The following is a 72089-nucleotide window of genomic DNA, read 5'->3' as shown; positions in this document are numbered from 1 at the left end:
ACAACTTTTTGTACCAGAAACTAAGGAGATGCTCAATGAGTACTTGGGGAAATGACCCAGGATTAGCTCAAAGGATCTTCTACAGGACAAATCTGCAACAACTTGAGCATCAGTAATAAAAGTGTGTTATACTCCACTGTATAAAATAAGAATCCATGAAAGCACACTGTTATGAATAGATACATACATATACACGTAGGGGAACAGAAAAGCTCTTCCTTATAGAAAAATGCTAATTCAGAAATATAGAAGGAATGGTAGAATTAAAAAATCATCAAAGGACACTAAAACTAGTTTGATAAGGGTGAAAACTTAATGAGGAACAGATATTTATCTAGTCTCAAAGTACTTCCTTACAAATTATTTACTTCTTACAAAGGGAAAAATGGTAACTTTATGGTGGAGAAATTTGGCAGACGCCACCTGTTCCAGTTACTAGGGCTACATAATAAATTATCCCCAAACTCACCACCATTAATCAGCCATTTATTATGCTCGTGGATTCTGGGGTTTAGGAATTTGGACAAAGTACATCAGGAATGGCTTGTCTCTGCTCCATGATGTTGGCGTTCTCAGCTGGAAAATGTGAAATCTAAAGGCTGGGATCATTCAAAGCCTCCTTTACTCACATACATCACGTACTTGACGTCTGTCACTGGGAGCTTCAGATCTTCTACGTGTGGCAAGTTGGGCTTCCTCACAGGATGGTGGCTGCCTGGATTCACTACTGTACAGTTACTACTTCTCACTTTGTTATTAATAAGTAGCTTATAGGGAGAGAGTTTGAAACTGTATAAATACTGTGTATCTCAGTCATGACTTTTCCACTCTTTAGCATCTACTGATGATTTTTGCCTGCAACAATTATAGTTCTAGTATTGTTGCAAACTCTGTTTTTTTAATAAATTTATTTATTTTTGGCTGTGTTGGATCTTTGCTCCTGCGTGCGGGCTTTCTCTAGTTGCGGCGAATGGGGGCTACTCTTCATTGCAATACGCCGGCTTCTCATTGTGGTGTCTTCTCTTGTTGTGGAGCACAGGCTGTAGGCACATGGGATTCAGTAGTTGCAGCACGCGGGCTCAGCAGTTGTGGCTCTCGGGCTCTAGAGTGCAGGCTCAGTAGTTGTGGCGCATGGGCTTAGCTGCTCCATGGCATGTGGGATCTTCCCAGACCAGGGCTCGAACCAGTGTCTCCTGCATTGGCAGGCGGATTATTAACCACTCCCAACACCAGGAAAGCCTGCAAACTCTATTTTTAAATGCCAGTTTACTTCACATACATCTACATTTCTTCAAGAAGTCCAAAATCCAAACAGAGTATAGGTTGAATCTTGGAAGCATAGAACTCATTTGTTTGGCTCACTAGACTTCATCTTTGATAAAGCCCCTAGTTTTTCTAGTTGGACAATCTTTGTTAATCCAAAAGGCAACCAAAAAAGACATCTCATACATTTAATTGCATTTCTATTATTAAACACTGAAGTTGAGCATCTTTTCATATTTAAATCATTTATATTTCCTTTTTTAATAACTATTTGTTCTTATCATTTATCCATTTCACTTTTACTTGCAGGAGTTTTTTTATATATGAAGAAGTAATTATGGAACAAAGAAATATATTATGGAAGATAGCTCTTTATCAGTTAAACAGGTTGCAAGCATTTTTCTCAGTTGTGTTTGTCCTTTCTCCTTTCTCCTGAGTATTCTTTCTTTTTGGGGAGGGGGGACCATAGCAGAGTTTTAATAGGTACCACTTTGGACATTTTTTTTCTTGAATTTTATTTTTTTATACAGCAGGTCCTTATTAGTCATCAATTTTATACACATCAGTGTATACATGTCAATCCCAATCTCGCAATTCATCACACCACCCCCACCCCACCCCTCCGCCGCTTTCCCCACTTGGTGTCCATACGTTTGTTCTCTACATCTGTGTCTCAATTTCTGCCCTGCAAACCAGCTGATGTGTACCATTTTTCTAGGTTCCACATATATGCGTTAATATGAGATATTTGTTTTTCTCCTTCTGACTTACTTCACTCTGTATGACAGTATCTAGATCCATCCACGTCTCTACAAATAACCCAATTTTTTTCCTTTTTATGGCTGAGTAATATTCCATTGTATATATGTGCCACATCTTCTTTCTCTATTCGTCTGTCGATGGGCAATTAGGTTGCTTCCATGACCTGGCTATTGTAAACAGTCCTGCAATTAACACTGGTGTGCATGTGCCTTTTTGAATTATGGTTTTCTCTGGGTATATGCCTAGTAGTGGGATTGCTGGGTCATATGGTAATTCTATTTTTAGCTTTTTAAGGAACCTCCATACTGTTCTCCATAGTGGCTGTATCAATTTACATTCCCACCAACAAAGCAAGAGGGTTCCCTTTTCTCCACACCTTCTCCAGCATTTGTTGTTTGTAGATTTTCTGATAATGGCCATTCTAACTGGTGTGAGGCGATACCTCATTGTAGTTTTGATTTGCATTTCTCTAATAATTAGTGATCTTGAGCAGCTTTTCATGTGCTTCTTGGCCAGCAGTATGTCCTCTTTGGGAAATGTTTATTTAAGTCTTCTGCCCATTTTTGGATTGGATTGTTTGTTTTTTTGATATTGAGCTGCATGAGCTGTTCATATATTTTGGAGATTAATCCTTTGTCCGTTGATTCATTTGCAAATATTTTTTTCCATGTTGAGGGTTGTCTTTTCGTATTGTTTGTGCTTTCCTTTGCTTTGCAAAAGCTTTTAAGTTTCATTAGGTCCCATTTGTTTATTTCTGTTTTTATTTCCATTACTCTAGGAGGTGGATAAAAAAATATCTTGCTGTGATTTATGTCAAAGAGTGTTTTTCCTATGCTTTCCTCTAAGAGTTTTATAGTGTCCGGTCTTACATTGAGGTCTGTAATTCATTTTGAGTTTATTTTTGTGTATGGCGTTCGGGAGTGTTCTAATTTCATTCTTTTACATGTAGCTGTCCAGTTGTCCCAGCACCACTTATTGAAGAGACTGTCTTTTCTCCATTGTATATCCTTGCCTCCTTTGTTATAGATTAGTTGACCACAGGTGCATGGGTTTATCTCTGGGCTTTCTATCTTGTTCCACTGATCATTTTTCTGTTCTTGTGCCAGTACCATATTGTCTTGATTACTGTAGCTTTGCAGTATAGTCTGAAGTCAAGGAGTCTGATTCCTCCAGCTCTGTTTTTTTCTCTCAAGACTGTTTTGGCTATTCAGGGTCTTTTGTGTCTCCATACAAATTTTAAGATTTTTTGTTCTAGTTCTGTAAAAGATGCCATTGGTAATTTAATAGGGATTGCACTGAATCTGTAGATTGCTTTGGGTAGTAGAGTCATTTTCACAATACTGATTCTTCCAATCCAAGAATATGGTATAGCTCTCCATCTGTTGGTATCATCTTTAATTTCTTTCAACATTGTCTTATAGTTTTCTGCATACAGGTCTTTTGTCTCCCAAGGTAGGTTGATTCCTAGGTATTTTATTCTTTTTGTTGCAATGGTAAATGGGCGTGTTTCCTTAATTTCTCTTTCAGATTTTCCATCATTAGTGTACAGAAATGCAAGAGATTTCTGTGCATTAATTTTGCATCCTGCAACTTTACGAAATTCATTGGTTAGCTCTAGCAGTTTTCTGGTGGCATCTTTAGGATTCTCTATGTATAGTATCATGTCATCTGCAAACAGTGACAGTTTTACTTCTTCTTTTCCAATTTGTATTCCTTTTATTTCTTTTTCTTCTCTGATTACCATGGCTAGGACTTCCAAAACTATGCTGAATGATAGTGGCAAGAGTGGACATCCTTGTCTTTTTCCTGATCTGAGAGGAAATGTTTTCAGTTTTTCACCATTGAGAATGATGTTTGCTGTGGGTTTGTCATATATGGCCTTTATTATGTTGAGGTGGGTTCCCTCTATGCCCACTTTCTGGAGAGTTTTTATCATAAATGGGTGTTGAATTTTGTCCAATGATTTTTCTGCATCTATTGAGATGATCACATGGTTTTTTCAATTTATTAATATGGTGTATCACCTTGATTCATTTGCGTATACTGAAGAATCCTTGCATCCCTGGGATAAATCCCACTTGATCATGGTGTATGATCCTTTTAATGTGTTGTTGGATTCTGTTTGCTAGTATTTTGTTGAGGATTTTTGCATCTATATTCATCACTGACATTGGTCTGTAAGTTTCTGTTTTTGTAGTATCTTTGTCTGGTTTTGGTATCAGGGTGATGGTGGCCTCATAGAATGAGTTTGGGAGTGTTCCTTCCTCTGCAATTTTTTGGAAGAGTTTGAGAAGGATGGGTGTTAGCTCTTCTCTAAATGTTCGATAGAATTCACCTGTGAAGCCATCTGGTCTTGGACTTTTGTTTGTTGGAATATTTTTAATTACAGTTTCAATTTCATTACGTGTGATTGGTCTGTTCATATTTTCTATTTCTTCCTGGTCCAATCTTGGAAGGCTATACCTTTCTAAAAATTTGTCCATTTCTTCCAGGTTGTCCATTTTATTGGCATAGAGTTGCTTGTAGCAGTCTCTTAGGATGCTTTGTATTTCTGCAGTGTCTGTTGTAACTTCTCCTTTTTCATTTCTAATTTCATTGATTTGAGTCCTCTCCTTCTTTTTCTTGATGAGTCTGGCTAATGGTTTATCAATTTTGCTTATCTTCTCAAAGAACCACCTTTTAGTTTTATTGGTCTTTGCTATTGTTTTCTTTGTTTCTATTTCATTTATTTCTGCTCTGATCTTTATTTCTTTCTTTCTTTCTGCTAACTTTGAGTTTTGTTTGTTCTTCTTTCTCTAGTTCCTTTAGGTGTAAGATTATATTGTTTGAGATTTTTCTTGTTTCTTGAGGTAGACTTGTATAGCTATAAACTTCCCTCTTAGATCTGCTTTTGTTGCATCTCGTAGGTTTTGGATCATCATGTTTTCATTGTCATTTGTCTCTAGGTATTTTTTGATTTCCTCTTTGACTTCTTCAGTGATATCTTGATTATTTAGTAACGTATTGTTTAGCCTCCATGTGTTTGTGTTTTTTACGTTTTTTTCCCCTGTAATTGATTTCTAATCTCATAGCGTTGTGGTCAGAAAAGATGCTTGATATGATTTCAATTTTCTTAAATTTACTGAGGCTTGATTTGTGACCCAAGATGTGATCTACCCTGGAGAATGTTCCATGTGCACTTGAGAAGGAAGTGTAATCTGCTGTTTTTGGATGGAATGTCCTATAAATATCAATTAAATCTATCTGGCTTATTGTGTCATTTAAAGCTTGTGTTTCCTTAATAATTTTCTGTTTGGATGATCTTTCAACTGGTGTAAGTGAGGTGTTAAAGTCCCCCACTCTTATTGTGTTACTGTCGATTTCCTCTTTTAGAACTGTAAGCAGTTGCCTTATGTATTGAGATGCTCCTATGTTGGGTGCATAAATATTTACAATTGTTATATCTTCTTCTTGGGTTGATCCCTTGATCATTATGTAGTATCCTTCCTTGTGTCTTGTAACATTCTTTATTTTAAAGTCTATTTTATCTGATATGAGTATTGCTACTCCAGCTTTCTTTTGATTTCCATTTGCATGGAATATCTTTTTCCATCCCCTCACTTTCAGTCTGACTGTGTCTAGGTCTGAAATGGGACTTTTTAGACAGCACATATATGCGGCTTGCTTTTCTATCCATTCAGCAATATGGATAGAAAAGCATCCATATTGCTTTTCTGTTTGTTTCGGGTGGAGCATTTAATCCATTCACGTTAAGGTAATTATTGATATGTATGTTCCTATGACTATTTTCTTAATTGTTTTGGGTTTGTTTTTGTAGGTCCTTTTCTTCTCTTGTGTTTCCCACTTAGAGAAGTTCCTTTAGCATTTGTTCTAGAGCTGGTTTGGTGGTGCTGAATTCTCTTAGCTTTTGCTTGTCTGGAAAGCTTTTGATTTCTCCATTGAATCTGAATGAGATCCTTTGTGGGTCGAGTAATCTTGGTTGTAGGTTCTTCCCTCTCATCACTTTAAGTATATCATGCCACTCCCTTCTGGCTTGTACAGTTTCTGCTGAGAAATCAGCTGTTAACCTTATGGGAGTTCCCTTGTAGGTTATTTGTCAATTTTCCCTTGCTGCTTTCAATAATTTTTCTTTGTCTTTAATTTTTGCCAGTTTGATTACTATATGACTCGGTGTATTATGACTCGGCATGTTTCTCCTTGGATGTATCCTGTATGGGACTCTCTGCACTTACTGGACTTGGGTGGCTATTTCCTTTCCCATGTTAGGGAAGTTTTCAACTCTAGTCTCTTCAAATATTTTCTCGGGTCCTTTCTCTCTCTCTTCTCCTTCTGGGACCCCTATAATGCGAATGTTGTTGTGTTTAATGTTGTCCTAGAGGTCTCTTAGGCTGTCTTCATTTCTTTTCATTCTTTTTTCTTTATTCTGTTCCACAGCAGTGAATTCCACCATTCTGTTTTCCAAGTCACTTATTCATTCTTCTGCCTCAGTTATTCTGCTATTGCTTCCTTCTAGTGTAGTTTTCATTTGTTATTGTGTTGTTCATCTCTGTTTATTTGTTCTTTAATTCTCTAGATCTTTGTTAAACATTTCTTGCATCTTCTTGATCTTTGCCTCCATTCTTTTTCCAAGGTCCTGGATCATCTTCAGTATCATTATTCTGAATTCTTCTTCTGGAAGGTTGCCTATCTCCACTTCATTTAGTTGTTTTTCTGGGGTTTTATTTTGTTCCTTCATCTGGTACATAGTCCTCTGCCTTTCATCTTTTCTATCTTTCTGTGAATGTGGTTTTGGTTCCACAGGCTGCAGGACTGTAGTTCTTCTTCCCTCTGCTCTCTTCCCTCTGAGTATTCTTTCTTATGCACACTTTTTTGTTATATCTATGTAGTAGAATTTACCAATTTGTGTGTGTGTGTGTGTGTGTGTGTGTGCGCGTGCATGTGTGTGTGGTTTATTGAAAGATCCTTTCACATTCAGCTATTATGAGTCAAATCACTCATACTTTCACATACTACATTTATTATTTTATTCTTCTTGGGATTTCTTGGTCTATCTGGAATTTAATTTGGTGTTACAAGTGATTTAGAGATCCAACTTTTTTTTCATATAATGATCTAGTTGTCTGAACACCGTTAAATGAATAAGTTATATTTTCCTTAACTGATGCAACTTTAATAATGTAATAAATTCCCAATATGTATATGCCTTACTTTCTATTCTATATTAATGATCTAGTCATGTAATTTTACCATGTTGTTTTAATTATTATAGATTTATAACATAATATTTGGTATGACCAGTACCTTTTCATTTACAGTTTTCTACAATTTTTCTCTCCAAGAATATGTTTCTTTTTCATGTGACCTTAGATTCAATTTATATGCATAAAAATGTGAATTTTGTCATGAAAGTAATAAAGTTTTGATTAATTTAGGGAGACTTTACATCTTTTGATATGGATATATCAGTATGAAAGTCTTCTCAAATATACAGAATCTCAAACATAGCAGACCTTTTTGATGCTCAAGGCTTCTTCTGTAACCTCCTTTTTTGGTGTGCCTAATTTAGCGTTTTAAATGTGTTTTTGGTGTATATCCATTTATATGATTACATTTATTCAGGGAGGTATTTTACCTGTTTTGTCACTATTGCAAGTGAATTCTTTCCTTCCATCCTGTCTTCTAACTGATTGCTGCATCTTTATGGTTAAATGTTTATAAATAGTTAAAAGAGTTCATAAATTCCCTAATGATATAAATTCATAAATTTATATCATTTAACAGAAGGAAGAGAATTTAATTTCTTTCTATACAAATCACCAACACACTTAGTAGAAAATGAATCTAGGTCTACATACAAAAACAAAAGACCATTTTGTGTCCTCTTCTTTTTTTTTTTTTTTTTTTTTTTTGCTGTACACGGGCCTCTCCCGTTGCAGAGCACAGGCTCTGGACGCGCAGGCTCAGCGGCCATGGCTCACGGACCCAACCGCTCCACGGCATGTGGGATCTTCCCGGACCGGGGCACAAACCCGTGTCCCCTGCATCAGCAGGCGGACTCTCAACCACTGCGCCACCAGGGAAGCCCTGTGTCCTCTTCTTATCCAATCTTAAAACATCTTCATGAGGGAGATGTTATGATAATCCTCATTTTACAAGAAATATGAGACCAGTGCAGTTTGATGGCTCACCACAGCTCCACAAAATCAATGATTCTGTTCAGGCAGCTTACACAAACTTCTAGGTCTTCAACTGGTTCAAGAAGTCACCCCTACCACAAGGTTTTCATCCTTGTGTTTTGTGTGAAAATCTATGTAGGAAGAAAGAGGAAAACAGTGCAGTTTCTTTCAAACCTCAGAAAAGGTAGAAATAAACTCCACAAAATCCTGGAACAGAAGCTGAGGCAGATGGACAGAACTCAGAAAGAGAGCCAGCTAGAACCCCTGGAGGGATGAGCTTCTCAGGAAGTCAGGCAGGACAGTGCCTGGTTAGAGAAAAAAACAGTCGCTACATTTGTTTGTATGTTTATTCTGAATGCTTTTTCCACTCCATATATATATATATATATATATATATATATATATATATCTATCTTTGGTAAATTTTCAACTGTTTTATATAATGAAGTTTTGTGTGGTGTTTTACAAAGAGAAATCTATTTTTATGGAGCTAGAATATGGTGAGGCTGATTTTGTAGCTTATCAAAAAGCAGGTGCTCTGCAGGGAGGCAAGTGAGCCTCTGTGGACACTTAGTGAACATTTCTAAATGGGAAACAGCAAAGGAAGGTTCCAAGTGACAGCCACTGAGAGGCCAGGGTAGTCTGAGCAGGAAACCCATAGTCATCATTTCTGAATAGAAGCATATGGTATTTGAAAGATCTTGAAAAACTGCTTGCAGTATTTAAGGTGAAGCAACACAAATAGAACAGGAGCTCTCACCTGATCTATGTGCCATGCTTCTCTTCTGCTCTGCAATATGATTTCCACATTTTCTCCTAACTAGAGTGCTGCTTTGTTGCCCTAAATATCCGTACTCAGTGTACGGACCCTATGAGCTGACCGTACTCTGTTCAAACCTGATTTACTTGATTCTTCCACCTTCAAACCTGCCTTCGCCTGTGACACGTGCCCTCCTTGTTTTCCAGCTACTACAGCCTGTCATCCAAGCCTATCATTTTTGCTTTCAAAATAAATTAAACCTTTCTCCTCCAGCTAGATCCCAATCCTGGCTTTTATCCCTGAATTCTGAATTCTCTCACTTATTAAACACATTTTGACTGGGCACTACTGCTGATATATTCAGCCATAGCACTGGGCACAGGGTAGAGAAATGAGGGCGGTAGCACCTGTGGACACGGGAAAGGGCGTACTGACAGAATGTTTCAGGTGAAACTGTGCAGCTCAGGTCAAGAACAATGAGGAGCTTCCCTGCTGGGCTTCCTGACATGAACTCTTTCTAGTTCAATCCACCATGCCTTCTCTTCAGCCTGACTGCTCTCCTTCATTCCTGACTCAAAGCTTTCAAGTTCCTTCCTTCATCCATTCAGCTCATGCACCGAGTCCGTATGGCTCTGTGCTCAGAGATACATATGGGGTGAGATCCAGTCCCTGGCCTTAAGGAGCTCAGCAGAAGAAAGACCAGCAGACCCACAATTATGGAGAGAGAAGCCTGAAGCAGGACTAACTGGTGCTCTGGGGTCTCAGAGAGGGCATGAGAAACTCTGCTAGGCAATGGAAAGAGCTGGCCTGAAAGATGACCCTGAAGAAGTTTATCAGCTAGAGGTGGGCTAAGTTTAGGCAGAGAGCATCCCAGGCACAGGGAGCTGCAGGTGGAAAAACACAGAAGAATGAACGGAGGGCTCAGGGATAGTAGTCCCTCAGCATGGTGGGAGAGGAGGTGTATGGTTAGTGTGGTAATGACCCAGATTCCAACCACACCACTGGATGTGATGGCCATATGTTCCCTCCGCCATGTGGATTTATCATCCCTGAGGATGCCTGAGGCCGTAACAACTAATAATAAGGTTTCAAATGAATGAAATCCCATGCAGCCACTTCTGACTCTCATCTCACATGCCGCTGCATGGACATGGCTGGGCTTGTACGGGGCTCAACAGTCACTGTGAATCAGGCTCTGGGATCAGGGCTCATATTCACAAGTCACAGTGTGGAATGAAGGAGTATAAGTTGTAGAAATGAGGCACCTATTGCCCTAGCTGCAGAAGTGTTGGCATCTTATGGCTCAGATTAATTTTCCTCTAGGACTTGCTCTCATTTGAAGAGAGTGAACTCACCCAAAGCCATGACCCCTTCCCATAACTCACATCTAGTGATAACCCACATCCAGTGATGGATGCAAGGAACAAAGCCTGGGTCCCTTACCTTGATACAGAACAACTCTAAGGGACCACTCCAGCTCCAGGGCCTCCCATGGGACTGGCTGACCTTGTCACTCTGCATGGCAGCTCAGCTCCCTCTTCCTAATCCTGCTTCCTTCACTCCACCATAAGTGTTCATCCCAAGAGCACTCCCAATGCACACAAATCTCTGTCTCAGAGTCTACTCTCCAGAGAACCTGATCCACAACAGATACCCTAGGCAGCCTTGTTCCCATTCAAACAAGAGCAGATAGTATTAACATAGTTTCAGAAAGACTGTATCAATCTGAAGGAAGTTGGTCAGCCATGGAAACCAGGTAAGGTAGTTGCTGGCAGTGCTCACTCATGCACGTGCTCGAAGAAGGGGCCTTGTCAGGGCCTTATAAGTTGTGTTCTACCTGGAAAAACATTTCTCTCCTGGGGAGCTGGATGTGTAGGGCTACTGCATCTGGTGCCATTAGATGAACCCACATCCTATAACTAAATCCTCTTTCCCATTTCTCATGCTTATCAAGAAGCATTGTGATTCTCATCTGCCCTTCTGTGTACCTGCAGACAGAAAGTGCCTGGATGCGTGGTCCATCTGGCAGTTACACTTTCTTATTTTCAATTATCATATTCAGGCTTGGAGTCCACCACTTGAAAATTCCATCAGCCTGAGTGGACTGACGGGTGCTGAGAGAGTGGGGAAGATATATGTGGAAGCCCACAAGGCAGAGCCTAAAACTTGGATGACAGTCAATCCACCATGGTAATGCCCTTCTGGGGATCTCTTGGTACACAGTCAACTTCTTCTTACGATATTTTAGCCTAGACTTTCAAATGTCCATAGACTTAACTCAGAGGAAACACAGAAACAGTTCTGCTTTCCCAGTGCAGCCCCTTCTCAGACCAAACTCACTAGGAAACAAACCTCTTTTCCTTCAGATGTCAGGGGAGATGGCTGTTGGGAGGTTAAAGAGCTTTTTCACAAGCAAAGGAAAGGAAAGGAATTGAGAGCTTCCCCTGGAGTGAGCAAGGACCAAGGCCCTCCTGTGAGGAGATATGGTTGGTATATTAAAGCAAGATTTCTGTAAGTAGAGATGATTTTGCTGGTAACTGCTTTCTGAGTTCACTTTAAACCTCAACAGTAAATTGATTGATGTTGGTGAATAAAAATTCACATTTTAAGGCAAGACTAGATAAATTTCAACATAAAGCTTTTTCTCTGCCCTTTGGCCCCTTTTCTCCTCTGCAGTGTTCACTGTACATCTGCACTATGCATTAACCAGACCTCCCCAATGGCAAAAATACCTGCTTAACCATAAAGATCACTTTTTCTTCTTCTGACGTCAACCAGGTAACTCCTTAGAAGATAACATTCTTTCCTCAACGCTGTAAGGTGTCACAATGACCCACTACTCACTTTTTACCTGTGGATATCTTGGTAATTTTTATGTACACTAACATTATATCATTTCCCTTAAAGATAGCAGTTGATGATCACACTGGTCAGATGACCTGGGGAGACACTGGGCCATACCTAACAGAAGTTCTTAGCTTAAATACTTACTTGTGACCCTATTAATATTATTAGCTATATTACTTGTACTCTGCCTCTTTTAGAAGATGATTATTTCTTGCATTACCAAATGTGTGACTGAGCCTCAGATACAATTATTGATGATTAGATGACTTGAATCTATTGACCAAATATACAGTCCTATAAGATCAGTGATTTTTAATAGTGTAACTCCAGATATGAGAAGAAGCAACAAGACAGAACCATTTCCTGGACCATAATGGACTAGTAAGACAGGCAGTCCAGAGGCTTTTGGCTACTGTTAACAGGGCCTAGTCCAGTAATAAGTGGCCTATCAATGAAATCCCCACCTGACATGGGCATAAACATTCCTAGTCCCTTGGGACAAATTGGTCATGAAATGCCTCCAAACCTTGGTTGAAATTAAAACCTAAATAAACGGAAGGGACTGTAAAATAAAGAATGTTACCCACCATCCAGTTCTACAAGAATTAAATTATTAGCCACTGCCATCACTGACATGCAATGTACCCTGAAAGGAATTCAGGGTGAGGATCAGGGTGAGGCACCCTATGCTAAGGGAAAACTGGCAGAACAAGACTTTAGATAGTTGGATATTTTCAACAGAAAATTTTTATGAACCCAGTTTCTTATATCTTCCCATAGTTAGAAAAGCACTGAAGCCATTAACTGTTTCTTCCTCATGAATAGTAGCAATCTTCTACTGAGATGACTGCTTCATTTCATGTACACTTTTGCCAAAATCCCAAGTACACTGACCTCTCCCTGTACCTCTTTGAAACAGTTCTCAGAGTTCTTGGAGCGACTGTCTACTGGGTTATTATCCTCAGGATTATTGGCTCGAATAAAATTTTCCATCTCTTTCTTAGATCGACTATCGATTAACTGTTTTCACTGACAAAACTCTATGTAAATAAGGAGTCAAAATTGTGTCTGCCCAGCTGCTTGATGCCTAAAGAACATCCACTTAGCTTCCAGTCCCTGAGAGCAGGAGACCAGGCTAATACCTTCCAGATACTGTCTTTGAAAAATGGAATTCTGGATGGACATTTCCTGTCTCTCACAATCTGGCGTTTCTTTGTGGGGAGAGGGGTATTTTCCAAGTCTCTGCTTTTGAAAACTGACTTCAAAATGGAATTTAGGAAATCACTCTCATCTCTACACCACCTCTATCTCCTCCCTAATCTCTCTCCTCAACACCGCATTACATCCTGCTCCTCTATGACGTGTGGGGTCCCCAGAGGTCTACCGGAGGAGAACATGTACGACCTCTCGTCATTTGGTCAGTTGAGGTGACTTTCTTCTGGACAGGTGTCTGTGTCAGCTGGACCTGGTGACATGATGGTAGAGATGCCGGCAAGGCCTGTCTCAGAGTGGCAGTGCTGGTGGAGAGCTCCTACTATCTCCCCAAGGCCCTCTCTTGCTACTTAGGCAAAGGAGGCTCAGGGAGTGTTGTGAGCAGAGCCCAGAACTGATTCCTAGACCAGGGCCCCTTCCACCAGGACATATGCTGAGCTGTTTCACTCATGCGCTAATCAATCACACATTTAGACAACTACTTAGTCCACAAATGTTCACTAAGCCCCTACCATGGGAAAGCACAGAGCCTGGGTCACTAAAAGGAGCAGGAAGAAGTGTGGGTGCTGGTGGGGGGAGCCACAGATGGGCACATGCAGAAGGACACGATGTAGACCCTACAGTAGTAGCCCGTGCCTGCAGGAGGCCTTAGCTCCCAGGTGACAGAAGAGGATTCGAAAGGTCATATGAAGGGCCAGGGGAAACATCCCCACCTCACAACTTGGTAGAGGGCTCCAGGCCCTTGGAACAGAGGACAGGCACTGCCAGCCAGGACCGGCTTCACAATCTGTGGGACCCAGAGCAAAATTAAAATCTGAGGCCCTTTGCTCAAAAAAAAAAGTATTAAAATCAAGACAGTAAGAGCAGAACATTAATCCAAGCATGGGGCTCTTCTAAGTACAGGACTCCATGTGACTTCACACGCCCATGGAGCTGGCCCTGATGCTACTCATATTTACCATTTCATTCACAAAGCCAAGGAATGTCAGACCACCCAGTACCTAATCCAGGCAACTCCTGAGCAAAAAAGGAAGCAGAGGCCCAGAGAAATGAAGTGACTTGTCCACGGTCTCACAGCTGGTTACTGGCAGCCAAGTCTCCTTAGAAAACAGCTACACCCTGCTTTGCCAATCAGAATTATATCCCATAGATTTGTCTACCTGCTTGTTTACTTCCTACTGTAAAGTTGGCTAGGTATAGGATAAAGAGAAGAAAATATGCTCATTTGTACATAAAATAAGGCCCCCCCAAACCTGAAGGCAGAACCCTTTATCTGCCCCAGATTCTCCAGCCACCACTGCTGGCTCCTCTTTCTGGGGAAGCAGCCCAGGTCCACCCAGGAAGTCTCTCCACTGTCCAGATGCTCAGGCATGGCGCATGGCACTCCACCACATGACTGGCATCTTTCGAGGGTCTCCTGACCATCCTTGATGAGGGTGAGGGGAGACAGAGCACAAATCATGACCTGTCACCGCTGAAAGGACCATGGAGATGAGCAGAATAACACTTCCATTCTATAGATCAGAGACCTGAGGCCCAGAGAAGGGCTGTGGAGAGCTGGGAGAAGAACAAAGGTCTGCTGGTAGAGAGCTCCCCAAATGCCAGTCTTGGCTCAGAAACTGTGTGTGACCATATTGCTAGCTGTACTTCCTTCTCTACAACATTGGGAGGTAAGCGGAGAAGAAAGACAAGAAGGTGTGATGAAAGCGGCTTCTGAGCCAGATAGACCTGGACAGTTCTGCTGCTTTCCAGCTGTACAAGTTTTGCTATCATGGAAATACTAAGTCTCAGTTTCCCCATCTAAAAAATGAGCATAGAATGTACCCCACACATTGGATGCAATGAGATGGCCTAAGAGGCCCTGATCCTGCCATTATAGTATGTGCTCAACCAAGGTTGTGTCCTGCCCACCCTCCCTCTCTTCCTCTGCATCAGGAGTTCCAGCTGGGGCCACATTGGAAACCTTTCATGGGTGGTGTGAGGTGAAGCATCCCAGCATCTAGTTGCATCTCCGGAAAGATATGGACCTGAAGACCTTATGAGAAAAGACTTTAACCATGTATACAACTGGGGTTCTGACTCACTGGCAAACTAGGGTTCAGTGGGAAGCGACAGGGAGAAGCAGAGGGATCCTCATTATGGATCAGCAAAGGCCTGGCATAACATCAGACACACCCAGAATGCCCAGAAATCTTTGAGGGAAGAGGGAACCTTGAAATAGCTGCTAAGACCCTGTGCACCAGCAGGGGAAGTTAATAAGTAGTAAAATCCATGAGTTCCCATTAAGGGGGGGTCTCCTGGTTACTCAGGGTGCTGAGGCCTGCAACTGTCTCCACCCCACACAATGCCATGAAGAAGCCTACAGGGGCCCCTATGGGTGGGGGACTCCAAGGATTGCCCACTGGCCATTTCTGTCACCAAAGCTGCTCCTTTCCAGCTCACCACTCATGCGCCCTCCTCCATGTAACTTTCATCCCCTCCTGCCTTCACTCCTGCTGACTCTCAGCTTAAAAGCCCCTTTGTACCCAAAGAAGTCTTCTCCTGTCTCAGCGCCTCTCCTTGGGGAAGCTCTTCTCACTCCATCAGCAGGAACCTCGTACACATTTGTGGTCCTTCACACTGGCCTGGATCTCTCTCCCGTGGCAGCCTCTCCCTGGGGCTGGGACCCAGGCCTTTGTCCCCAGACACTGTGAACCTCCTGGGGCAAGAAACTTTAAATTGGTCACCTCTGTACACTCCTCAGTGCCTGACACAGTGCTGGTGAGTGTCTTTGGTTCAATAAAATGAGATAATTGGGTCACTAATTATTCCACACATGTGCAAGTCTCTGCCCTCTACATTTCAGTCCCAGCGTTTGAGAAAAACAGAAAAGCAGGGCAAGAGGCCCAGATGCATCCCTTCCTGTGCTGAGAGCAGCATTGGGGGAGTAAGCAGAAGCCCACTGTACCCTTCCCCACCTCCTGCACCACACACACCAACCAGCACATGCACACTGCAGAGCCTTCACTGGTTTCTGGGCATTTCATTATCTTTGTCATGTTTCCCATGGCCTATGGGTCACAGAAAGGGGTCACACATGAGGTCACTGGGAGGGTTTACACCACAATCTCTCTGCAATTCACTGGGGAAATCCACCCTGGCAGACCCACCACCTACAGGTTTTCCACAGCCCTGGTCTCCCAAGTGCCAGCCCTCAAGATCCCTTGCTTCCGCATGTCCTCAGACACTTGGAGTTCCCCAAGGCTTCCATGTCCTGAGCAACCCCTCCTACCCAGAAACACCTGTCTCTGAACCTGTGTATCCAGCCTTGGCTCTCTCTGCAGTGCCATGGACTCTGATTACAGACACTCTCATCAGAGTTCCTGCAGGGGATGGGAGCACATTTAAAACCATGCACACGGGCTTCCCTGGTGGCACAGTGGTTGAGAGTCCGCCTGCCAACGGAGGGAACACAGGTTCGTGCCCCAGTCTGGGAAGATCCCACGTGCCGCGGAGCGGCTGGGCCCGTGAGCCATGGCCGCTGAACCTGCACGTCCAGAGCCTGTGCTCCGCAACGGGAGAGGCCACAGCAGTGCGAGGCCCGCGTACCGCAGAAAAACAAAACAAAACAAAACAAAAAACCATGCACACGAGGATGGAGGACTGAGTTCTGGAGCATAGGCACTTCTGCAGAGAAAAGAGGGGGTGAGGGCTTGGACTTAGTTGTACAGTTCTAGTTCTCTAAAGTGACGGGCAGGGGTTCTAAAGCCAATGTGGCAAATAGGAGGGGTGTCCATGGTTGGCAAAATAGTCTGTGTGTGTGTGTGCACGCGTATTTCACAATTTAAAATTTTTAAAAAGAACAAAAGCACTTGAGGATTTAAGTACAACATACTTCAGAAACATATGACAGCAGTAGGACTCTCCTAGACCTTCTGTTCATTCTTAGGCATTGGAATAATTTTGGCCTCAGTCTGCTCCCCAAATCAGCTCCCCTGAGGGACCTTCCTCCCCTCCTCTTCCCTAGCCAACCCTGGGCCCCTGTTCCTTCTTCCCTCCTGCCTGTGGCTGGCCTGCACCCCTTTCTTCCTGGGGCCCAATCATCTCTGCTTCCAAGACCAAGCCTGGCCCAACCAGCCCCCAAATTCTCCCCCATCCTGCACATTCTTACCTTCTTCCCAGTGGCCCTCAGGCTGCTTAGGGCTGCCAGCCACAGAGCCCACACTGAAATTAACAAAAGGAATGCCTACAGAATCCTCACACATTCCTTCAATCTCATAGGAAGGAGGGTGTGGCCAAGAAGATCCTGAACTCCTTTCCTCCCAGGGTCACACCAAAATTACAACTATTTACAGAGCAACTACTGATGAGAAAGGTCTGAAGACTAGCAGAAAGGATCTTCTACAACTAAAGATATAAAGAAGGATCCACAACGAGACAGGTAGGAGGGACGGGAGACATGGTTAAGATCCCTACACCCCGGGTGGCCAACTCACTAATGAGAGGATAATTATGACTGCAGATGTCTTCCCCAATGAGTCAGGCGTATGAACCCCACATTGGGCTCCCCAGCTGGATGTCCTACACCAAGAAGATGAGCACCCCCCAGAACTTCTGTGTTTTTGTAATGGCTAAAATCAAACTTATTTATTTTTTTCTTTAGTTTTTATTGAAATATAGTTGATTTATATGTATATACTTTCTTAGATTCTTTTCCATTAGCGGTTATTACATGATATTGAGTATAGTTCCCTGGGCTATACAGTAGGTCCTTGTTGGCTATCTATTTTATATATAGTAGTGTATATATTTTAATCCCAAACTCCCCTTTGGGATTGATCCCTCCCCCAACCTAGGCGCTTTGGTAACCATAAGCTTGTTTTCTATGTCTGTCAGTCTGTTCCTGTTTTGTAATTAAGTTCATTTGTATCTTTTTCTTAGATTCCACATATGAAAGCAATATCATATGATATTTGTCTTTGATACTAACTTCACTTAGTATGTTAATTTCTAGGTCCATCCATGTTGCTGCAAATGACATTATTTCTTTTTCTTTTTTTTTTTACAGCTGAGTAAGATTCCATTGGTATATTCCATGTAGTATATTCCATATGCCACATCTTCTTTATCCATTCATCTGTCAACGGACACTTAGGATGCTTCCATGTCTTGGTTATTGTAATAAATAGTGCTGCTATGAACATTGGGGTACATGTATCTTTCCGAATTACAGTTTTCTCTGGACATATGCCCAGAAGTGGGATTGCTGGATCATATGTTAGCTCTATTTTTAGTTTTTTAAGGAACCTCCATACTGTTTTCCATAGTGGCTGCACCAATTTACACTCCCAACAGTGGTGTAGGAGGGTTCCTTTTTCCCCACAACCTCTTCAGCATTTATTATTTGTAGACTTTTTCATGATGGCTATTCTGACCCATGTGCAGTGATACCTTACTATAGTTTTGATTTGCATTTCTCTAATAATTAGTGATATTCAGCATCTTTTCATGTGCCTGTTGGCCATCTGTACGTCTTCTCTGGAGAAATGTCTATTTAGATCTTCTGCCCATTTTTTTGATTGGGTTGTTTGTTTGTTTTTTTATATTGAGCTGCATGAGCTGTTTGTATATTATGGAAATGAATCCCTTCTGGGTCACATCGTTTGCAAATATTTTTTCCCATTCCTTAAGTGGGCTTTTTGCTTTGTTTATCATTTCCTTTCCTGTGCAAAAGCTTTTAAGTTAAGTTAGGTTCCATTTGTTTATTTTTGTTTGTATTTTCATTACTCTAGGAGACAGATCCAAAACGATATTGCTGCGATTTATGTCAAAGAGTGTTCTGCCTATGTTTCCCTATAGGAGTTTTACAGTATCTGATCTTACATTTAGGTCTTTAATCCATTTTTAGTTTATTTTTGTATATGGTGTTAGAGAATGTTCTAATTTCATTCTTTCACATGTAGCTGTCCAGTTTTACTGTGCTGTCCAGTTTTCCCAGCACCACTTTTGGAAGAGACTGTCTCTTCTCAATTGTATTTTCTTGCTTCCTTTGTTGTAGATTAATTGGCCACAAGTGCACGGTCAACGCACTTTATTTCTGGGCTCTCTATCCTGCAGAACATTTGGCTTTAAGGCCAGTAGTGCTACTTCTGGGAGAGCCAGAGGTCTGTGGAGAATAGAAAATCCAGTCCTAAAAGGTGCATATAAAATTTCACATGCTCTAAGTCCAAGGGCAGAAGAAGTAATCTGAAAGAAGCCTGGGTCAAACTCACTTGTTGATCTTAGAGAGCCTCCCAGAGAGGCAAGAGGCAACTGAAACTCAGCCTAAGAACTTAGATACTGGCAGCAGTCACTAATGAGAGCACATCCCACTAAGAGAACACTGGTGCTGGTAATCACCACTGTGGAATTCTCTGTCTAGATTATTAGTACAGTGCAGTGACTTGCCCTTGTCCACTTGCGAGTCTGCCTCAGTCCCGAGAAGCCCCAGTCCAGGCAATTAGCTGGGCAGGGATACTGCCCCACTCACCAACAGGCCTGCTGCCGAAGGACACCCTGCGTACCCAGTAGCTCCAGGACTGGCCCTACCCACCAATAGGCCAGTAAAGCCCCAGGACCTCCAGGACCCTGACACTAGCCATCAGACCCAGGCCCACACACCAGAAGGCCTACATTAGCCCTAAATCCAGCCTCACCAACCATAGGTAGGCCTCAGCACTGGTCCCAACCACCCTCAGGTTGACGCCCACTCCTGAAACCCAGGGCACTGCAGCCAGAGACCCTGGGACCCAGCTCTGCCCACCAGAGGGTCAGCACTAGCCCTGAGGCCCCTCCTCAGCCCTGCCACTGCCCACCAGCCAGCTAACATCTACAACAGAAACTCAGGACCTTGAAGCCAGACACAGAGCCACCCACCAGTGAGTCACCCCTAGGCCTGGGACTGTCCTCACCCATCACTGGGTAGACAATAGCCCTGGGAAAACCATGGCACTACAGCCAGTTGTGTCGGGGTCTGGTGCACTCACCAGTGGGCTATCACTAGCTCTGGGTCAGCCCAGAGCCCACGGCCACACAAGTCAGGAATTGGCCCTGCCCACCAGTGGGCATACACCAGGCCCAGATACCCCTAAGCCATGGCCCTCCCCCCCATCAACAGGCTGATCCAACTCTGGAAGCCCTGAACCTACTGCTGGCCACCCCGAGACGAAGCTTTGCCCACCACTAGACCAGCATTAGCCCAAGGACCCCCTTTCCCAGGGCTCTGTAGCCAATCATTTCATGACACAGCCCTGCCCACCTACAGGGGGCAGCCTATGCCCAAGGCAGGGCCTGGCAACCCACCTGACACAGGTGCAGCTACACCAACCACCACGCCTACAGTAGTCAGCCTGCCACAACAGACAGACCCACGCAGTTCACACAGAGGGCACCACTAAAGCTTATTGCTTGGGTGACCAGAGGGGAGTGCACTGATGGGCCCCATAGGACATTTGCTCATAAGGCCACTTTTCCAAGATTGAAAACAAAACCAACCTACCAAACATATAGGAATAAAAATGGTGAATTAGGCAAAATGAGGCACCAGAGAAATATGTTCCAAATGAAGGAATAAGATAAAACCCCAAAAGAAGAACTAAGTGAAGTGGAGATAAGCAACCTACATGATAAAGAGTTTAAGGTTATGGTCATAAAGATGGTCAAAAAGTCAGAAGAAGAATGGATGAAGAGAGTGAGAAGTTAGAAGTTTTCCTTCTTACTGGAAAACCTTACTCTTTGGGGGAAGTAATTTTGAACATGAAGGGGGTGAGGGATTGCTTTTTTTTTAAAAAAAAAAAAAATTGATTTGGCCTCCAGAGGAAAAGATTGCCTAAACCAGGTGCTGATGAAGTCACAGAATGACTCCACCTCTGGAATGAGCTTCATTTTCATGTATTTTGGTAAGAAATTTGGCTCTCAGTTGAGAATTCAGTCACTCTACCTGTTCAAGGGCAAGATGATAAGGTTCTATCAGACCAAATGTCTAAACAAAACTGAGACTCTACCAAGGTCAGAAATGCTACACTTCAAGCCAATAGATCTCTCTTGGGCTTGCTTGTTTTGACTTGTAACTACAAATTTGTCTTGTCTAAATGTCCAATCATATTATAAAGCAAAGCACCCATCTCTACAGTACAGCATCCTCTGAAGCAACAGGAGTCCTAGATGTACCTTTGGGGATTCTCTAATTTTTCTGCCACTCTGATTTCCACAGGACTTTAAATTGCTTCCCTTGAGATCAAGCAACACAAGATGGTTTTGGAAGTGCTGAACTCAGTGCATTATAACATCATCAGCATGGTGACCGAAGTTGTGCCTGTTGCCAGCATTGCAATCCTGCTGCTCACTGGCTTTCTTCTCTTGGTTTGGAATTATAAAAACACATCCTCAATACCAGGTAACACAGTCATTTAGTTCTGTATCTAAGGAGAGTGTTTCCTTGGGCTTTTCGTCCATGAAAGTAAAGGAAATTTGCAAAACAGCGAAGAGTAAACCTGAGGAGATGGCTGAAGCCCAAGGCATATTAGCAAATGAATTCAGGTGAACATTTTTCTACCAATTATCTGCATATATTAAATGAAAGCATTAAAAAAATCTTAGATAATCCCTTCCAGTCTGCATTTTGTTTCGGTAAAATAGACTTGGCAAAAGTATCCTTTAAAGTAAATTTAAGATGCGGTGGAACGAGGTAATATTCCAGGTTTTGGATTTTTTTAATTTAAATTCATTCCAATTTTGGTCTAAAGGTGAAAATGTCTCTGGAATGCTTTCTGTACTCCTTTCTGTCTCCCTCCCACTTTACCTCATCCATGTCCTCTGCCCTCTCCCTTTCTTGAAACTATTCCTTCTCTTTATCCCATTCTTTATTTTTTTTTTATTTTTGGGCATGGTGGTGATGTTGGTGCCACCACAAGGGGTAGATGGAACCTGGACAGTGGATGAAAAATGGGGATCACTATAGTTCCCTTGAAAATCTAAAAAAAATCTTCCACAAGCTCTGTGGATCAATCAAGAGTAGAGTATAATATAATTATCCAGATAATCCCAGTAGAAACAACACCACTCTACACTATCAGATTAACTCAGAACTCCCAGAAATATCAGACGGCTTTGTAGTTTCTTGGAAAATTCCTCACGGCAGGCATGTGTTCCCAGTCCCATAAAAAATTCTGTAAGTCAATCATCTACATATAATGTTATTAGAACAATCCTAAGATTAAGACCCCTTGACCCCAAGACTCCCAAACTTGTTTTGCTTATATAGACATTAACAAAGACTTTCCACTAAGGGCAAAAAGAATACCCTGATAATCTTTTCCACATTAACCCAGCTACTTCAAAGTTAAGGAATAAACCTTGTTTGCCAGGTTTGGGTTTAAACATCCAATTTAAATGATTCACCCAAAAACTTAGATTATCTAAATTATCAGCACTGTACTGTCTCAGATAGTTGTGTGAGTTTTGGCTGAACGACTATTTCACTGACAGAATGGAATTAAAGGAGTAAGATACAGAAATGGTATAACTTTACAATAAAGCTCGTAAAACCATTCCAACAAGCTTTTGACGAACTTTTCACCACCACCACTAAAATCAAGCTACCAAGTTTGTTCTCTGATACAAGCAACAGCAACTCCCCTGGCTGCTCACCAGATTCACACTCCTCACAATTCTGTCATTGCCTATGTCAGCAAGGGTGTAAGAGCCACGGCTCTTCACTAAAACCACATCACTAGACTCAGACTCTGGTCTAGACACAGATCAGACACACTGCCTCATTCCTCAGTGCTTAGCTTTATTTTGTCTAATGAGATTTAGCTTAAGATTCTCTTCTTAAACCAAATCCTTTTTGAAGGAAATAAAAAAGAAATGCATGCTTTTTGTTGGGACATTGTCTTTGCAGACCGTGTTTCTCACAGTTAAAAAGATGACACCCAAACCACAGACTAATTCAAACCCACCCATTCCATTGACTGGTGCTTTCAAACCCAAAGTTTTCAGACAAAACTACGCAGCCAGACAGACCTGTCAGCTTGTCACTTGTCCTGGTTTTCATGCCTGTTACAAGAGGGACTGATTGACTTGTATTTGAAACTCATTGACACCATTTAACACAGCAAGAATAGAGTAGACACCTATTTCAGTCCGTTCAGACCGAAATGCTTGAGACCAAATGGAACTGGAGTGGTGTAGACTCTGGACTACTTTTTACTCATGGAGCTGTGAAGAGCATCATGTTAACTTGTGTTGTTGTTTTAATCATTTTGTGTGTGTGATTCACCTATATACATCAGAAGATATAAAAGGACATCCAGATCAAAAGAACAAGAATAGCAGTTAATTTAAAGCAATCGCTCTTTTTGGTGTTGCAGAAATACTGACTGATCTGATGACTTTCCTAGGTCCTGGCTACTTTCTGGGAATTGGACCCCTCATTTCCTACTGCAGGTTCCTCTGGATGGGGAATGGCAGTGCCTGCAATTACTACAACAAGACGTATGGTGAATTCGTGAGAGTCTGGATATATGGAGAGGAAACCCTCATTATTAGCAAGTAAGTCTGTTAATAATCGGGGACATATTTAAAAATCAAGGCTGGAATTTTCATATTAAAAACTAAACAAACTTATTTCGATATCTTGATGTCTGTTGCTAAAGATGTGTTTTTACTACTTTTTAAATGAAGGATGATGCCTGCAGCTCAGGATCTAGGACAGTGCTTCTCACCCTGGCTGCATATTAAAGTAACCCAAGGAGCTGTTCAAAACCCCAATGCCCAGGCCACAAACCCAACTTTTACAGTCTCCTGGGAAGGAGGGACCTGGGCATCCGTAGTGTTTAGAGGCCCCCAAATGATTGCAACGTGCTACAGAGCTTGAGGAGGAAAAAAGGTAAGAAGCTTCCAGAGTAGAGGGCCTTTCCCTGGGGAAACACCTAAGCAGGTTGGAGGAGTTCTGTCTAATTTTCTTACCCTTAAGTGTAGTTCAGGTGCTGGGAGTGCAAGACTAGACATGGAGGGAAGAATGAAGCACATGAGAAAGGACCAGAGGACCAGGACAGAAATTGCTCTTAGACACTAGGTACTTAGATCACCAGATAAATTCCCAGGAACCCTGACCAGTTGCTGAAATAGGATCCTCCTTACAGTGCAGGTAGCATCTGGCAACTGCTGTCTTAATTAGGAAAGTGACCTTAGTGACCCTGACAGGGTCAGGTGCTGATTCATGCTGAGAACATGACAAAACTCACTCTGCCCTTCCCCCAGCTTTCCCAGTTCTTTCCCCTTCCTGTCCTCACAGGCTTTTCTCTGGTTGGAGTCTCTGTGTTCTCCTTAATTGCCTCCCAGCCGCTCAATTTTCTTAAGGGATGAGCTCCCCGCAGGAATAGGACATGTTTGTCCCCATCTTCCCTTGCCTGCTCTTCAGGTCCTTCCAGAACTACCCATACCTCTTAAAAAGACCCCACTGGATGTCAGAAAGCTCTTTCTTTTTCTTTGAATAATATGCCAGGTATTTTCTCTTCTGAAAATTTTAACGTCTGTAGTTATTACACCTGTGTAGAGATTATGGGCCAACTTTTCCAAGCAGCTTAGTTCTGAAGTGGGGGGCTGCAGAACTTTGGAGCACGATGGGGTGGGAGTCAGGCACCAGTGCTGCCACGATTCTGCCTGAGCAACTGGGGGCTATGGGGAGAGATCCATCTGATCACCTGTAGATAAAGTATGCATGATTCCCCAGGCAGAGATGCGCTAAATTATTGAGGTTCTACAGAAGTTATGCATGACACTATATGTCATGTGTATATGTTAGTGTTTGCCATGAATATCAAAAATAGAATGTGAATAGCATCCATAAAGAGGAACTGGCATTTAACATGATAATTAGGATGATATTTGGCCATATGTTAGCAATTAACATAACAGTTAAGGTTATAGAATTTGTATACCTGTTTTAGTCATTTCCGAATTTATAGGAAATTCATTCTTTTATTCTGTAAATGTACATTTATTTATTAGAATTTATACTAAGCACTGGATGACCCTAAACTATCATAGAAATTATTGGCTCTCCATTCATTCATTAAATAAATATTTATTGAGAACTTATTATGTACAACAGGTATCATGAACAAATCACTCCCAAATCCCTACCCTTGTAGAGGAATATATTGTTGCAGTATTAATATACCAACAATAAAAGGCTAAAACATAGTATTATCAGTAGGGTGAACAACTGTCTTGGTTTATTTGGAACCAGAGGATTTCCCACGTTGTGGGATTTTTAAGCTGGGAAACCCAGGATGGTTGTCCACACCATTATCAGGTAGATATGGGCTATATGGAAGATGAGGTGGGTGGAGCAACTTCGGGATGGGGAGAAATCAGGATTCCATTTCAGATATTTTGACTTCACTTGCCTAGTACTGCTGAATAGGATATTAAGAAGGAAGTTCTAACCATTCAGACCTTCGACTGTAGTCAGAAACTAGCAAAGGAAGCTGAGAAGGACAACCACACAGAGAAGGGAAAACCAGGAGAGTGTGGAGGTCTGAAAGCCAGGAGAGAATGCCTGTCAGGGAGGATGGAATTGTCAACTCTCCAGATAGTGCCACATGACTGGACAGAGATGTGAGCATTGCATTTAGCACCAGGGAGGTCATGGGTGACCTTGACAAGGGCAGTTTCTATGCAGTGCTGGGAGCAAAAGTCTGACCACTGTAGAGAATGGGGAGAGAAGAATTGGAGGCAGCAGGTACAGACACTCTTTTGCCATAAAGGAGGCAGAGAAATGAAAGGGATGTTTGGTCCAAGGAGCTTTTATTTGTTAAGATACAAGATATCAACCATGTGTGTTTTGATGGGAATGATGAGTTACAGACGAAAGTGTTGATGCAGCACACAAAAGGAGTGTGCCAGGTGAGATGACAAGGGGGTCCAGGTAACAAGTGGATGTGGCCTTGAAAAGGGACACGCAAGTTCATCCACAGTAACAGGAGGGAAGGCTGAATATATGGGCACTGATCCTGGTGGTTGGACTTGCAGAGGTTCCAGTTGCTTCTGTTTTCTCAATAAAATAGGAAATGAAGTCTGTAGTTGAAATAAAGGTGAGAAGTACAACACTGGGGGACAGAGGAGACAGGATATAACAGTCATCCAGGAAAGTGAGAGAGTGACTGGACTTGGGAAATGTAGTAGAATTGCCAGCTGCACTAAGGGCTCACTTGAATTTAACTGAGACCTGCCAGTGTTTGTGTGTGTGTGTGTGTGTGTGTGTGTGTGTGTGTCCATGTGCATGTATGGTTTTTTCCCTGGCCCCATTCAACCGCCAGGTGCAAGCACAGAGTAAGCTAAACTGAGAGCTGGATTTAGCCAGGGTTGAGGTTTTACCAGGCAACTAGGACAAAGTAAGCAGAGGGTCAAGGGACTTGAGGATGCATGGAAGGCAGAGACTCTAATGATCGACAAGAAAATATTTTTCCAACTTTCTAGTATGAAAAGTTCAAATGAACAGGAAAGTTAGAAGAGCAGTCCTCCGCCCTTTTTCCCCATGACCTTGACCTTCTGAAGAGACCACATCAGTTGTCTTACAGGACGTCCCACATTCCAAATCTCTCTCAGTATCTCATTATGGTGTCATTGAACATATTCTTCTATTCCCGGTATTGCTTATAAACTGAACACTAGGTCTATAGGCTCTATTCGATTCAGGTTAATTGTTGCGTAATAATACGTTCCTGTTAGTCCTAGGCACTTCACATTGCATCACATCAAGAGACCAGGGAAGGTGTTCCCATATTAGAGATACTAAATTTGGTCAGCTTAGGGTGGTTACAGTCAGAACTCTCTGTTACAAAGATTCTTTTTCTCTTGCAGTGACCTCAGTATCAAACCTGGGTAAGGATATTAGAGGGCAAAGGACAGGGAAAATGTGGTAGGATTGATGGAGTATAAGTCACAGGCACAGAACAGGTCTACACAAGGCATGTGTTTTTAAATGTTTGGTATCAAATATTCCATTGATTGTCTCCCCCCTATTTCTAGTACTTATCAATCTTGAACCTGACCACAGGTGTGTGAGTTCTTTAAACTCAGAACGGGAGGGTGGCTTTTTCTTTACCACCTAAGGACTTACTTCCTGGCTACTTTTCATTTTGAAGAGACGTTAGGTTTGCCATCTTTGGGGATGTCTTTTGACTTCAGTCATGTTTCAAGAAGAATAATTACCCCAGGGATCAGGCATCTTACACTACCCACTGTTCCTTCCGAGGTTGGGGACTCACACTGTCTCTCCTCAGTGGTAAGAAGTCCTCACTCTCCCAGCCAGTCAGTCAGTCAGTCAATGTAACATCTCCCTCACCTGGTGTTACAGGCCGGCCCGCATTGTGGGAAGATCTCTAATGTTCTCCTGAATATCAGGGGAGCTCTGGGCTGGCAACCCTAGTTCATCACCAACCTTCCCTTCTTCACTTTCCTGATTTACTCCAGTTAGATAAAGCCAGCCTACTTTTGATAAGTGACCTTATTTTAAACTGCTCATCCTTGGTGACACTTTGCTTGCTGTGTGTATCACTTCTGTCTTCCCTACTTTGTTTTTTGCCAAGTCAGAGCCTCTGTCTCAGGATAACTGAGATGTTGGCGCCCCCTAAAGGACAACTGACTTAATCGTTCGCTCTTTATTTGGGTTGAAGTTTTTAATTGACCAGTAATTCCTCAAAACATATGGACAGACCAATGTATTTTATGATATACTCAAAAGCTCTACAGGTCAGAGCAGAAAAATAGTATTCTGTTTGTCAACTAATCACTTAAAATTTGTAGATCTGAGTTTGTGAGTAAAGAGTATACAAATTACTTGCTGCTTTGATTACAGAGTGATTTAGGGGACGGTACGAATAGCTAGAATTCTGAAGTCTATTAGTTAATAAGAATTTCAGTCCCTTCTATAGCATGATGTCATATACAGGACAAAATTTTATCTATGTATCAGTCAAATTAATTCCCTGGAATACAAACTGAAGTATCTGGATTTGCGTATTGAAAATACAATAGAAGACATAAAGCCACCCCATCTTTTATCCTGAAGAGACTAACTATCCATTTATCCTTTATGCTCTCAAATGTTAAATTATTTAAATGATCAATTTATACTTCCAATGCCATAGCCTAATTTATAATCAATCTTATTGAAACATCTTCTCAACAAAGTGAGTCTCTCTGCAGAAGAATTCTGTACCACTGTCCTAAGAAGACAATATTCTCCTCACACACGGAGGCCCCATGACGTCTTCAGCTAGGATTTTACAACATGTTATAATGCTCATTGCCTTATCGTGCCCCAATTAGAGTAGGATTTGGGGCAGGAAGCAAGACCTGAAGGAGGACATGGGTGGGGAGGGGCTGCCTGCTCCTTCCTAGTTGCTCTGAAGACCCAGCTCAGGCCTTAAGAGCCAGGCCTGGGGGTGGGAATAGAGGGCAGAGCAGTGGAAGAGGAACCAGGAAGTTCAAGGAAGCCTGGGTTCCTCGCAAGGTCCCAGGGTTGCCACAGCAAGGGCTATCTAATGGCTCAGCGTGTCCTATGTCCTGGGAGAACTCTGTGACCCTGGAGACCTTGATGAATCATGATGGACGCAGAGCCCCAAGACAGCTGCTGTCACCACCACAGAGAGCCTTCCAGGCCAGCCCAGCCAGCCAAGCCCAGGGCCAGAGGTGCCCAGGAGATGTCCTTCAGTCCTATAATGATACTGCCCTGGAGGGGCCAGGCCTGATTAGGGCCTCTGGGGGACGGGTGGTACAAGGCAGAACTGCTGCTTCCAAACTAAAGAGATAAGACTTCAGGTATTCCAGCAACTTCCGATTATGAGGCTCACTTCTGCATGGGGAGCACTGTCTGGAGAGGGACTGCTTGGAGGCTGGAGGCTCTCAGGAATATGGTGGTGTGGAGGGTTCAGTTTCTTACAGCCTTGTAGCTCTGACAACAGTAATGGGGAGTATTTTAGTGACTTGGAGTTAGATAAGGGGAAATAACGAATAACTCTGTGTGTGTGTGTGTATGTGTGTGTGTGTGTGTGTGTGTGCGTGTGTGTGTTGATCTTTAGTGATGCTCAGACAGAGAGCTAGCAGTAGAAATGTTTCAACAGGAGAAGGAAGTTCTTGTGCTAACACAAGTGCTTATTTAATCTGAATACTAGAAATTATGCATTGCATTTAGATCAACAGGCATTTGGTATGAGAGCCACCTGGTAGGCAAACTCATCACACTGAGTTCTCCTGACCCTCAACAAGTAACTCCAAGGTTTGCTTTCTCTGCAGGTCCTCAAGCGTGTTCCACGTAATGAAGCACAGTCACTACACATCCCGATTCGGCAGCAAACTTGGGTTGCAGTGCATTGGCATGCATGAGAAAGGCGTCATATTTAACAATAATCCAGTCCTCTGGAAAGCTGTTAGAACTTACTTTATGAAAGGTATTCAGATGTCTGGCTACATTCTGCTCTTTTGTCTATGAATATGCCTTCTTGAAATCATTTTTAACTTCTGCTGCTTCACAGTTTTGAAACAGTAAGAGCTAACATTCATTATACATGTACTATGTAGTAGGCACTGTTTAAGCCCTTGACAACTTTAATCCCACAGCAACCCCATGTGTTAAATACCCTTATCACCTCCATTTTACAGCTGAGAAAACTGAGGCATAAAGAGTTTAAATAGCTTGCCCAAGTTTCCACCAACAGCAAATGGTAGCACAGGATACAATTCCAGAGCCTACATGTTCACCCAACACAAACTATGTCCTTCTTGTTGACCCACAAACAATTTCATGAATGTGAAGGAGAATTGGCACCCTATATACTTAAGATCACTTCAGTTAAGAACTTAGTATGTCAGCCATATAGTTGATTTAGCATAACCAACATGTTTGCTGAATCATTGGCTGACATCCCAGATATCTTAAAATAGCAATTTGCAAATAAATTACAGAATTTTAGAACTGAGAAGAGTTGTATATGTCATTCCATCCAGACTCTGAGTTTTATACTTAAGGAGTGCATTTCTAGAGAGCTTGTGATTTTTCCTCCAGGCAACATAGCCAGGTATGGAGGAGCAGAGACTGGATTACAAACCTCCTTATCTAGTGGTTTCCCCCTTTACTATATATGCTGCTGGAATGGAAGCCTTTGGCTTCAAACTATACATTCATTACCTTACAGTTTTATGGGTCAAAAGTCTGACATGGGTCTCACGGGGCTAAAATCAAGGCACTGGCAAGGCTGTGTTCCTTTCTGGAGCCTCTAGGGAGAAAGTGTTTCCTTGCCTTTTCCAGGTTCTAAAGGCTCCCCATTCCTTTTATACATTTGAAATGTGGTTTATACATTTGAAATGTGGTTTCAAGCTCTTGAACGTAGAGGCAAATCATACATCAGTCTGGGAGTGATAAACAAAGCCAACCCTTCCATGCAAAGGACTGATTCATTGAGGAATCATTTATCTCACTTGTGATTGTGACAGTCACCCAGGAAACAGCATCCTGGCCTTTCATACCTCCAGGTCCCTCCTAAAGTCAGAACGTATGCTGCCAACCCAAACTTCCTTTTTACACATGGGTGGAAATGCTTAGACTCTAGGACCACTCACCAGGTTTCCTTTCTTATTTGCAAAGTGTGCCTTCAGGGGCTTCTGCAGCACAGCTGATTTGCTTTGTTTGAGGGCTCTGACTTTAACAGCAAGTCTGAATAAAAAAGACGTAAAAAAGAGAGATTACTCCTAAAGAAAGCTTAGAGCAACCTTGAACAAACAGAGAAAGGAGGACTTTAAGAGTTAAACTCATGTTAGACCACCTACCATTAGGACCACTAGATGCTCAGATGGTCAGGAGCCAAGAAAGAGATCAGAGCCAGTTCACTCTACCTGGTTTCATTCATTCATTCATCTATTCATTCATTCATTCCTCCTTTTGACAAATATATATCAAGGGCCACCCTGTACTATGGACTTAAAGTACAATGCTAATAGGTTATCACTGTCCCCAGTGTTCCCAGTCCTGTGAAGAAGACTGTTCAACCAACAAAGTTTTGTTTTGTTGTTATGACATTGATTGAGTACAATTAATCTGGATGTAGTTTGAAGAGAAACCAAAATTAAGGATACATTTGGTAGTTTATAAGACTAGGACTTTACACATATGAACTACAATTAAACAGGAAGCACCTTAGATCTAAAAAGTAAGATCCAATTTGAATACTTCTGTAGCAATATTCTGCCACTCATTGAAACATAAAATATCACCCAAGTGAAATCCAAACCTTCTTTAGAGAGAAATGTACATAATATAGAAAATTACTGATTTGTAATTTATGATCACAAATACTAAATGTTTCATTTGCAATCTCACAAATGATTTGTCATAGGTAGAATAAAAGTTTAATCGTGAATCATTTGTTTTAAAAAGATTTGTCATTCATTCATTCATTCATTTTTAATCATAAAAGTGATACTTTCTAGTAGACAATTAGTAGAATATAGAAAAATGAAAAGAATATGAAAATTTCCACCCATTTACTGAATACAAATTTGTCGTCAGTTAAGCTCCAAACATAAAAAGCCAAAATTGCCTGATAGTTTGTGTGCCCTGGAGTCGGAGGCGGCTCACTCTGACGTGTACCCTTCAGCTTTGTCTGGCTCCGGCCTGGTGCGCACGGTGACCGTCTGTGCTGATTCCATCACCAAGCATCTGGACAGGCTGGAGGAGGTCCGCAACGAGTCGGGCTATGTGGATGTGTTGACCCTCGTGCGGTGCATCATGCTGGACACCTCTAACAAGCTCTTCCTGGGGATCCCCTTGAACGGTACTGAAATTTTCACTTTTTTAAAAAATATATTTATTTACTTTTTTTTTTTTTTTTTGGCTGTGTTGGGTCTTCGTTGCTGTGCGCAGGCTTCCTCTAGCCGTGGCAAGCAGGGGCCACTCTTCATTGTGGTGTACGGGCTTCCCATTGCTGTGGCCTCTCCTGCTGCAGAGCACGGACCCCAGGCACGGAAGCCTCAGCAGCCGTGGCAGGCGGCCTTCAGCAGTTGTGGCCCGTGGAGTCCAGAGCGCAGGCTCAGCAGCTGCAGTGCACCGGCCCAGCCGCTCCGCGGCATGTGGGATCCTCCCGGACCAGGGCTCAAACCCGCATCCCCTGCACCGGCAGGTGGACTCCCAACCATTGCGCCACCAGGGAAGCCCTGAAATTTTCATTCTTATGACTTGACATTCAGCCCTGTATTAAACAGGGCATGAGAAGAAGGATAACGGACTCAAGCAAAGATATGTTCTTTTGCATACTGCTCTTCTTTAAACCCTTCTAAGTATTCCCAAATATTTTTCCTGGTATGTCTGCCTTGTTCACTTATAAGGTCATAAATATCCACAGAAGGGGCCATCTTCTATTTCTTTTGCATCTCTCTTCATTGCTCTAGAAAATAGGATTCTACCCACAGCTGAAACTTAACAGATGTGATCATTTGATTTGGTCATAAATATATCCTACCACCAAACCTATGTATTTAACCATTACCAACCATTCTTTTGAGCATGATATAGACATATATATGTGTATATATGTATGTATAGTTATATATATACACACACAAACACATAGACACATTCCATATATCTACACACACACATAAATGTACATACACACCTCTCCCTCAAAGCCACTAAGTATGAAAATTTTGATTCTATATGATGATAAGCGTACTGAGGCTGCTGGAAATGATGATGATAACTAACATAAATTTAGTATCTACTATGTGCCAAGCAGTATAAAAACTTGCTTCACATAAACTTTGTCACTTAGCATTTATAACAATCCTTGCAAGATGTCTCACTCAAGAAACTGCTTTCCTCACTATATTACAGAATCAAATATTAAACACATACATGCAACTCTACCGCCAACAAAAGAACAAACATTAATCATGTGGATTCATTCCATTCTGCTGCTGTCAGCTTAATGTAATTTCTCCTGACTTGATTTCTAGCAATGCTCATTGATTCATACATTCATTCAACTAATATTTATTGATTGCCTATTTTATGCCAGACTTAGGTTCTGGGGATAGACCAGTTGGACAAGACGAAGTCCTTGCCTTCAAAGAGTTTACATCCTAGTGGGTATATGGACAGTAAACAACTATCTAGTAATATATTAGGCTATAATAAGTGCCTTAAACAAACAGGGCTTCCCGGGTGGCGCAGTAGTTGAGAGTCCGCCTGCTGATGCAGGGGACACGGGTTTGTGCCCCGGTCTGGGAGGATCCCACATGCCACGGAGTGGCTGGGCCCGTGAGCCATGGCCACTGAGCCTGCGCGTCCAGAGCCTGTGCTCCGCAATGGCAGAGGCCACAGCAGTGAGAGGCCCGCGTACCTCAAAAAAAAAAAAAAAAAAGTAGAGCAAAGGGCTAGAAAGTGAAGGGGGAGGTCAGTGGGAGGCTGAAGCTCTTGTGGAGAGAAAGGGTGGTCAGGAAGGCCTCTGTGGAGAGGATGTCTGAAAATAGCCCAGATGAAGTGTGACGATGAGCCATGTGCAGATCTGAAGGAAGAACATCACAGGCACAAGAACAAGGCACGAGTTTCACACTTGTCCAAACCGGCTGAGCTATCACACCTGCTCCCTGATTGACCACATTTGGACAAGCAGACAAGCGATAAGCCCTCCCTTTCTCCGCTCCACTCTCCTCGAATCATCTCCCTGCCTCTTTAATGATTCCTTACCAGAGTCATAGGAACCCCATCTGATTGACATTAGGATGGGAGCCCCATTCACTCTGAAAGTCACAGCCTCTTGCCTCATCCCCTTTCACACAGGGACTCTGAAAGTCCTGTTTGCCTGTTCCATGTACATCTCTCCTAAGATATGACAGGTACCTATTTTAGAAGTCCCTGCTCTTTGGTTCCCCACTAGCCTTGACTCTTAGGAGGGATCAAGTAAAGGGAATTGTACAGCTCTCTGTTAACTTATGGATGCAGACTGCGGTCTAAGAACCTTCATAACCCATACAGACTTATGTGTATTTCCCTCTGCTCACCGGGTCCTTGTTAAACTCTCATTTGGCCTGAAGGACTCAGTGCACCAAAGAGGAAAGGACATGGCCCTGAGGTCAGACAGAATCGAGCTCCAGCCTAGGGACTTCCTGCCACTCTGGCTGTATGACGTTGGGCAAGCTTCTTCATTTCTATGAACTGCAGTTTCTGCATCTTCATGTCTTTTCCCTTCTCTTGTGTGTAATTTGAAAAAAGCAGGGGTTTTCTTTTCTCTAGTATTCAATTTAATTCAAGAACATCCGTTAAGATCTGACTGTGCACAAGACTCAGGACAAGGCACTGAAGATTCCAAGATGAATTCTACACTCTGGACTGAAATATAAACAGAGTGGGGAGGCTTTTTGCCTTTCCAGGCACCAGAATTGAGGCCATAACAGCATTAATTACTTCTCATTTCAAACGGTCAGGTAAACAGAAGGGAGTTGGAGGCTCAGCCATGGAGAAGCGTGTGAGATTCTAGGCTGTGTCTCTAGCACAAACTTGAAAACTGGCAAATCTCTGGCTAACGTGGCCAGTTTAGATGCCAAGCAGAATAAATTAGTGTTGATTTGTTTAGTGGCATTCCCCTGGCTGAAACACCCAGTGAAGGTGGAACCTTGACCTGCTTAGAGTCCCAGATGGTAGGAGAGTCTACAGGGGATCTTCTCTGAGCAGTGTACCATTCTTGGGCTCACATTTTTGCTCATCTGTTCTGATCTTTTTCTGTTTTTCCAGAAAGGGCCATCGTGGTTAAAATCCAGGGTTATTTTGATGCATGGCAAGCTCTCCTTCTCAAACCAGACATCTTCTTTAAGATTTCTTGGCTACGCAGAAAGTATGAAAAGTCTGTGTAAGTAACATATTTTGGAATATTTATTGCTGAGATTGGATTGATCTGTGTTGTGTCTTAGTTATTGCTGGCCTCTTCGGCAAGCTTTCTCCTCTCCAGACCGCAAGGGAGCTGTTAAGTTGCCGGTGAAACACTTCTTACAGCAATTTGGCAGCATGTGGCCAGACCACAGAGGAAAGGAAGACTTTGGCCCAGGGCAGTTTTCCCCTAGGAGGCTGAGAGCTCCATCTCTGGAACTAGGACACTGCTGTGTATTTTGAGTTGAAGAGAAGGGTTGGCTGAACCTATCCTTATCATTAGTCAAAATTCTCTTTGCATGTCTGGAAAAATGGAAACATAAATCATTTTATTGTTGTGTTGCTTCTGAATGAATTTAACTTAATTCAATTTGTCAGAATTGACAGTAGTTGCAAGAGAATTTTTTTCATGATGAACTTTTTTAAGACGTGTTGTTTGTTTAGTTATGCATCTTATATCTTGGGGGATCCTAAAACTGTCATTAAATGGCTTTGCTTTGGTGTCAGACTAGTCTAGCAGAAGACTAGACAAATGCCCAATGACCTGGATAATCAATGGTTTTCAGAGTGTAAGTAGCCAGCCAGTATACATGCCACCTCTAACCACCAGTGGAAAGCACAGGGGATCTAAAGGTAGACAGACCTGGTTTGTATCCTATCTCTACCACTTAGTAACCAAATGTCCTTGGGAAGTTCTTCAAAGTAAAATATAACATACCCTCCGTGATGGCAATACAGGTTAATGAGATCCTCTATGAAGGGCAATCAGCACAAAGCATGACACATAGTAGGCAATAAACATGGTAGTTTTCCCCATCCCTCTGTTCATATCTTTCCCAGATGTCCCTGACTATCTTAAATTCTCCATCTCTACAATTTCCCAAAGTTGTTTGAAGAGCTAACTTCATCCTGTTTGCGTGTTTTGAAATTCAGTAGTATTAGTCTCCAGGTAGTCAGCTTGATGTTGCTTTATGTATTTCAAGCGGATGATGAGTATTAGGTGGATGATTTGGACACCTGGTCCTTTAAACATTTCTCTTTGTTTCTACCGGAGTTTATTGTGACTTGAATCGGTAAGATAAATGGTTCATCTCTTCACTGCTGTCAGAATTTGTGGTCGTCTCAAGAGTCTTATTGGTCCGCAGTTAAACTTGGTCATTAGTTTAGCTTCAGTATGGTCAGCAGGCCCATAGAAACTTGCTGCATGAGATTGTATAACAGTTTCTCTTTGGTTTCTTTAAAATTATCTCAACAACATTCCCTCTCTATATAAATTTGCCAATGGTTAGTTCACTATGTACTATCTCCTCTGATCTAGAGCAGTAAAAACCTAAAGAAATCTTTTAATCTCCTTCCCCTGCATTCCATTGCAATAATGCTGATACTTTTTTTGAGGCATAATTGACATATAACATTATGTTAGTTTCAGGTGTACAGCCTGATTCAATATTTGAATATATTGAGAAATGTTCATCACAATTAATCTAGTTAACATCTTTTACCATACATAGTTACAAAACTTTTTCCTTGTGATGAGAACTTTTAAGATCTACTCTCTTAGCAACTTTTAAATATGCAATACTGTATATTAACTGTAGACATCATGCTGTACATTACATCTCCGTGATTTATTGATCATATAACTGGAAGGAAGTTTGTACCTTTGACCCCCTTCACACATTTCACACCCAACCTACCCCTAGCACTCATGGCATTCACCAATCTCTTCCTGTAAAACTGAGGTTGGGATTTCTCCTTTTGTTATTGTTTTTTTAAGATCCCACATATAAGAGAGATCATATAGAATTTGTCTTTCATACCAATATTTTAAAAAATATATTTATGTAAAGGTTTCTGGGACATCTACTTCCATCCCTATTTATTCAATTTTATATTTTTCCCTCTTTGAATTCCCAATATTAGCACAGTACTGTTTTCTACTTTTTGTTTTGTCAAATGTAGGTTTTGCAGTCTCAGAATACATTAAATAAGTGTTTGTGGCCTGGACTAGGAACGTAGCCACCATTATTTTCGTACAAACAGAGGAATTCTTGCAATATAATTTGTAAGTCAGAGACTTCTTATTTCCTGTAAACTGACATTTAACTCAATTCTCCTAGTTTTTAATGACATACAAATTCAAATACATACATTTAAGCAGAAGCAAATTTTAACCTGAATAGGAGGAATCCCAGTGGATATTCACAGGCCCCTGATTCTGGCCCAGGGAGGAAGGAGATGCTTAGAAGTGGATGCAGCTCCATCAAGAAATTCTCTAGGAATTCAAAGTCTAGGGGCATTTCAACACATCCCAGGCCATTTGGGAGCCACTGCTTAGGTAGGAATGCTATGAGCATTCTAGCCCACTATTGAATAAATGTAGGAGATACTCAACAAATATTTGCTGAACAAATGGATGGGTAGGTAAATGAATAAACGTGAATATATCCCTGCTGTATGTCTGGAATGGTGAGTGTGTGTGTGTGTTTGTGCGCGCGCCTATAAAGCATACTTACAGAGATAAACAATAGTAGGCATCCTTATTTAGAATGACACAATGAAAATACTACCCTGAAGAATATCTCTCAGAATGTTTAAACATCTTCCTTGAGATGCCCCCCCAAAAAACTTTTGAAGATAGGAGGTATCTTAAAGAATCCTCTGTTACTTTTCCTGTTGAACTGAAGCAAACATAGAGGCTATTTAGGTCAACAGAGTATTTAAGCGTGTAGGCAACTGTGTCAACAAGAATTTGAAAGAAAGATTTACTGTACATTTAACATAATACAGAATACTGTTCCCTGAGATTGGGGAACAATACAATTATATGTGAATGCATACACTTAAAGACAAAGTCAAAGATAACAGAATTGAGATCTCAAGGTGGCCTTATTGTTCATCTAGCCTGATCCCTTCACTTTAAAAGAGACATAAGACTCAGAGACTTAAACTAGGTTACGTGGAACGACAACAACCTGGACCAGAACCTGACCCTTTGTCGAAGGTGTTTTTCCCTCCTGCACACTGTCAAAAGGCATATGTATATTGATGCAGACAGTCATTCGTTCAACAAATATTTACTTAGTGTTACTATGAGGCAGAAACTGCAAGGTATGAGATAAATATCAGGAAAAATACTTCCTGTGTAGAAGAGGAACCTCAAACTCAATTGTCTTCGAGACTATGCAGATAAAAGTGGGCTGGGTGGATGTAAGACACAGGAAATGGAGGTGCCCGTGGGAGACTGGAGAGTGCATGCTCCCACTAAAGGCATTCACTGGCTTTGGTTTTTGATGTTTAACTTAAGCACTGTGCTGGCCCAATCAAATAGCAGAAAACATAATTGGATTTAGCCATTTGGTACCAGTTTTCACCCCTTAACTGCAGTTACAGCCTTGATTTTGCTACCACTGCCGAGATACATGGGCTAACTCTGGTTCCTTAACATGATATAATATGTAATTTAAGAATATTTGTGAAGAATTAAGTATAAATTCAGTTATTCATGAGCACTAATGGCTTCCACTAAAGCAGATCATTTTACTTTTAAACATGGCAAACAAATCCATTTATCTAGATGTCATATCTGTGTACAAGTAGATAATATTTACACTGTTTTTTCCAGCGAGGAGCTGAAAGAAGAAATGGAAATTCTGGTAGAAAAAAAAAGACGCAGGATTTTCATAGCAGAGACACTGGAAGACTCAATGGATTTCACCACTGAGTTGATTTTGGCTGAGGTACAGACCTGAACTGACCCTAATTCCCACACAACACACGTGTATGACTGTATCAGTGTCTAAAAATTCTCTCCTGTTAACTGTTGCATGTTTCTGCTTTGACTATATGCTCCAGTATTTCTATAATGCCCAATCCAATAGCCCCCTATTAGACAGTCAGGTAAGATTGAACTTTAAGACTGAAATTTCTGTGTTTCTGCACAATAAAAATAGGAAAACTGGGGAATCCAAAGACACTGAACACATAGATATTTCGTTAAGTTCTTCAGCTTTGAGATGAAGATTGTTAATGCAAATGTCCATCATCAGACACAGAGACACATAATTTCTATGATTTCATTTTGTTGAGGTTATTAATCCTTGAGCGCCACCTCCCCTCCTGTTCTGAACCGTTCATTCACGTTGCCAATGTTTCTCCCCGCTTTCAATTGTTCAGAAACGTGGTGACCTGACAAGAGAGAATGTGAACCAGTGCGTATTGGAAATGCTGATTGCAGCACCAGACACCATGTCCGTCTCTGTGTTTTTCATGCTGTTTCTCATTGCAAAGCACCCCCTAGTTGAAGAGGCAATAATGAAGGAAATCCAGACTGTTGTTGGTAAGAATTTATCAAGCAAATAATAGAGATTAGAAAACAATTCCTTCTGAATATCAGCTTCTAGGTCCTAAGAATCTTATGTCAAAATCTTTACTAGAATCCACCCAGAGAACAACAGAGCAAGTCAATGTGTCGCATTTTCATTATGCCGAACAGGTTTCTGTGCTTTTCTAATATAAAAAAAAATACACGCTGGCTGGAAAAAAATCCAAATAAGAGAGAGATGTATAAAGCAGAAAGTATTATTTCCTGATCCCTTCCACTCTCCTTCCCATTCCCCAGGGGGAATCACTGTTAATTTTTTTTTTTTTTTTTTTTTTTTTTTTTTGCTGTACGCGGGCCTCTCACTGTTGTGGCCTCTCCCATTGCAGAGCACAGGCTCTGGACGCGCAGGCTCAGCGGCCATGGCTCACGGGCCCAGCCGCTCCGCGGCATGTGGGATCCTCCCGGACCGGGGCACGAACCCATGTCCCCCGCATCGGCAGGCGGACCCTCAACCACTGCGCCACCAGGGAAGCCCCACTGTTAATATTTTGATGTGTATTCTTCAAGGTCTTTTTTGATGGGCACATAAACACATATATGCGGTTCTATTTGTCTGTGTGTAAAAAAACATGGGATCATCCACAAGGATTTGATACCTTATCAGTGACAAAAGGCTTTTGACGGTCCACCCAGGGAAATGGCTATCATTTTCTGCAGTGTTTCTGGGTTTCAAGCAGCCCGTTCTTCCAGGTGGTGGCAGAGGGAGGAGGTAAGGGTGATGATAGCAGAGGCAGGGGAGCGATCAGTTTCCCTCCCCCACCCTCTCCTCCTCCTCTGCAGGAGAGCCTCCAGGTCCCTGCTCAGCTCTTCCCCACTCTGTCCCCTCCCTGCTCTGCCATTGCTTCAGCATCACTCTGCCACTGCTTTGGATATCCCCACCCTTCCCTGGAGACACTGCCACGTTCAGAAGAAGTCAGAATTGCTTTCTGGAGAAAACAGAATGCCTTATCTGGAGTGTGCTTCACATAAGTAATCTCTTTAGGAACACATTTCAGACATATGCGAAGAGGTATCAGTAATGATATAGATTTTTCTTTCTTGACTTTACAGGTCTCTGTGAAACAACCTATTTTGTTGTTAAAAGGCACCATGTATTTTTTAAACTTTTTATCTTATTTATCTTTAAAACCATTTGAGTGCTGCTTGAAACAGATGACAAGGGGAAATTTCATACACGGATTAAATATGTGAAAGGGTTCTGCAGACGCGTTGCCATAGGAGGGCCACTGCCTGGGAAGGTAGATAGCAAGGAGCCAGAATGACATCCGGGTTTCAAATTCTGCAATGTTTTCTCAAGCACCCTTTTCAGGTTATGGGTTCTGTGCCAGGTGCAAGGGCACCGCGGTGAACAAGCCAGTGCCATCCCTGCAGTCCTGGGCTCTCAGTCTCGTGAGAAAAAGAGAATTCAAGAAACAAGCTCAGTGGAGTGAGAGAGAGTCACAGAATGATGGGGGTACAGGCAACACAGGGGAAACTGCTCTTGAGATCATAAACCTTTAATACAATTTCCTTGAGACATGAAAAGTTCTTGTGCCCCTTGATATCCCCCTGACACGACAGTCCTCTTGAAAGATAAAACTGGGACAACCACTAGTACATGTATACTTGTTCCTCCTAGACCCACAGGACTGGTAATTACTTCTAAAAGTATGCCTTTTGTTACCTTCTCCATCATCTGCCCTCTAACTCCCCACCACAGATAAATACACCCATTAGACTCTTGCTGTGTTCGAAAAGCAGTATGTGAGGGGCTGTGTTGTTAAAGTTCTCTAACCAAGTGAGACCACTCCTGAATAACCTAACTGTACAGGAGACAGAGCTGCCTCAGGACCCTGGGTTGACTTTCATTCTGCAAAAACAGTAGCCCATTTCAGGATGCTTTGAAGTTTTGCCAATTCTGAGAGTAATCCAAGCTTCTCTGACCAGTGTCGAGCCAAGCTGAGACATGGAGGTGTCCATCAATCCCCAGCTCACCTGGAGCTGATGAGGCACCCCATTTGTTGTGGTGGAGAGAGGGCGTTCTTGCCACTTTACCACCCAGGTTGTCCTTGATGAGATGAGGAGGAGAGACTAACAGTGATATTTTTCTCTTTTTTAAAAAATTTTCTTTACTTTTTTATACAGAAGGTTTTTATTAGTCATCCATTTCATACACATCAGTGTACACATGTCAATCCCAATCTCCCAATCCATCACACCACGACCCGCACCCCCCACTGCTTTCCCCGCTTGGTGTCCATACGTTTCTTCTCTACATCTGCGTCTCAATATCTGCCCTACAAACCAGTTCATCTGTAGCATTTTTCTAGGTTCCAAATATATGTGTTAATATACGACATTGGTTTTTCTCTTTTTGACTTACTTCACTCTGTATGACAGTCTCTAGATCCATCCACATCTCTACAAATGACCCAATTTCGTTCCTTTTCATGGCTGAGATATATTCCATTGTATATATGTACCACATCTTCTTTATCCATTCGTCTGTCGATGGGCATTTAGGTTGCTTCCATGACCTGGCTATTGTAAACAGTGCTGCAATGAACATTGGGGTGCATGTGCCTATTTGAATTATGGTTTTCTCTGGGTATATGCCCAGTAGTGGGATTGCTGGGTCATATGGTAATTCTGCTTATAGTTTTTTAAGGAACCTCCATACTGTTCTCCATAGTGGCTGTATCAATTTACATTCCCACCAACAGTGCAAGAGGGTTCCATTTTCTCCAAACTCTCTCCAGCATTTGATGTTTGCAGATTCTCTGCTGATGCCCATTCTAACTGGTGTGAGGTGATACCTCATTGTAGTTTTGATTTGCATTTCTCTAATAATTAGTGATGTTGGGCAGCTTTTCATGTGCTTCTTAGCTATCTGTATGTCTTCTTTGGAGAAATGTCTGTTTAGGTCTTCTGCCCATTTTTGGATTCGGTTCTTTGTTTTTTTTTAATATTGAGCTGCATCAACTGTTTATATATTTTGGAGATTAATCCTTTGTCCGTTGATTCATTTGCAAATATTTTCTCCCATTCTGAGGGTTGCCTTTTTGTCTTGTTTACGGCTTCCTTTGCTGTGCAAAAGCTTTTAAGTTTCATTAGGTCCCATTTGTTTATTTCTGTTTTTATTTCCATTACCCAAGGAGGTGAATCAAAAAAGATCTTGCTGTGATTTATGTCAAACAGTGTTCTTCCTATGTTTTCTTCTAGGAGTTTTATAATGTCCGGTCTTACATTTAGGTCTTTAATATATTTTGAGTTTATTTTTTTGTATGGTGTTAAGGATTGTTCTAATTTCATTCATTTACATGTAGCTGTCCAGTTGTCCCAGCACCACTTATTGAAGAGACTGTCTTTTCTCCATTGTATATCCAGCCTCCTTTGTCATAGATTACTTGACCATAGGTGTGTGGGTTTATCTCTGGGCTTTCTATCTTCTTCCACTGATCTGTGTTTCAGTTTCTGTGCCAGTACCATATTGTCTTGATTACTATAGCTGTGTAGTATAGTCTGAAGTCAGGGAGTCTGATTCCTCCAGCTCCATTTTTTTCCTTCAAGACTGCTTTGGCTATTCAGGGTCTTCTGTGTCTCGATACAAATTTTAAGATTTTTTTTGTTCTAGTTCTGTAAAAAATGCCATTGGTAATTTGAGAGGGATTGCATTGAATCTGTAGATTGCTTTCGGTAGTACAGTCATTTTCACAACATTGATTCTTCAAATCCAAGAACATGGTATATCTCTCCATCTGTCGGTATCATCTTTAATTTCTTTCATCAGTGTCTTATAGTTATCTGCATACAGGTCTTTTGTCTCCCTAGATACGTTTGTTCCTAGGTATTTTATTCCTTTTGTTGCAATGGTAACTGGGAGTGTTTCCTTAATTTTTCTTTCAGATTTTTCAACATTAGTGTATAGGAATGCAAGAGATTTCTGCGCACTAATTTTGTATCCTCCAACTTTACCAAATTCATTGATTACCTCTAGTAGTTCTCTGCTGGCATCTTTAGGATTCTCTATATATAGTATCATATCATCTGCAAACAGTGACAGTTTTACTTCTTCTTTTCCAATTTGTATTCCTTTCACTTCTTTTTCTTCTCTGATTGAAATGGCTAGGACTTCCAAAACTATGTTGAATACTAGTGGTGAGAGTGGACATCCTTGTCTTGTTTCTTATCTTAGAAGAAATGCTTTCAGTTTTTCACCATTGAGAATGATGTTTGCTGTGGGTTTGTCATATATTGTCTTTATTATGTTGAGGTAGGTGCCCTCTATGCCCACTTTCTGGAGAGTTTTTATCATAAATGCTGTTGAATTTTGTCCAAAGCTTTTTCTGCATCTATTGAGATGATCATATGGCTTTTATTCTTCAATTTGTTAATATGCTGTATCACATTGATTGATTTGAGTATATTGAAGAATCCTTGCATCCCTGGGATAAATCCCACTTGATCATGGTGTATGATCCTTTTAATGTGCTGCTGGATTCTGTTTGCTAGTATTTTCTTGAGGATTTTTACATGTATATTCATCAGTGATATTGGTCTATAATTTTTTTGTAGTATCTTTGTCTGGTTTTGGTATCAGGGTGATGGTGCCCTCATAGAATGGGTTTGGGAGTGTTCCTTCCTCTGCAATTTTTTGGAAGAGTTTGAGAAGGATGAGTGTTAGCTCTTCTCTAAATGTTTGATAGAATTCATCTGTGAAGCCATCTGGTCCTGGACTTTTGTTTGTTGGAAGATTTTTAATCACAGTTTCAATTTCATTACTTGTGATTGGTCTGTTCATATTTTCTATTGCTTCTTCGTCCAGTCTTGGAAGGTTATACCTTTCTAAGCATTTGTCCATTTCTTCCAGGTTGTCCATTTTATTGGCATAGAGTTGCTTGTAGTAGTCTCTTAGGATGCTTTGTATTTCTGCGGTGTCTGTTTTAACTTCTCCGTTTTCATTTCTAATTTTATTGGTTTGAGTTCTCTCCCTCCTTTTCTTGGTGAGTCTGGCTAATGGTTTATCAATTTTGTTTATACTCTCAAGGAACCAGCTTTTAGTTTTATTCATCTTTGCTATTGTTTTCTTTGTTTCTATTTCACTTATTTCTGCTTTGATCTTTATGATTTCTTTCCTTCTGATAACTTTGGGTTTTGTTTGTTCTTCTTTCTCTAGTTCCTTTAGCTGTAAGGTTAGATTGTTTACTTGAGATTTTTCTTGTTTCTTGACGTAGGTTTATATTGCTATAAACTTTCCTCTAAAACTGCTTTGCTGCATCCCATAGGTTTTGGATCATCCTGTTTTCATTTTCATTTGTCTCTAGGTATTTTTTGATTTCCTGTTTGATTTCTTCAGTGATCTCTTGGTTATTTAGTAATGTACTGTTTAGCCTCCATGTGTTTCTGTTTTTTACCTTTTTTTCCCTGTAATTGATTTCTAATCACATAGCGTTGTGGTCAGAAAAGATGCTCGATATGATTTCAATTTTCTTAAATTTGCTGAGGCTTGATTTGTGACCCAAGATGTGACCTATCCTGGAGAATGTTCTGTGTGCACTTGAGGAGAAAGTGTAATCTGCTGTTTTTGGATGGAATGTCCTATAAATATCAATTAAATCTATCTGGTCTATTACGTCAATTAACACTTGTGTTTCCTTATTAATTTTTTGTCTGGATGATCTGTCCATTGGTGTAAGTGAGGTGTTAAAGTCCCCCACTCTTATTGTGTTAATGTCGATTTCCTATTTTATAGCTGTTAGCAGTTGCCTTATGTATTGAGGTGCTCCTATGTTGGGTGCATACATATTTATAATTGTTATACCTTCTTCTTGGATTGTTTCCTAGATCATTATGTAGTGTCCTTCCTTGTCTCTTGTAACATTCTTTATTTTAAAGTGTATTTTATCTGATATGAGTATTGCTCCTGCAGCTTTATTTCATTTCCATTTGCATGGAATATCTTTTTCCATCCCCTCACTTTCAGTCTGACTGTGTCCCTAAGTCTGAAATGGGACTTTTTAGACAGCACATATATGCGGCTTGCTTTTCTATCCATTCAGCAACCCTGTTTGTTTCGGGTGGAGCATTTAATCCATTCATGTTTAAGGTAATTATTGATATGTATGTTCCTATGACTATTTTCTTAATTGTTTTGGGTTTGTTTTTGTACGTTTTTCTTCTCTTGTGTTTCCCACTTAGAGAAGTTCCTTTAGCATTTGTTCTAGAGCTGGTTTGGTGATGCTGAATTCTCCTAGCTTTTGTTTGCCTGTGAAGCTTTTGATTTCTCCATCGAATCTGAATGAGATCCTTTGTGGGTCGAGTAATCTTGATTGTAGGTTCTTCCCTCTCATCACTTTAAGTATATCATGCCACTCCCTTCTGGCTTGTAAAGTTTCTGCTGAGAAATCAGCTGTTAACCTTATGGGGGTTCCCTTGTATGTTATTTGTCAATTTTCCCTTGCTGCTTTCAATAATTTTTCTTTGTCTTTAATTTTTGCCAATTTGATTACTATGTGTCTTGGCGTGTTTCTCCTTGGGTTTATCCTGTATGGGACTCTATGCACTTCCTGGACGTGGGCTGCTATTTCCTTTCCCATGTTAGGGAAGTTTTCGACTATAACCTCTTCAAATATTTTCTCGGGTCCTTTCTCTCTCTCTTCTCCTTCTGAGACCCCTATAATGCGAACGTTGTTGTGTTTAATGTTGTCCCAGAGGTCTCTTAGGCTGTCTTCATTTCTTTTCATTCATTTTCTTTATTCTGTTCCGCAGCAGTGAATTCCACCATTTTGTCTTCCAGGTCACTTATCCGTTCTTCTGCCTCAGTTATTCTGCTATTGATTCCTTCTAGTGTACTTTTCATTTCAGTTATTGTATTGTTCATCTCTGTTTGTTTGTTCTTTAATTCTTCTAGATCTTTGTTAAACATTTCTTGCATCTTCTTGATCTTTGCCTCCATTCTTTTTCCAAGGTCCTGGATCATCTTCACTATCATTATTCTGAATTCTTTTTCTGGAAGGTTGCCTATCTCCACTTCATTTAGTTGCTTTTCTGGGGTTTTACCTTGCTCCTTCATCTGGTACATAGCCCTCTGCCTTTTCATCTTTTCTATCTTTCTGTGAATGTGGTTTTTGTTCCACAGGCTGCAGGATTGTAGGTCTTCTTGCTTCTGCTGTCTGCCCTGTGGTGGATGAGGCTATCTAAGAGGCTTGTGCAAGTTTCCTGATGGGAGAGACTGGTGGTGGGTAGCTATCAGTGATATTTTCTGACAGATGACTGCATTGGATACCAGAAGAGAAAATTTCTGTGAACATCATTAATCTCACCATCTCACTTGACTAGAGGAGGAATGAACGTCTTCTAGAATTCAGAGTAGGGGACAAAACTCAAGAACCACACAGGTGGCAATAAATGTTTGAAGCAGATTAGGTCGGTCTACATGATGCTGCAGAGAGGAAGTTCCTCTAAAGGGCTCATCAGCCACCCACCCTCAGCTAACTATTGTCATGTGGGGATGTGAGTCCAATGTAACCTGTTTTTTAATTTCTATACAAATACAGACATTTGTATGAAATCTCTCAGATGTTAAGATAATTGACTTCAAATCTGAATTTTCATAAGACACTCTGTGGACCAAACATAAAATATTTTACCATTATATATATAAATTTTTTCAACCAAGACCGAACTGACCTATAACTATACTGATCTGAAACTATGAGTTTTATGCCCATCACATGTTGAAACTAACATGACCTACTTTGTCCTTTTTATCTGATCCCACAGCTGAAAGAGACATAAGGATTGATGATATGCAAAAACTAAAAGTGGTAGAAAACTTTATTTATGAGAGCATGCGGTACCAGCCTGTCGTGGACCTGGTCATGCGCAAAGCCTTAGAGGATGATGTCATCGATGGCTACCCAGTGAAAAAGGGGACTAACATTATCCTGAATATTGGAAGAATGCATAGACTCGAGTTTTTCCCCAAGCCCAATGAATTTACTCTTGAAAACTTTGCCAAGAATGTAAGAGCCCTTCCTTAAAATTGAGTGTGCCACTCTTGAAAATGTCAACTCTTAAGTCCTCTCTGTTTTGCACCATGTATATTTCATTCTATTTACTCATTCTCTTCACACCTCACCAGGAAAACACATTTCTCCTAGCTTGGAACATGGCTACCATGTCTGTCCTCAAGGCAAGGAGGCTGGCTCTCCAGCTCTCAGAAATGTCTTCATGGAGGTACACAATAGGTCAAAAGGTGAACAATTTAGGCCCTTAATTTGCTTAAAATGAGGCAAATTTTCTTTAACCAACCCATTTAAACTTAACTTTTCCATTTAAACTTATCACCTTGTCACCATGTAGATTCAGCCGTAGCATCATCTAAGTCAAGGAAATCCACTTCTGCTTCAGATGGAAATCAAGTGAGAAGAAAAGATTTGGTTTTGGCAGTGGGCCTTTGGTTTCTCAAATGGCCCCACAAGCACTAGGCCTCATTCTATATAAGACTTTGTAATTACAAGAGCCTCAGCTTCTTCTTTTTCTGTAACTGAGGTGTACTGGAGATTCTGCCTCCATTATGTCAATTCTAGGTAATGACTTTTTTAACCTGAATTATCCTGATAGTTCCCTCTGTGTCCCCTTTTTCCATTTGCATATGGAAATATGATCTTAGTTAAACCAGCTGTCTAATTCATTCCATTTCTAGATAAGCAACCCACGCCATGTTGGCAATTGGTCAAAAATAACTTACTGAGCGTATTAAGTGTCAGGCACTATGTGAGTCCAAATGGGGACAAGACAGGCAGAGGTGTCCCATTAAATATTTGTATAACTAAATATATTTAGATCCTTGGCACTAATAGACAGGGAATCTACACCTTTGCCTAAATTTGTCCTTGTCATCATGTTATATGTCCTGGCACAAAAACAATCTTTGCCTCAATGACTGGCAGAACAGCAGTAAAGCCATGGTCTTCCCACAGAGCTAGCTGAGTATTTACATGAAAAGCAAAACAGGAGATTGTTTGAAGTTGTGTCCGTATCACAAAGGGTGAATCAAACTGGAGGGAGAAAGAGGCTTATCTGAGTTACAGTCATTCCTCTCCGTGAAGGAGCAGTATGGCCAAGTCGCCGAAACCGAGCATTCTGACTCACAGTGTTTTCAGGGTGAATCAAACAGATATGCATGACTCTAGCCTTTACTTCTCGGGCTAATTGTCTGATCATTTTCCTAGGTTCCTTACAGGTACTTTCAGCCATTTGGCTTTGGGCCCCGGGCCTGTGCGGGAAAATACATTGCCATGGTGATGATGAAGGTCATCCTGGTCACACTTCTGAGACGCTTCCACGTGCAGACATTGCAAGGTCAATGTGTTGAAAAGATGCAGAAGAAAAATGACTTATCTTTGCAACCAGATGAGACCAGCGACCTGCTAGGAATGATTTTCATCCCAAGAAATTCAGACAAGTGCCTCGACCACTAAAAAAGTTTGGTCAGTCCCTGCCCTGGAGCACTTCTCAACAGTATTCCACATGGAAAACACCCACCTTTGCCAGGTAGTCCTCCTCCCATGAACAACCGTGGCCTCTGGCCTTTTATACACTTACCTCCTGTGGGGTGTTAGCGAGCCGGGAGACACCGGTCATCTGAGCGCATCCAAACCAGAAACCAGACTGCAGGAGAAAATACGGAGGCCAAGATTTGTGCAGGAAACTGCAGCCCTAAAGGCCCAGTTCCACAAAACGTGCTTTGGGAAAGACAAGCCATCAGCAAGACTCACGCCCGACTCCTCACTGTCCTGCCCTGAGATGGGAGCTTTGTAATGACTGGGGCAGAAGCATTCAATTCCATTACAAAGGCCAGGCTGACACTGGGTACCTAGAGCTAAACACACCCACTAGTATGAATAAAGGGCTTTTGATTTTGTTTTTGGTGGGTTGGGTACTGCAATATTCACACCTTTGGAGAAATACTTACAAATTCAGCATTTGCCTTTTCCTATGAATTATGTTAAATTAACTCTTGTTTAACCTCATGTGATTTAACTGTGGCAAAAGTTCAATGGAAGACTGGTTTCCCAGTCTCTCAATTTATGCCTCAACCAGATTATATATGTGTTCTAGGAAAGAAATTCATACAATGGGTTTGAAATTAAAATAAAATTCCTTTTTTTCATGTCTGCATTGTTGTTTAGTTCCATGAGTGCCCTAAGAAAGAGAATACCCTAGGCAGTAGCACCTATTAACTCTTATCACAGGTCCATGATTTGGGGGAGGGGAAGTCTCTGAATCTATATTTAAATCTACAACCCAGTGAGTTCAAACTTCTAAGGAGTTTTCCTCATATACCATTATCCTTCTCCCTCAACATTTCTCCCCATCTTACTTTCCATGGCCCCAAAGAAAAGAGCAACAGATCAGTAGAGAACATGGCCAGGGCAGATCCCCTACAATCACATTTTATCCTAGCTCAGATTTAACAATTACCTTAGAGATTTAACAGTTATCTAGTTTATCTAATCATTACATGTAGTCAGGGGTAAAATGCAAACTTCGGAATTAGCTCTTGAGAGAGAATAAAATAGATGAGTGAATTTTCCAAATACCAGTTTCTTTCTGTTATATCACCAATATGGATGTGTATACTGAAGGCCACTTAAAAACTGAAAACTTAAACTCATTTATACACTTGTAAATCTTGGCCATTGAGTCAACCTGAATATTCTTCTCATCCTGCTATTTGGCAGAGCTCTTTTCTTTTGGAATCCATGCCGGTCCCCCATTCTTTTTTTTTTGGCCATGCCTAGTGACACGCAGCTTCCTACTGTCCTCCATTCTTACTCTCAAGATCAGTACTGAATCAACACTCTGGCTCAGAGACATTCTAATTGACCCAGAATCCAGGTAAAAGGGAGAGGTATTCAAAGTGGTCCGGGATGCGCATTAGTAAAGCAGGAAATATTTGCACTTTGCTGTACACCTGAATCTAACACAGTGTTGTAAATCAACTATACTTCAGGTTAAAAAAGTAGGAAATACTTGAACTTGGAATCATCTGGATCATCTACATGGCCTAAACATATGTTGAAATAGGCCTGTGCACCTGGATATGTCTGTAGTCAAGTCTAGACAAGCATCCAAATAATCCAGATCTGCAAAAGACAGTCCAGGATTTTAGACAATGTCTAAATTCCTTAATTCACATTAACTCACTAGATGATTGTGAACACACAGTTTACTGTGACTAGAGCTGTACAGTAGAGGAAAACAGATTTTGGACCACTGCACTTCAGCTATCCAATTCCCTTGAACATCTACTGTATTTAATGTGTACATATACGTAGCCAAGGCCATCACCTATACAGTCAAAGTGAGATGGAGGTGGATATAGTTGTCTATAGATAATGCAGATAAAAAATATGCTAGGGGAAAACAGCACTAGGAGGTGGAGACCAGAGGAGGACAGGAAGAGGGGAACTGCTGGTTTGCATGATGAAAGCAAACTCTCCCAGAATCAAATTATCTGAGTAATTACTCAACTTGAAATTCTCTTTCTCTGGTATTGACAAACCCCATATGTTTGTACAGGCTTGGTCTAAGAATCTGGAGTGTCATTGACTCTTCACTGGGCTGATGGGCATATATTTGAAAATCCTGTTTTCTCTTCAGAATTTTACCTAATTATTAAGTACTTAGAGCACTCTGAATGTGCTGTGGATTCTGTTTTTACTAACTCAGAAAACTGGGATGTACCAAAATGAAAATAAATAAGGAAACACAAGCTTTAAATGACACATTAAACAAGATGGACTTAATTGATATTTATAGGACATTCCATCCAAAAACGACAGAATACACTTTCTTCTCAAGTGCTCATGGAATGAACAATCTCTAGGATAGATCATATCTTGGGGTCACAAATCAAGCCTTGGTAAATTTAAGAAAATTGAAATCATATCAAATATCTTTTCTGACCACAATGCTATGAGACTAGATATCAATTACAGGAAAAAATCTGTGAAAAATACAGACACATGGAGGCTAAACAATAAATAACTAGTACTTAATAACCAGGAGATCACTTAAGAAGTCAAAGAGGAAATCAAAAAATACCTAGACATAAGTCACAACGAAAAAACGACCATCCAAAACCTATGGGATGCAGCAAAAGCAGTTGTAAGAGGGAAGTTTACAGCAATACAAGACTACCTCAAGAAACAAAAAAATCTCAAGTAAACAATCTAACCTTACAGCTAAAGGAACTAGAGAAAGAAGAACAAACAAAACCCAAAGTTATCAGAAGGAAAGAAATCATAAAGATCAAAGCAGAAATAAGTGAAATAGAAACAAAGAAAACAATAGCAAAGATGAATAAAACTAAAAGCTGGTTCCTTGAGAAGATAAACAAAATTGATAAACCATTAGCCAGACTCACCAAGAAAAAGAGGGAGAGGACTCAAACCAATAAAATTAGAAATGAAAAAGGAGAAGTTAAAACAGACACCGCAGAAATACAAAGCATCCTAAGAGACTACTACAAGCAACTCTATGCCAATAAAATGGACAACCTGGAAGAAATGGACAAATGCTTAGAAAGGTATAACCTTCCAAGACTGGACGAAGAAGCAATAGAAAATATGAACAGACCAATCACAAGTAATGAAATTGAAACTGTGATTAAAAATCTTCCAACAAACAAAAGTCCAGGACCAGATGGCTTCACAGATGAATTCTATCAAACATTTAGAGAAGAGCTAACACTCATCCTTCTCAAACTCTTCCAAAAATTGCAGAGGAAGGAACACTCCCAAACCCATTCTATGAGGGCACCATCACCCTGATACCAGAACCAGACAAAGATACTATGAAAAAAGAAAATTACAGACCAATATCACTGATGAACATAGATGCAAAAATCCTCAAGAAAATACTAGCAAACAGAATCCAGCAGCACATTAAAAGGATCATACACCATGATCAAGTGGGATTTATCCCAGGGATGCAAGGATTCTTCAATATACGCAAATCAATCAAGGTGATACACCATATTAACAAATTGAAGAATAAAAGCCATATGATCATCTCAATAGATGCAGAAAAAGCCTTGTACAAAACTCAACACCCATTTATGATAAAAACTCTCCAGAAAGTGGGCATAGAGGGAAACTACCTCAACATAATAAAGACAATATATGACAAACCCACAGCAAACATCATTCTCAATGGTGAAAAACTGAAAGCATTTCTTCTAAGATCAGGAACAAGACAGGATGTCCACTCTCACCACTATTATCCAACATAGTTTTGGAAGTCCCAGCCATGGAAATCAGAGAAGAAAAAGAAATAAAAGGAATACAAATTGGAAAAGAAGTAAAACTGTCACTGTTTGCAGATGACATGATACTATACATAGAGAATCCTAAAGATGCCACCAGAAAACTACTAGGGCTAACCAATGAATTTCATAAAGTTGCAGGATACAAAATTAATGCACAGAAATATCTTATATTCCTATACACTTATGATGAAAAATCTGAAAGAGAAATTAAGGAAACAGTCCCATTTACCATTGCAACAAAAAGAATAAAATACCTAGGAATAAACCTACCTAGTGAGTCAAAAGACCTGTATGAAGAAAACTGTAAGACACTGATGAAAGAAGTTAAAGATGATACCAACAGATGGAGACATATACCGTGTTCTTGGATTGGAAGAAACAATATTGTCAAAATGACTATACTACCCAAAGCAATCTACAGATTCAATGCAATCCCTCTCAAATTACCAATGGCATTTCTTACGGAACTAGAACAAAAAATCTTAAAATTTGTACGGAGACATAAAAGACCCCGAATGGCCAAAGCAGTCTTGAGGGAAAAAAACGGAGCTGGAGGAATCAGACTCCCTGACTTCAGACTATACTACACAGCTACAGTAATCAAGACAATATGATACTGGCACAAAAACAGAAACATAGATCAATGGGACAAGATAGAAAGCCCAGAGATAAACCCACGCACCTATGGTCAACTAATCTATGACAAAGGAGGCAAGGATATACAATGGAGAAAAGACAGTCTCCTCAATAAGTGGTGCTGGGACAACTGGACAACTACATGTAAAAGAATAAAATTAGAACACTCCCTAACACCATACACAGAAATAAACTCAAAATGGATCAGAGACCTAAATGTAACACTGGACATTATAAAACTCTTAGATCAAAACATAGGAAGAACACTCTTTGACATAAATCAAAGCAAAATATTTTTTGATCCACCTCCTAAAGTAATGGAAATACAAACAGAAATAAACAAATGGGACCTAATGAAACTTAAAAGCTTTTGCAAAGCAAAGGAAACCCCAAACAATACGAAAAGACAACCCTCAGAATTGGAGAAAATATTTGCAAATGAATCATCGGACAAAGGATTAATCTCCAAAATATATAAACGGCCCATGCAGCTCAATATTAAAACAAACAAACAACCCAATCCAAAAATGGGTAGAAGACCTAAATAGACATTTCTCCAAAGAACACATACAGTTGGCTAAGAAGCACATGAAAAGATGCTCAACATCACAAATGATTAGAGAAGTGCAAATCAAAACTACAATGAGTTATCAATTCACACCAGTTAGAATGGGCATCATCAGAAAATCTACAAACAACAAATGCTGGAGAGGGTGTGGAGAAAAGGGAACCCTCTTGTACTATTGGTGGGAATGTAAATTGATACAGCCGCTATGGAGAACAGTATGGAGGTTCCTTAAAAAACTAAAAATAGAATTCCCATATGACCCAGCAATCCCACTACTGGGCATATACCCAGAGAAAACCGTAATTAAAAAGGCACATGCACCCCAATATTCATTGCAGCACTATTTACAATACCCAGGTCATGGAAGCAACCTAATTGCCCATCAACAGACAAATGGATAAAAAAGATGTGGTACATGTATACAATGGAATATTACTCTGCCATAAAAAGGAACAAACTTGGGTCATCTGTAGAGACGTGGATGAATCTAGAGACTGTCATACAGAGTGTAATAAGTCAGAAAGAGAAAAACAAATATCGTATATTAACTCATATATATGGAACCTAGAAAATGGTACAGATGAACCGGTTTGCAGGGCAGAAATACAGACACAGATGTAGAGAACAAATGTATGGACACCAACGGGGAAAAGTGGAGGGGGGATGGTGGTGGTGTGATGAATTGTGAGATTGGGATTGACATATATACACTAATATGTATAAAATGGGTAACTAATAAGAACCTGCTGTAAAAAATAATAAATAAAATTCTAAAATTCAAAAAAAAAAATTTGGTTATTCAATGTCAAAAAACAACAACAAAAAAAACCATGATGACTCAAAAACCTATGGGATGGGCTTCCCTGGTGGCACAGTGGTTGAGAGTCAGCCTGCTGATGCAGGGGACAGGGGTTCGTGCCCCAGTCCGGGAAGATCCCACATGCCACAGAGCGGCTGGGCCCATGAGCCATGGCCACTGAGCCTGTGCGTCCAGAGCCTGTGCTCCGCAAGAGGAGAGGCCGTAAGAGAGGCCCGCGTACCGCAAAAAAAAAAAAAAAAAACCTATGGGATGCAGCAAAAGCAGTTCAAACAGGGAAGTTTACAGCAATACAATCCTACCTGAAGAAACAAGAAACATCTCGAATAAACAACCTAACCTTACACCTAAAGCAATTGGAGACAGAAGAACAAAAAACCCCAAAGTTAGCAGAAGGAAAGAAATCATAAAGATCAGATCAGAAATAAATGAAAAAGAAATGAAGGAAATGATCACAAAGATCAATAAAACTAAAAGCTGGTTCTGTGAGAAGATAAAATTGATAATCCATTAGCAAGACTCATCAAGAAAAAAAGGGAGAAGACTCAAATCAATAGAATTAGAAATGAAAAAGGAGAAGTAACAACTGACACTGCAGAAATACAAAGGATCATGAGGAATTATTGCAAGCAACTATATGCCAATAAAATGGACAACCTGGAAGAAATGGACAAATTCTTAGAAAAGCACAACCTTCCTAGACTGAATCAGGAAGAAATAGAAAATGTGAACAGACCAATGACAAGCACTGAAACTGAAACTGTGATTAAAAACCTTCCAGCAAACAAAAGCCCAGGATCATATGGATTCACAGGTGAATCCTATCAAACATTTAGAGAAGCGCTAACACCTAACCTTCTCAAACTCTTCCAAAATATAGCAGAGGGAGGAACACTCCCAACCTCATTCTACAAAGCCACCATCTCCCTGATACCAAAACCAGACAAAGATGTCACAAAAAAAGAAAACTACAGGCCACTATCACTGATAAACATAGATGCAAAAATCCACAACACAATACTAGCAAACAGAATACAACAGAACATTAAAAGGATCATACACCATGATCAAGTAGGGTTTAGCCCAGGAATGCAAGGATTCTTCAATATATGCAAATCAATCAATGTGATACACCATATTAACAAATTGAAGGAGAAAACCATATGATGATCTCAATAGATGCAGAAAAATCTTTCGACAAAATTCAACACCCATTTATGATAAAAACCCTCCAGAAAGTAGGCAAAAAGGAAACTTACCTCAACATAATAAAGGCCATATATAACAAACCCACAGCCAACATCGTTGTCAATGATGAAAAACTGAAACCATTTCCACTAAGATCAGGAACAAGACAAGGTTGCCCATTCTCACCACTATTATTCAACATAATTTTGGAAGTTTTAGCTTCAGCAATCAGAGAAGAAAAAGAAATAAAAGGAATCCAAATCAGAGAAGAAGTAAAACTTCCACTGTATGCAGATGACATGATACTATACATAGAGAATCCTAAATATGCTACCAGAAAACTACTAGAGCTAATCAATGAATGTGGTAAAGTAGCAGGATACAAAATTAATGCACAGAAATCTCTTGCATGCCTATACACTAATGATGAAAAATCTGAAAGAGAAATTAAGGAAACATTCCAATTTACCACTGCAACAGAAAGAATAAAATACCTAGGAATAAAGCTACCTAAGGAGACAAAAGATTTGTATGCAGAAAATTATAAGACACTGATGAAAGAAATTAAACACAATACAAACAGATGGAGAGATATACCATGTTCTTGGATTGGAAGAATCAACATTGTGAAAATGACTCTACTACCCAAAGCAATCTAGAGATTAAATGCAATCCCTATCAAATTACCAGTGGAATTTTTCACAGAACTAGCACAAAAAATTTCATAATTTGTATGGAAACACAAAGACTCCGAATAGCCAAAGCAATCTTGAGAAAGAAAAACAGAGCTGGAGGAATCAGGCTCCTGGATTTCAGACTATTCTACAAAGCTACAGTAATCAAGGCAGTCTGGTACTGGCACAAAAACAGAAATATAGATCATTGGAACAGGACAGAAAGCTCATAGATAAACCCATGCACATACGGTCACCTTATCTTGGGTAAAGGAGGCAAGAATATACAATGGAGAAAAGACAGCCTCTTCAATAAATGGTGCAGGGAAAACTGGACAGCTACATGTAAAAGAATGAAATTAGGACACTCCCTAACACCATACACAAAAATCAACTCAAAATGGATTAACAACCTAAAGCTAAGGCCAGACAGTATAAAACTCTTAGAGGAAAACATAGGCAGAACACTCTATGACATAAATCACAGCAAGATCCTTTTTACCCACCTCCTAGAGAAATGGAATTAAAAATAAACAAATGGGACCTAATGAAACTTAAAAGCTTTGCACAGAAAAGGAAACCATAAACAAGACCAAAAGACAACCCTCAGAATGGCAGAAAATATTTGCAAATGAAACAACAAAGGATTAATCTCCAAAATATACAAGCAGCTCATGCAGCTCAATATCAAAAAAATAAACAACCCAATCCAAAAATGGGCAGAAGACCTACATAGACATTTGTCCAAAGAAGATATACAGATTGCCAACAAACATATGAAAGGATGATTAACATCACTAATCTTTAGAGAAATGCAAATCAAAACTACAATGAGGTATCACCTCACACCGGTCAGAATGGCCATCATCAAAAAGTCTACAAACAATAAATGCTGGAGAGGGTGTGGAGAAAAGGGAACACTCTTGCACTGCTGGTGGGAATGTAAACTGATACAGCCACTGTGGAGAACAGTATGGAGGTTCCTTAAAAAACTACAAATAGAACTACCAGATGACCCAGCAATCCCACTACTGGGCACATACCCTGAGAAAACCATAATTCAAAAAGAGTCATGTACCAAAATGTTCATTGCCTCTCTATTTACAATAGCCCGGAGATGGAAACAACCTAAGTGCCCATCATCAGATGAATGGATAAAGAAGATGTGGCACATATATACAATGGAATATTACTCAGCCATAAAAAGAAACGAAATTGAGCTATTTGTAATGAGGTGGATAGACCTAGAGTCTGTCATACAGAGTGAAGTAAGTCAGAAAGAGAAAGACAAATACCGTATGCTAACACATATATATGGAATTTAAGGAAAAAATTGTCATGAAGAACCTAGGGGTAAGACAGGAATAAAGACACAGACCTACTAGAGAATGGACTTGAGGATATGGGGAGGGGGAAGGGTAAGCTGTGACAAACCGAGAGAGAGGCATGGACATACATACACTACCAAACATAAGGTAGATAGCTAGTGGGAAGCAGCTGCATAGCACAGAAAGATCAGCTCCATGCTCTGTGACCGCCTGGAGGGGTGGGATAGGGAGGGTGGGAGGGAGGGAGACGCAAGAGGGAAGAGATATGGGAACATATGTACATGTATAACTGATTCACTTTGTTATAAAGCAAAAACTAACACACCATTGTAAAGCAATTATACTCCAATAAAGATGTAAAAAAAATAAAGAATATACTTCAATTAAAAAAAAAGATGTGGCACATATATACAGTGGAATATTACTCAGCCATAAAAAGAAAAGAAATTATTTGTAGTGAAGTGGATGGACCTAGGATCTGTCATACAGAGTGAAGTAAGTCCAAAAGAGAAAAACAAACACCATATGCTAACACATATATATGGAATCTAAAAAAAAAAAGGTCCTAAGAACATAGGGGCAGGACAGGAATAAAGATGCAGACGTAGAGAATCGACTTGAGGACCCGGAGATGGGGAAGGGTAAGCTGGGATGAAGTGAGAGAGTGGCATGGACATATATACACTACCAAATGTAAAATAGATAGCTAGTGGGAAGCAGCCACATAGCACAGGAAGATCACCTCGGTGATTTGTGTCCACCTAGAGGGGTGGGATAGGGAGGGTGGGAGGGAGACGCAAGAGGGAGGAGATATGGGGATATATGTATATGTATAGCTGATTCACTTTGTTACACAGCAGTAACTAACACAACATTGTAAAGCAATTATACTCCAGTAAAGATGTTAAGAAAAAACAAACTGGGATGTATAGACTATTAGTGAAATGCATGCCTATAAGATTTCTATCATTTTCAAACTGTGAGGAAAACTGTAGTCTCCTGTCTTTGGATGTTCCAGACACCTGCCTCTGCCTTCATTGACATCTTACTCTTACTTCCCCCAAATGGAAAATCATCTCATTCAGAAAGGCTCCACGTATTCAGAAATGCCAGCTGGGAGTTGTCACTTTTTATTTCTAAGCAGCAGCCACTCATGGCTAATGAATGGCTCACCATTCATGGTGCTAATATTCCATAACAGTGTGGGGCATTGGCTCACAGAAAGAATGGTACCTGGACCCTCCTCAATCTCCTATATTATTTGGTCTCTGGGACTGAAACTCTCACCGGTACTTGTAGAAAGTCGGGATAAATTAAACTTTTTCAAACTGACAAGTCGAATGGAATTTGTGTACTTTCAGCTGGACATGTCAAAGTCTTAAGTTCTAAGTTATAAGACACGGAAGTTCAGCCTGTGGCCCAGGTGATTTTTAAAGTTCCTTTCAGCTCTACGAATCTATAAAAATGGAGGGAATGAAGCCTTGAATCTGGGCTCAGCCATTTCTTAAATGTATGCTTTGGTCAAACTGTTTAGTCTTTCATACCTCACTTTTCTCATCAATCCAATGGGGATAATAAATTCCTCATAAGGTTGATGTGGCGATTACAAGGGATAAATTTATGTGAGCTCTCAGCACAGTGTCTGGTATAGGGCAACCTCTCAGTAAGCCTTGGGCCTGAAAATGATGATGCTCAGTAATTAGGCTGATCATGACACCCTGAAACCTCTTTTCATGCAGTGGAGGGGGCAGAAGATGTGCCAGATGCTTCAACATTACGATTCCATTTTAAGCTTCATGACAACTCTCACATTAGTATGATTGCCCCAGGAAGCCCCACATTGTTCATGACAAGACAGAGGCCCAGGGATTTGGTGAGACTTGCCCTCAAGGGCCCAGCCAGTAAAGGAGCTGGATTCTAGTCCATTTCTCATCCCAAAGTCTTGGCCCCTCCATCATGCCACCTCTTTGCAGCAGGACTCACTGCTGGAAGGCTGAGGAGTGTAGTCCCAGGTTCCTGGCTCTCCCCCAGGTGGTGTTGGGTAAACCCCTTTCAAGCCTTGCTCATTCCCTGACTCATTACCCAAGGAATCTAAGTCAGGAAGTACTTTAGTTACTTCGTCCAGAAAATCTGGATGATTCTACCTGCCTTACCCACTTCCATGCATGTTTGGAGGCTCCTTCTCAAGAGAGGTAGTGCATGGGAAAGTGCTGTAAAACTTCACTTAGTGTGAGGTGGTAGTATTAACGTGTGGATTCCATCAGCTGCCTCAACTGGAAATTATCAAATTCCATTAAGCTATTACCTAACCACTAGGAACGCTTCTAGTTTTGCACAATTTCAATTCATGTCAGATGTGGTACTGCATGAAAAAATCAGACAGTGGAGAAAAGAGTAGTAATTTACTATAAACACACAGGGGCAAACTAGACCTCATGATGGCCATAAAATTCTCTCCATTTAGGCCAAACTGACAAGTGCTAAGAAGCCCATTGTGATGGAGACAGCTGTTAGGCAGTCTCTTCTTTTGGCAAGGATGTCGGCTATGAATGAAATAGTCAGTCCCTCATCTGGTTATTTCCAAATGGCCAGGTGTTTGGCATGGAGGAGACCCAGCCAGACACAGGCACGGAGGCTTCCTCTTCTAGCCTAGTGCAGCTTGGATGGATGAGGAGGTGAGAACACTTCACTTTTCTGCCTCTTTCCCATTCCAGTTTATTGTGACATGTATTCATTCTTTCAGACCAAGAAAAACAATAGTAACTGTACTTACTTTCTTATTATATTAAGTCCTTTACATAATCATCTCATTTAATTCTCTCAACAATACTGTGAGGCAGGTACACCCCCATTTTACAGATAAATTCTGCCCTTCCATCCATTTATATTCCTTTGCTACCTGCTTCATAGAGTTTATCAAACCTACCCACACAAACCCCAACACACAGGCTTGGTGTCTCAAGTTCTCTTATCAAAACCTGCCCCCCACCAATTTTTTCTTGATCTGCTAAACTTACCTACTCATGTTATAAAGCATAGCTAATATTCAAAATGTTTTCCTCCCTTCCAACATAGGTTTTTGTTTTTCTAAGGAATTGTCTATAAGAATTGTAAGCATCAGCAAGCAGGGCTTGTGGAAGTAAAGGAGGGAAGAAAGGAGGTGCTGCCTTCCAGATACCCCTAAAATAATAGCACCTACTTTACCTACACATAAAGCTGGTCCTACCTATGGAGTGGTGTCTAGCTAGTAAGGGTTCCCCAATCAGAATGTCTAGAGGAGTGAGACACCTATGATCAGGCCAACTGTAAGCAGAGCTTGTGGGAGAAAAGGAGCATGTCTTCATCTATAGGCACTGAACATAGGTTCAGTGTTCTAAAATTCAGTGTCAGACAAACCAAAGTCATCCATGAGCTGGATCAGGCTCACTAGCACCTCTCTTCTCATGGGAAATTAACCCGTTGCCTGGCCACCAAAACTTTCCCTCAGGCAAGATTACCACCTTCCCCAAATGCAGCTTGCTGCTTTTACTACTCACTGTGATTTAGAAACAACGAAAAATTGGAAAAGAGAAATCAGTTGTCACTTTGGAGAGACCCCTGCCTGTGATATAGCACGTGTGGATGACACTTCTTTGTGTGTTGTCCTTGAGGCAAGTGGAAGATGAAAGAATTGTTATAAATTGTTAATGAGCCACAACTAATAGCTCTCCATCTCCAAGTGCTTACCATGGACCAGGTTATCTCATTTAAACCTCACAACAGTCATGCAAGGTGGAAATTATCCCACATTTTACAAATGACAAAACTGATTCTCAAAGAGTAACTTGCCCATATCTCTTAGCTAGAAAGTTGAATCCCTGACTTATGCAAAGTCTACGATCTTTCCTGAAAGCTACAACAACTAAAAGTGGGATTTGGTCCTTTGTAAAATCAAATACAGTATAAATATATATGTCTGTAATTTTTCATTGGTAGAGATGTTAAAATTGTGGTACCGGTAGGCAGAAATTCAGGTATTGAGAAAGTGATAAATTTTTGCTGCAATTTTAGCTCTGATTAGCCACTTCACCATGGGAATGAGCCCAACAACAATGACCTGGGACTCTGGCCTGTCTCTCCAACCACCAGCCAAGGGTGGGTCAAACCAGTTATATCAATTTGTCTATATTAAGGAATCAAAGGAAATTAACTGAAATGTTTTCTCTAGTCACTTATGTATTATTCATCTCACTATCAGACACAAAGCCTGAACTCAGTACATTTTTGGTGGATGAATGAGGAAAGAATCTTTGAGCCAACAAGAAATGCAAGTTCTAGTAGATTCACAAAAATAATTGGTGTCACATGTACATATTCTAAACTGTGTCTTTGTATTTAAGGCCACTAAATGCCAATGAACCAGCCTGACATGGACAGTGAACAAGATCTGGCTACACATTTAAAACAAGAGAAACATGGCCAAGCAGGGGGAGCTGGATACCTCTCCATCAGGGCTACTAGGGAAGGGGTTCCTGCTCATTAGGGAGTTACACTACATGAACCTTATAGGACCTCCTCTGCCACTGAGATTCCACAAGTCTGTGAGTTGGTGCCAGTTCTAAAACAAAGTGGTCAGCACTTGAACATTTTCTAAAGGAAGCCAAAGAACTGGTCCTGTGCAATATACAGTCTCAAGAGGCCATCTTCCAGAAGAACCTCTCTTAGCTTCATCATCAGTCCTGACCACAAGGATCCCAAGTATGTGGTATTTTGTGCACAACGATCATATTTGATCACACTGGTTACCAGGAGAGGTAACACTATGTGTATTTGTAAGTATAACTCATTTGCAAATCAACCAAAAGAACACATTTTGTCATATTTCAATGCAATTATTGCTGGTTCTCTGTCTTAGATCTCATTCTATTCTCTTCAGTAACCTGTGCTCCTACTTCTGGTAGATCTTTCATGGCTACTTCCATAGGGGTTCTCTTGGTAGCCCCTGCCTTCTGTAGTGCCCCTCAGCCTGTCTCAGGTCAGGGATCCCCTGCCCTGGCTGCTGGTCCCAGGCCTGCTGTCCTCTCCCCTCAGACATGCCCTGTGTTTGTATTTGCTTTCTGTCCTTCTCTTTCTTCTTCTGCTGAAAATCCACCTCCCACATTTCACTCGTCTTCCTGAACCTGTTATCTCCTTTTTCTTTCCCAGCCACCTTCCTGAATTGCTCTGGGCAGGGGTCACTGGTTCACTGGTATCATGGGCCTTTTATTGTGAGCTGTGAAACTGAGGCACCCAACCCCCTTTTACCACAACAAGCTCTTGCCTACATGAGGTGTGGCTTTTCCTCCCTGAATCAATTTCCTAGACCATCCTTAACAAACTACCAAAAACTGGGAGGCTTAAAACATCAGAAATGTGTTCTCTCACAGTTCTGGAGGCCAGAGTCTGAAATCAGGACGTAGGCAGGGCTGCTATTCCTGGGAGTCTCCAAGGGATAATCCTTCCTATCTCACCAGCTTCTTCTTGGCCTGCTGAGCTTGTGGCCACATCACTCTAATCTCAGCGTCTGTGGTCACATCGCCTCCTCCACTTTGGGTTTGTCTCAAATCTCTCTCCGCCTTTCTCTCCTAAGCACACTCATCATTTGATTGGGGCTCAGCCAGGTAATCCAGAATGATCTCATATCAAGATCCTTAATTACATCTGCAAAGATTCTTTTTCCAAATAAGGTCACATTCACAGGTTCTAGGGATTTGGATGTGGACATATTTGGGGGGGGGTGGAATCATTATTTACACTCCCCCACTATACCCCCTCCCAGGACATGGCTGGCAGTTCTCACTTTCTAGAGCAATGTTTGCCAAACTTGAACATCTGAGTCACCTGGGGATTTTGTTACTAACTCAGTAGGAGTGTGTGGAGCCTGAGATACTGTATCTCTATCAGGGTCCCAGGTCATGCTGATGCAGACCTAGGTGGTCCAAGGTGAGCAAAGACTTTAACAGTGAGGTCCATACAGCAGCAGGAGCAACACCTGGGAGCCTGTTAGGATGGAGACTCTCAGGACCAACCCAGACCTGCCGAGTCTAAATATGCATTGCAACATGATCCCCAAGCAATCTGGTTGCAAGTTAAAGTTCTAAAAACACTCATCAGAGAAGTTTTCACATTCCTACTTCACACCCAAGACCCCACTCACCATACTCTGCACCTGTGCTTATGAATCTTCATCCCTGTTTGGTCAGGTCTTCAATTCCCTGCGTGGCTGTAATTCCCTTGGGACCCAGAGGGGAAGGCCCTGGAAGAAATGCACCCCATCCTCCCTTGTACTCAGTTCCACTGCAGCAACAGCCCATCTTGAGACCCAAGGCAAGCAGCCACTTGCCCCAAGACTGTGAATACCACACTGTATGATTCCAAAGAGCCACAGCACTTGTGACGCTCACAGAAGCTACCAGAGGGCATCTTGTCCTTCTCATACAAAGTGCTACAAAACTCTCCTGGGAATCCTGGAATTTCTTCCTGATATAGGGATCAATTCCATGTGCTTTCTCCACCCTTCTGATGCTCACAACAAACTCTTACAAGCAGTCAGACAATGCAGATATGTCCCTTCATGCCTCCCAATATATTAAGAAAAAGGATCCCACAACAAAAATCTTCTCTCAGGCATCTTCCATCATCACTTCTGTGGTTTCTTTGCTCAGGGAGTTTTCCCTGAAAAAGAGCCTACTCCCTTTACGGCCTGCCTGCTCCCCCCACTGGACGTGCACAGTCAGGCAAAGGCTGAACCTAGTTGAACCTAGAATATAATCCTAGCTCTGCTATTTACCAGCTATGTGTCAGGGGCCAAGTGGCTTAACTTCCCAGAGCCTAGTTTAACCCATTTGAAAAAGTGGGTAAAACATATGCCTCCCAGGATCCTTTGATTAGACAGAGACTGGAGTACTGGATAGAACCACACATGGAAGGGGCAGCGAAGGGGCTCAGAGAGTGTACATGTTCTTTCTTTGCTCTCCCTTGGGTCCTTTCTTCCCGTGGCCCTTAGGAAAATGGATTGCCCAGTTTTGCATCTTTCCTTTTTCTTCCTCCACCTCTCTCTTCCAGGTTCAGTGGTCTTTCAGATAGTTCATTTTGAAGAAAAGACGAGTCCTAAACTTGTCTTAAGCACTCTTATCTATACTCATTTCCACATCAAAATAAAACTAAATAAAACTATGTCAAATAAAAACCTCTGATGCGAATTTTATAGATGTCCAGAATTGAATTGCTTTTCCCAATGCTTAAGCAACTTCCATCTTGCAACAAAAATAATGCATTCTTGCCCTATTACTTATTTCTTCAAGAGACATATATTAGCACATATATTAGCACATCTATGTAGCCAGGCCTGTTCCCTTGCAGCTTATATGTTGAAACAGAAAATAAATAAGCTAACAGATAATGAGCAATATCATTTCAGATAGTGGTAAGGGCTGTGAAGGAATTAAACTGGTGATGAGATATGATGGGGTTAGAGGCTCTATTTTAATGTTAGATGGTCAGGTAAGGCAACTCTGAGATACTGAATATAACACCAGATTGACAGATTAATTTAACATCTGGAGATAAAATTTTCTAGATAGAGGAACAGCACGTAAGAAGGTCTTGGGTTTGATGAAGCTTGAAGTATTCCTGGACTCACAGGTGGTCTAGCTGCAGTGTCATGATCAGAAGGGAGCATGAAACAAGGTGAAAACGATGAGGAATGAAGATGTTATGGACTGAATTGTGTTCCTCCTAAATTCATGTGTTGAAGCCCTAAACACCAATGTGACTGACTATATTTGGAGACAGAATCTTTACAGAAGTAATTAAGGTTAAGTGAGTCTTCCCATAAGTTTGGGAAGAGTAGGACCTAATAGGATTAGTGTCCTTTCAAGAAGAGATACTAGAGAGTACTTTAATCACATGAGGACACAGTTGGAAGACAGCTGTCTGTAAGCCAAGAAGAGATTCCTCACCAAGATCTGAACTGGCCAGACCTTTATCTGAGACTTCTAGTCTCCATAACTATAAGAAAATTAATTTGTGTTTAAGCTACCCAGGCTGTAGTATTTGGTTGTGACAGATTGACCTAAGACAGCAGACCATGCTGGGCCACAAGGGCCACAGTAAGAAGCTGGCTTTTAAGAGGGTTATACTGAGTCCACCTCTTCGCAGCTCACACAAGTCAATTGTTCAGGTTTCAGGAATTTTGTGAGTTGTTAACTGTCAACTTGGCAGCTAGAAGTTATCCATAATGGGAGTATTTACACCATGGAAATAGGCAAATACTACTAATCAAGTCTCTTCTCTCTCCTCCCAGAAGCCCCTTCCAAGAGAACCAGTTGTCAAATATTTACCAGCACACTAATATGGTATGTGCAATTTAAGTTCAATCAGATGTCTCTGGAAGGTTTAAGCAGGATGACGAGTTGACCTAATTTATATTTTGAAATAATCACTCTGGCTGCTGTGTGGAGAACGGTTCCTGGGGGATGAGAGTGGAAGCCAGAGGACCCAAGAAGAGAGGCTTGAATCCAGATATTATGACCCAAAGTCCAGTGATCATTCTACTGTCACAACTCAGGACTGCCCTTAGTAGTCCCTTCCCGAGCCTATAGAATCTCTGCTCCTTTAATCTTTTGCTCAGGTGCCCAATTTCCTAAACCTTCAATCAGAGACCAGCTCTCCTCTGCACCCAAAATTACCATTAGGGTCAGGCTTTACATTTGAGACCCTCAAATAAATCGGAGCCTCAAAGACCCTCGGAGAGGCAGGGCCTTTAAGAGCATATGGCTCAGCCCTTGTCTCCACTGCCAACTCTATTCAATGTGGAAACTGAGCCCTGGAGAAGCTTAATGGCTTCCCCATGATAGACAGATGGGTAGGGGAAGAGCACAAGGGACACTGGCTCCTTATCCAGTGTTGTTTCTGCTACATGGAAAGGCTGAGAGACAATGAATGCAGAAATCTGTCCTGCCATTCTTACTGCAGGTGAGAGCAACAATAAATAACAATGGCAGGAAACTTTTGCAAACTGTAAACTAAAAAAAAAAAATTTGTAATTTAGGATTAACATTGTTTACTCCTACCCTGGAGAGCACTAAGACTGAACTTTGGCTGCTTCGTTTGTACAGATCAGCCCTTGCCCTGCTCCTCTTGGCCTCGTTTGCCTTCTTGGATGAATCATCTGTGACTTGGTCTACATGACCAGAGATGGGACATTTCCAAAAGAATTGCTGGATGCAGGTACCTACAAACAGGATCATCTTAATCCTTCTGAGTCCAATGCTGCCACAGCTTTTACATTCCCTTCATCACAACCTGTCAAGTCATTTTCGGTTTTCCTGTCGGCTACTCATGTTTCCAATGATATGCATTCTGATCAGCACTCTCTGAGGCCTTTATTAGCATGTTTCCTGTCAGGCCACTTGGAACACATTTAACAACAGCATGGGGAGAAACAGCTCTTATGAAACAACCTGCTTTAAACTCAGTCTCAAGAAGATGCACCCTCAATGCTGATACTTTCTCAAAGCTTCTAGTTGTTTATGATAGGAATGCCAGTAATTTAAAGGTGGCCATAAAGGCAATCAAAGAAGCTCTCATTTTTTAATCACAAGAAAACAAAAGAGAGAAGTTAATCAACCCACCCCTTTCAAAAGACCTTGCAACTAAAGACCATGGAAATAAAAGTAACTTAAGTTCATTAGGATGAAACAATTGCATATTTTCTCATTAGGAATTAGTCATATCTTAGGGGTTCAGGAGAAATTCTTTACAGGTTTTTTACTCTTTTCATAGATTTATGGAACGTTATTGCTGGAGCAAAAAGATCTACCATCTACAAACCCTGAAGGTTAGAATGTTAAGAATTCTGCCTAAGGCCACACAGCTCTCATGAACACCAAAACAAAGAAGAAACTCAGTCTTCTGTTTCTCAGCCCAGTGCATGCTCACTCAACTCTCATTTTCCCCTCCAGAAAGCTCAGGCTACACCCAGCCCCGTAGGTCAGGCTGTTTGCTGCCTACCAGCCCAGGGATGGGGCTGAAATTTCTTCAGCACTGCATTCACCTCCTAGACTCACATGGCTGTCCTCTGTTCCTGACCGGACCCTGGCCCTCCCTTTCCAAAGCATAAAGCAAGGCAGTGTCTCAGAAAGCCTGTGCTAAGTGAGGCAGAAATGGCAAAAGACATTCTGTCCATTGATGAATGCAGCTCACTGCTTCAACACTTCACTCCAAAAACATCTGGATGTGGGCCAGACTTGGTCTACTTGGCCCATATTCAAATTGCTTTTCTTGTGCCCATGAACCTTGGTTCTACTGATTACAGGGGAAATTGGAGGAAATGAATAGACGTATAAAGTATTCAGGTCATCCTTGCATTTCTAAGGATTGGCATCAAGCTCATGGTAACAACACAGGCATGAGATGCTCAGGTGGGAGATGTGAACTGAAAACTCACTTTTTTACCTTTCTCTTTTATAAAATTTTTTTATTCTGGTAAAATACACATAACACAAAATTTACCACTTTAACCATCTTTAAGTATACAGTTCAGTGATATTAAGTACATTCCCATAGTTGCACAACCATAACCAACATACATCTCCAGAACACCTTTCATCTTACAGAACTGAAACTCTATACCCATTTAACAATAACTTCCCAATCCCTCCACCCTCCAGCCCTTGGCAATCATTATTCTACTTTCTGACTCTATGAATTTAACTACTCTGGGTATCTCATATAAGTGGAGTCATACAGTATTTGCCCTTCTACAACTGGCTTATTTCACTTAGCATAATATCCTCAAAGTTCATTCAAGTTGTAGCATGTGTCAGGATTTTCTTCATTTTAAGGCTGAATAATATTCCACTGTATGTATATACCACATTTTGTTTATCTATTCACCTATTCATAGGCACTTGGGCTGCTTCCACATTTTGAGTAGTGTGAATATGCTTTTTTGGTTATGTACAAGAAGAGGAATAGCTGGATTGTATGGTAATTCTATTTTTAATTTTTGGAGGGACAGCCATACTATTTTCCATAGTGGCTGCACTATTTTACATTCCCACCAGCAGTGCACCAGTTTCCAATTTCTACACGTCCTAATCAACACTTGTTAATTTCCATTTTTTAATAGTAGCCATTGTAATTAGCTGAGGTGGTTGAAACCCCACTTTTAATCCATAATCTTCTATTGGATTCCTTCTGCCTCTGCTCAGAGACTTGGCCTTCTAGAGAAGGGACTCAGGTGGGGAATTCTCTCAATGCTGGTATCTAGTCTACAGAGTTCAAGAAAAACCAACACAAACATCAGCTTTTCTTCCTTAGTAAGGGCTTTACCTGTCTGATTTAAATACTTGCCTCAGGGCAGAAGATGTTAAAGGACCACGGTGAGGAAGTAGCCTATGAAGATGGAGAGTGTGGGATGAAGAACCTAGAGAACACACTGAGTACGGGGAGGCTGGTGAGAGGACCAGGGTGGGTCATGGGATGGGAAAGAGGAAGGACCAGGAGGTGCTGGCTGAAGGTGGTTATCCCGGACCCTCAGAAGCAGAGTGTGCTGAGACCTGGTGCTGACCCAACTTCTGCACGAAATGGACAAGCACAGGAAAGTTAAACCATAAACCACAGGACTGCCCGAGTATATAACAGTAAAAGGAATTATTTGGGAACCCAGTTATCCTCAGAACCCTGGGCAGACTTTAAAATTTATATATTTTTCCAACTATTTGCTCCACATAATTTTCAAGTGATTCTCTTACTTCTGCCTGGTTTGACATAGCCTGAGGGTGACCCTAAAATTATATTGTCAGTTAATGCTTTCCTAGAAGATTCCATCTGAATTATTTCCCTAAATCTCAAGTTACTAGAGGATATAATGAAAAAGTTCTGGGGTTTTCTGTGGGTACCCATCATGTTCTGTTTCTTAATCTGCTGCTTACATGCATATATGTTCACTTCGTGAAAATTCATTGAGCTGTGCATTTTTTCTGCAAGTTTTATATCAGATTTCAAAAACAATAAAAACAAACAAGAAAACAAGCAGATCCAGGGGTCTTGACACAGCAGGTTCCAGAGAGAGCAGTGCACCATATGGCACCCACCCTAATGCCAAACAGGGGTAGAGAGTGACCAGGGAGTGAAGTGTGACCACCAACTCCATAGCTGGCTTCCTAGGGTAGTCAGCCAACTCACTCATGTCAAGACATGGTTGGATTAAAGAAATGAAGCAGTGCTGTGGCACCTTCATTTCCTGAGTGCAGGCTAAGTATGGCAGCAGAACCAGATGGCCTGAGTTTGAATTCCAGCTCCACTGCATGGCCCAACAGCATGACCCTGGGTCAGTGCCTTCAACACCTGGTGCCTCAGTTTCCACATCTCTAAAATAGGGGTGGTGGTAGGTTTGACTACATTAGATTTGGATCCATGTCCCACACAGTACAAGCAGCATGTAAGGGTTTGGTTCTGTTCTATCTGTGTACCATGCACTTTAATCCTCACATCCACCTAAAGAGGTAGACTCAGGGAAGAAAGTGATTTCAATGAGGCCACATGCCTAGTAAATGCAGAATTGAGATCTGAACCCCAGGTTTGCCTGGTTCCAGAGCCCGCAATCTAAGGCTTACTGACAAAGAGAGGGAAAACTCTCTCCCAGAAACCAGGAAATAGAGAAGATGACCAAGAAAATCATTCAAGTGCGAGGAAACATTTTAGACTTTGGAATAAGCAAAGGAGATTACTGGATAGCCTTTCAGTGGGATGCTGGAGTCTTCTCTGATTCTGTGAGGGCTCCGTGCCTTTCACGGCCTTTGAGCTATTTTACAACTCTGAAAATTGTAAATAAGGGATGGCAATACAAAGAATTCTTGTCTAAAGACATGCAAATAAATTCTGAAACCCCCTAAAAATAATTTAAAAGCCAGTTTCAAATCCATACACAAAGTTACTTCAACATTCCTTTACCCCATACAAACTTGTGGTCTTTTGACTTCTCCTTTGAAACAGTTACAACATCTTACCAGCGCCCTCATTCAATTAGTGAGTTAAATAAAATCTTTGACAAGTGTTCACTTTATGTTTGCATGAGAATGATTTTACTTTTTTTTTAATCCCCTAACACATGGGAAGAAGACATGTTCAGATCTGTGGCCCTGGGGTTTCCTGAGGAAGGTCTAGTCTTTGCTCTACTGAAATCTGCTGGCAGGAGCCCAGGTGGCCCTCATGGTGCAGGCATGAGGCCAGAGCCTCAGGTTTGGCCTGTACTCTGCTTCCTGCCCAGGATTAGCAAGGACAGCAAAGGCTGGTTGGACCTTGGAAGGAACTCTGGCCAACCAGAAAGCAATTAATGAGTAGGGAGGGATTCTAGCAAAGCCAGGGCTGTGGGCACCCTCTCAGTCTGCATAGTGGCCCAGGGGCCTGCAAAAAGGAAAAAAAAAAAAATTCTAAGCCAGAGATATTAACACTAGATCTTGAAGGATTGGGGTTTAATTCCTTTCTCTGACCATTTCTCTTGATGAGTTATAATTCCCCAAGTTTCATTTCTTCCTCTTTAAAATGTGGATAATACCAAAGTACCTAACTTTCTAGTGGGGAGAAGGATGTGAAAATTTAGTAAGGTGATATATGTTGAACTCTTAGCACCATCTCTGCCCTTAGCATGTGATAAATGGCAGCTATTTTATTGTTATCATCAGTGGGAGACCCTGCAGTTCCTGATGGAGGATACAGTGAGGAAATGCTTGTGACTCTTGGGTTTTTTGATCAATGGAGCACTATTTATTACTGTTGTTTCTCCTTGACATAAGAGAGGATTGTAACCTTCACTAGGTGAAATATAACCCAGTCTAAAAGCAGGTCAAGTTTTTGTTTTATCAAAGCAAAAGTAAATATTTTACAATTCTTAACCACATGAACAAAGGTGAATTAAGGTATTCTTTTAAGAGGAAAGAGTAGCTCAGGATGGGGATAATAATGGCTGGCATTTGCTTTCTGCCCAACATAATCCCTAGGGCTTAGCATTTTCTCCCTTCAAGACAACCTCATGAGGTGGGAACAGTTATCTGCCCTTTCTGTTGAAAAGTGAAGTAAAGCTGGTATTTAAACCTGCACTAAGACACTCACCCCCACCGTACATAGATCACCCTGGGAGGGCCTGATCTTAGACCTAGGCTGCGAGGATGTGCATCTAGAATGGT

At 41.2% G+C, this 72089-nt stretch overlaps 1 protein-coding gene across 1 annotated transcript; it reads left to right on the top strand.

The window, feature by feature from the left end:
• Nucleotides 1-21288: 21288 nt before the first annotated feature.
• Nucleotides 21289-48814, top strand: LOC137230986 (aromatase-like). Its single transcript, XM_067751427.1, has 9 exons — nucleotides 21289-21433; nucleotides 23439-23589; nucleotides 29344-29498; nucleotides 31701-31877; nucleotides 34835-34949; nucleotides 38592-38706; nucleotides 39143-39305; nucleotides 47112-47353; nucleotides 48566-48814. The coding sequence occupies exons 1-9, from the start codon at nucleotides 21289-21291 to the stop codon at nucleotides 48812-48814; spliced, it is 1512 nt and encodes a 503-aa protein (XP_067607528.1).
• Nucleotides 48815-72089: the final 23275 nt, after the last annotated feature.

Source organism: Pseudorca crassidens, chromosome 1 (assembly GCF_039906515.1).
Source record: "Pseudorca crassidens isolate mPseCra1 chromosome 1, mPseCra1.hap1, whole genome shotgun sequence".
NCBI classification, from domain to species: Eukaryota; Metazoa; Chordata; class Mammalia; order Artiodactyla; family Delphinidae; genus Pseudorca; species Pseudorca crassidens.
The sequence above is the reverse complement of the archived record's forward strand: the minus strand, read 5'-3'. Positions and strand labels throughout refer to the sequence as shown.

Coding starts and splice junctions, on each gene's coding strand:
- LOC137230986 (XM_067751427.1), top strand. CDS start 21,289: ATGGTTTTGGAAGTGCTGAACTCAGTGCATTATAACATCATCAGCATG. Junction 29,499..31,700: donor TAGAACTTACTTTATGAAAG/GTATTCAGATGT, acceptor TGTACCCTTCAG/CTTTGTCTGGCTCCGGCCTG. Junction 47,354..48,565: donor TTGAAAACTTTGCCAAGAAT/GTAAGAGCCCTT, acceptor TCATTTTCCTAG/GTTCCTTACAGGTACTTTCA.